Source organism: Pterocles gutturalis, unplaced genomic scaffold (assembly GCF_000699245.1).
Source record: "Pterocles gutturalis isolate BGI_N339 unplaced genomic scaffold, ASM69924v1 scaffold12589, whole genome shotgun sequence".
Lineage (NCBI taxonomy): Eukaryota > Metazoa > Chordata > Aves > Pterocliformes > Pteroclidae > Pterocles > Pterocles gutturalis.
The window spans coordinates 1-72,089 of record NW_010135904.1 but is presented as its reverse complement, the minus strand read 5'-3'; the positions used below and the strand labels follow the sequence as shown (position 1 = coordinate 72,089).

The 72,089-nt window shown below is 39.2% G+C and overlaps 1 protein-coding gene across 2 annotated transcripts; it reads left to right on the top strand.

Annotated features, from left to right (window-relative positions):
• Window positions 1-36,638: 36,638 nt before the first annotated feature.
• SPATS2L (spermatogenesis associated, serine-rich 2-like) lies at window positions 36,639-69,747 on the top strand. 2 transcript variants are annotated; one of them, XM_010082086.1, is made up of 10 exons: window positions 36,639-36,741; window positions 40,004-40,053; window positions 41,006-41,246; window positions 46,607-46,807; window positions 47,194-47,329; window positions 59,902-59,960; window positions 63,433-63,542; window positions 64,077-64,179; window positions 66,881-67,101; window positions 68,307-69,747. In XM_010082086.1, exons 1-10 carry the CDS (start codon window positions 36,735-36,737, stop codon window positions 68,703-68,705), a joined length of 1,527 nt encoding a protein of 508 aa, XP_010080388.1. In that variant the 5' UTR covers window positions 36,639-36,734; the 3' UTR covers window positions 68,706-69,747. The 2 variants fall into 2 exon arrangements, with proteins under 2 accessions (XP_010080388.1, XP_010080389.1); XM_010082087.1 differs by lacking the exon at window positions 46,607-46,807.
• Window positions 69,748-72,089: the final 2,342 nt, after the last annotated feature.

Here is a 72,089-nt window from a genome sequence, read left to right as displayed (position 1 = left end):
GCTGATCTTGAGAAAGTATATTCAGCTCTCAGACACTCTGAGAGCTGACTATAGCATAGGCACCTGGGTAGTTTTGGGGTTTTTTTTAGCACATTCCCGCTGAAAGACATAACTCTGAGACAGACATTCTATTGATACGTTACAAATAAGTATAAGTTTCTTTTAATTAAGTTAACTCCCAAAATAAGGCTTCTCTGGGAACATATGGATGAGTTTCTTGGTGAACAGAGTGCTTTCTATAAATCTGCTAGGGTCATGAACAGTGTACCTGGAGTTGGTTACAGAAACCCTCTTACTGTTTCTGAGAGTGAAGAAAACTCAAGTAAATGGACATATCTGTAAGTCAGCCAGAGATTGAGGAAACATAAACACATCCAAGCAAAACATTCCCAACTGTGGAAAAAAACTATCCCCATCTATCAGAAGTATGGAAAGTGTAGGAAGCAGGCAGCAATTCTTGTAGGGAGTAGAACTTCTAAGAGTTGCCTTATGCTTATTATCTGAGAGCCCGTGCTCTAGTGGGGCCCATAACTTGGTCCTCTAAACATTTTGGGTTTCAAGTAGGTCTGGTTCTTCTGACAGTGAACTTCTAAGACTTCTAACTTCTAATCTGGTAAGGTACTATGTGTTTAACTGTGTGGTGTTGAATTTCCATTGTCATGTGGCTCACATTTGTCTATGCTACACCTCCATTCCAGCTCCAGTTCTGTCAGTAGGAATTGGATTAGGCCCTTAATGCTTTGGGAGGAAGATGTTGACTGGCATTAAGTTGGGAGGAATAACAAACTGAAATAAAGACAGATCACTGTTAGGAGAATAAAGGTGCTTACAGACTCTACATATGGACTTGTTTTAAAAAATGTATCTATAAAGAGTCTGAAGGCCATCTTGATGCTCTGGATCACACCAAAGTTCCCAGACAACCAGCCGGAGTTTCATAGGCTAAAAGAACTGGGTGTTCAAGTCCTTTAAGATGTATAGATTATAGTGAAGGCTGGAGTTGGTTTGTTTTTTAAACAATGCTATTTCATGCTGGCTGAAACTGAAGTGGTGCCAGTTGTATGTCTGATCGCATTGCTGGCTCTCTGCTATGAGAGCCTTCAAGAACAATATTTCCCCTTGACAAGACCACACAGCGTTTACAGGTTATCTTCCTCATTGCAACTGTTCTTCATTTACTGTAGTTCTCTCCTGAACCAGTGTTAAACAGGCTTCTCTCCTTTACCCTGCTGTGGTATTATTGTCCCACTTGTGTCACTGAACAGAAATCTGGCATAGGATGAGAGCTGGTCCGAGCCTGAAGCTTTTATTTGGTTGTTTCACAATCCTAAGTTCAACAGATATTTTGCTATAAAATCTTGGGCAAATATCAGATTAGGATGGTTTTAGTCAGGGAGCTTATGCTGCTTTATAATTGTATGCATCTTTTGCAGTAATAAGAAATGCACACTGTTAATGTCAATATGAATTGTCCCATGAAGGCTGAATCCTGTTCAGTATCCTCAACACTCCGTTCCCTGTCTGGAGTTAGAAGGTCCAGTGCACAAAATGGAACATTGTGGGTTCATTGTAAAGACAGGCAGAGTTCAGCTTTGGAGAATGTTGTTATTGATTGACTGAATACTGAGATGCAAAACGGGAATCTTGTAGCTGTGTTGAAGTGTAGCACTAACAGAGAAGGAGCAACCATAATTTACTTTGACTACATCAGAGCTTACAGTCTACATTGGGTGTAAGGCTGAGACTAAGTGTCTTAAGGTTTGACTAAGTATCGAAGATATGGAGGTTTGCTTTCCATGTGCTAAATAACTGCATTGGCAATTAGGAAAGTGTGATTGACTCACTAGCTGGACCAAAATAAAAAAATAAGAAAAGGTCAAAAAAAAACCAAGTGCTAAAACCCCCAACACAATCTCCCTTTTTTTTGGTGTACCAGCAGACTCCAAATAGCCTCTGCACTCGGTCATGTCAGCATTCGATAGAAGATTCCTTGCCTTCTGTCAACTTGCACACATATTTTCACCAGAGAAATATCCTGGAATGAAAACTAGCCATAGTCCATTGTATCCTTGTGTTACCAGTATTCATCCCAGCTTAGTGTGGCTCTGATTCCAGCAATAAACCTAGCTTCTAATTTTCTGAAAAAAAAAACCAAACCAAAACACAAAGCCCAAACCCAAAACAAAACCCAAACAAACTATTCTTAACATTAAATGTAGAAGTGGCAGATACATTAGAATTAAATATGAGCATTGGACCCTGCAAGCTAGCAGAAGTGAAGTCTTCCATTCCTCCTTCTGGTAGACTTGTAGAGCTTGTGAATGTGTAGTGTTGAGTCAGTTTAATGTTCAGTCCTGCAATATCTCTGTGCTTGTATGCAGGCTACTGCAGACAGGATTTTGTGGCTTCTGCTTAAATTTGGAGTTGTGTTGGGTGGTAGTTATATTTTTAAGTTGTGGGTTTGATTTAGGACTGGAGGACTTCATTTTACCGCTCCCACAAAGGTAAGAACTGATTTAGACATGGTCGAGTAACTTTCAGTTAATTTCAGTGCTGGTCTTTGTCCCTGGGCTATGCTTAGCACTGTATTTTGGACTGTGTTTAGGATGCGTACTTGGGTATGGAGGGATTGAAGGTTATGTTTACTGCTAGGATCTAGAAGGCTCATAGGTCTACAGTGGAATTAGCAGAGTGCAGTGTTTAATTTTTTGAGCTCTTCTGTGTGACAAGTGTATTGTGAAACCTTAGGTTAAGGTTGGGGTCAGGGCTAGGCATCAGAAGAGAAGTGGTCAAAGAACTTATTTTATTCTTCCAAAGAGTAAAGGAGATTTATGTAGGATGAGGACTTATGTCCAAAGTGTTACATAGCTCGTGGTATGCTTTGATTCTACTCTTTAGATTCATTAAGGCCCACATCTCTATGGATAACTCTTGTGATCTAGATTTAATCTTAGCATCTGGTTCTGGTGCTTGTATGTGTCATGTGTCACATTAATAACAGGATTAGGGGGCTGTTAAAAAGATCAGAGATCAAGATGGGAAGGGATTTAAGTGCTTGATTTAGTCGTATGTTCTCCAGGGCTGCAGAGCTGTTTTTTTTGCTGTTTTTTTTTGACTTATGTTAGTTTTGGTGCAGTTCTTTGTCACTGGGCTCTGTTTGTTGTGAGGTTTGGGGATGAGATATCTGAAGCTCTGCTTCTTTTCGCTTCATGCCCTGCAGTGGGGGACAGTGGGTTGAAGATTCTGAGAGGGTGTTCCGTGTCATCTCCCCACACATGGCCTTCATTGGCCATAGACCTGCCACTGAGGGATATGGGCCACTGTTTTTAAAATCTGTATTTGGATCTGCAGTCACAGCATGCTTTCGTATTTCAAGGTCTTTTGTGTTTGAAAATAAAAATCACTTTAAGATTTATGACTTATGATTATGACCTTTCATAACGATGGGAAATTGCCTTAAACATTTGCAGACATTAAGCAACAATGTTTTCTTTGATAATACAGAAGTGAAATAAGTTTTCTTCTAAGTGTTGTACCTTTACTCTTGATTTCCTTTTTCCTCCCTTGAGTCATTATTTCCTGCATAATGTTTTCTTTAATAATATGCCATGGAACATTGAGTAAGGACAAAATGGTGAGTTAGGAAGGTAATCAAATTATGGAGGGATGTCCCGTAAGAACATTTCTTTTTTTCAAGGTATTACATCTCATTTGGTCAAACTTAATAGATGTGGTATTGTTTGGAAAGAAAAAAAACCTTTACAACATCCACTTTATTTTATTTTTTTTTTAATTTTACATCTGGTATATATCTGTCCTGGTTATCTGCTTTTTTACAGTGATGCAAAACAAAAACTTTTAACTTACATTTTTTTGCATGGGTTCCTTTGTCTTTTAAAATAGTATTTAATAGAAGCAGGCCTCAAAGTACAAGAACTGCAATTCTGGCTTGAATGATTTCATACCAGTGACCACATTTTATACCTGAGACCACATCAAGAAATGGGATTCTGAGATTACATGTCACTTTGGTCTACAGTATTTCATGAAGTTCAAGAGGACAAAAATTGTCAAAAGTCAGGAAAAAAAAAAGTATTTTTTTAAGGTGTAAAACTCTTCCCATTTGATTTTTCAGATTTTAATTTTCCACTGAAGTTGGAGAAAAATCTCTCCCACAACTTGGATTGAAGATCGAAACTGGGGTTTAGCAGGTGGTGTGTTATGCAGGAAAAAAGCAGAATCACTAGGGTGCCTCAGTGCAATAATGTACATGATCTGATGACAAAAGAAATGGACAGTGTCTCCCTCCTTCTCAGCCCTTCCTGTGTCCCTTTGAAGGGAATAAATAGCCAAGTCTTGCCCTTGCTGGCATTGAAGAACAAAGTACTGGTACGGCCATAGCGTAGGCCTCTTGCTGAATTAATTCTTGCTCAGGGTATTCTGCCCAAAGGCATGGAAGTGGGTACGCTTCCCTCACCAGGTTTCCAGCACCTGTATTAATCTCATGGATCTATGCCTATTGTGTAGGTTCCAATGCCCAGAAGTGGTCTTTAACACTGTGACTTGTGTAGGTACTTGTATTTCTTCATCGAAGCATCACATTTTAAAATGCTCCATTCATTCTTTTGATTTTGAACACAACTGTGACTGTGACTCAGCAAGCCATGCAGAAAAGTGTGTTTAGGTTGCAATGGACTTTGAGACCTAAGTTGTGGGAGCCTTTGCTAGGTGAAGTGCTTCAGGGAACACCTGTGTCTGTTTCAGATGCAGAATCAATTAAGAGCTTTTGGTCCTTGCTTTAAAATAAAACCTGTGACTCTGATAGGACTTTTTCACTCTAAAACTTCACTTTGGCTTTGGCAAAATACATAGTTTCAATGAGGATAAGATGGATGAGATAGGGCAGCAGTCACACACTTCTAGTCTATTACAGAGAGTGAGTATTGTGTAATACAGAAGGAAAAATAAGTCTACAAAGACAATCCAGTTGTAATGGCTTAGAAGAGGCTGATTTCAGTGGTCAGGATGTTCAGAAATGTCATGTTATACTTCTAGGGTTAGCTGAGGGACTGCTGAACAGTTTTTATTCCAAAGCAAACAAGTACTGCTGTGCAACTCTCCTAAGTAGCAACTAGAAAGGAGTAATTCTTGTCTGGCATGCATGGTTAAATCATTGACCAGTTCATGACTGTCTTCTCCTTGCAGCTGCAGAAGAGAGTACAAAACTTACCTATTACTTTTTTTGTTTTCCTCCTGCTAGTGAAATCAGGAAATCAGTTTCCATCCATCTATGTATGGACATAGACAGGAACTCAGCTGTTCATGTGGTTGTGTCTCTTTAACTTTGGGGAGAACTCCTCTGAAATTTTTATGCAAATCGGCAAAACCCTTGTACTGTGGGCAAAGTGCTGGTGTCACTCTTTGGGCTCTCCTTTCTTTCAGCTGAGTTAGTATTCTTGAGATAATCGTATTGCTTATTGGAGAGTGACCACACTGAAACTGCACTGGTGCTGCTCAGAGGGATTTGGTTAGTAGCTGGTGAGTTACTGTAACTTGCACCTGTGGCCCTCTTGCATTAATGGATAGAATGGTTTACATCACGTAAGGTTTGTCTTTCTGTCCATCCCAATATGCTGGCTAGTTTGAGTTTAAAATATGAGTTAGTTTTTAAAATGGGTTTGTTTTAGTGGGGAGAATTGTATGTGTGGTCAGGAATGGGGCTAACAACAAGGCTTCAGTAATTGCCTAAGCACACATGGCAGTGAAGATAAGCCCAGTAAAAACTGGTAAGAGCATCTATCAGTATCCCCACGTGTTGACCACAGCAGTAAGGGGATGAGAGATGTTTTTTCACAAAAGACTCCTATAAGGAAAGAGCAGTAAAGTAAATCAAAAGTAAATTAACTAATTACTTTATTTTTAACTTCCAGATGTTTTTGCAGAAGATAGTCTATTGGAGAACATAGAAAAATAAGGACAGAAACTGGAGTCATTCACAGTGGTAAGATACCTTTTATGTCTCTCTTTGATAGCTATTGTGAGTGGCATGTGACTGGGTAAGTTCAGAAACTTTAAAGTCACACTTTCAACCTGTCCTTTACAACTGGGTTCATCAAGTTTCTTGAGTTATCCTGCTAAAGCTTATCATAGTGCCACATGCCACAGTGATGGGGGGGGTGGAGGGGGTGGGGCAGACAAATGTAACAATTAGTAAAATAGTTCTTTCTAAATTCCTTACCATGTAGCTTTACCTTCCTACAAAGACAAGAGATTAGTGGGTAAGTGTGCCTGCTTTCCCATTGCACCTCTGTGATGAATAACAAATAGGAGTGTACTTTACATATAGGTCTATCAGTGTGGGAACAAGAAGCCAGGAACTTTTGGGGGGTTCTCTCACCAGGGCAGTACAGCCTATCGGAACACCTCAGAAGCTGCTTTGGTTCCTGTTTTTGTCTGTAGAGTCTTTCACCACTCCAGATAAATGTCTTTGCTTTGTTTCTTTCCTTGTGTCATTAAGTCAGTCAGCTCATACTATATTGTTATACTGCTTCTCCTCATCCTTTTTTTAATTGTTCTAACTGCTGTGAAGACGTGTCATGGTTTGCAACTGGAAGTTCAGCTGAAGTGGTATTCTGAAATCATCTTCCATTAAGTATAGTTCAAGATGATGTTCAAAGGAAGGTGGGAAAGGGCAGCTTCATAGTAATAAAAAAATTAATTAGATAAGCCTATAGACTACAAAACTGAGACATTGGGTCTTTACAATTGCCTCAGTTCGTAGGTGGTCTGCACTCAATATGTCACTTGTTTTGAAGAAAATATTTATTTAAACATCTTAAGTAATTCCTTTCGCTATTGTGTCTGAAAGTAGGCAGTCTCTTTCTGTCCAGGGTGTTATGAAAGCATAAGCTGTTCCAAGCCTGAGTCAAACAAGTGGGCTAATGATCTCATCATTCTGTGTAATTCTGGTGGGGATTACCAGTTTTTCAAATGTCTTTAAGGTTCTCCAGTTTACTTGCAGCTTAGCACATCTGGATCGTGTTCCCTATGAATAGCTTTCTGAGAAACCTTTAATGAATCACTTAATGCCTCAATTTTATATCTGTAAAATAAGATTACAAACAATACTCCTGCACTGGAGCATGGGTGTCAGGATGATAAATAGATCATGTATTGAGGTTTGTGAAGTGCTCAGACATAACAAATAGGCAGAAGGAGGACTCACTTGCACTTTATTCACAGCCTGCAACCTTGTCTCTGGTGGAGGGTTGTTAACACTGTTTCTTAAGAATTTCCTTTTTGCTTGAAATTTTTTACACAGAGTTGCTACACAGCAAAATTCCAAAGCTTTGATGGTGGGAGGTTTCCGGGGAGTGGCTGAGTAGAATCAATCTGTTAGTTAATAGTTTAGCACACAAAACTTGGTAGCAGTGAACTGTGTGAGTTCTTCAAAAGAAAGAAAAAAAAAGGATATGGATGCCTCAAGTGGTTCTTATGTATGTGCTGATCCCAAGTGTGGCTTAGTACATGATGAAATATTGCTAGTCTGGCTATGAGCTGTATTTACTACAACTAAGTGAATCATCGGGTCAGTTCCTGACCAGACCTTGAGCTCTCCGAAACAGATGGCCTGCCTAGAGAGCAAGATGCCTTGGAAGCATCGCCACCCTTGTCAGCAATGAGATTTCTCAGAAGAGCAGTGCTGGTGTTTAATGATTTCAGGGAAAAGATTGTGCTTTTTCAGCTGTACTTGGTCTTCCACATTAAAATAATGTCTTGTGGCTCTGAAAATAGGGAAATTGTTGCTGGCTTGTTAGTGAAGGTCCAGATTTCTGAACCAGATCCCATACTTGGAGGGGCAGTAATAGGGAAGTCAATAAAGCCCTCAGACTTGGAAAGGGCTGGTTTTCCAGCTCTGAGAAACCTTCAGGTTGCTGTTAAAAGATGGCTGGTGAGTGTAAATTTTCTTCCTGGAAATAAGGCCAAAATTTTTAATCAGCTCTGAAAATCTTTTCTTGCAGTCTCTCTCTACCTCTTAGTAAAATAATAATAGTAAATCCTTCTCCAGACTGTAGAGTTTTGTTGAGGATTATACTTGGCTCAGATATTTGGATGTTAAGTATGGTACAAATATCTACAGAAATAATAGAATGTTGTAGACACTGAATATTGGGGCAAATTCCACATCAGAATCTGAGAAGAGTACAATACACCAATGTGGAATGGGTTTTCTGTATGACTCACGCTGGTGGGTTTACACTGGCCAGCGGCCAAGCACCCACACAGCTGCTTGCTCACTCCCTCCCCTCATCAGCTCTCCACAGTGGGACAGGGGGAGAAGACAGGAAGAACAAAATCAAGAAAGCTCTTGAGTTTTGATAAAAAACAGTTTAACAGGTGAAGAAAAGGTTGGGGGGAGGGGGAAAAAAAAACTAAGCAAAGCAAAGGAGTTGGCACCCCACCTCCCACAGGCAGACCAATGCCCAACCAGTCTCCAAACAGCAGCCACCTTGGAAACAAAAAAAACCCTGATCTTTCTCTTCCTCTACCCCATTTTTCATTGCTGAGCCTGAGGATACGTGGTAAGGAGTATCCCTCTGGCCAGTCTGGGTCAGCCGTCCCAGCCTCTTGCCCACCCTCAGCCTCCTAGCTGTGGGGGTGTGGTGGGAGCCAGAGGAGGCCTTGACACACTGTGCAAGCCCAGCTCAGCACCAGCCCAAACACGGGGGTGTTATCAGCAGTGCTGTAGCCATAGTTCCAAAACACAGCACCATGTGGGCTGCTGTGAAGAAAGTTAACTCTGTGCCAGTCAGACTCGGTGTGCTTGCTTACTTTTAATGTAGTACTAAAATAAGAATTATCAGAAGAACAAAATTCTTTTGTAAGACCTCAAGAACATAGTTTTCTTGATTAAAAATGGGTTTTTGCGTGTGCAGATGTGACATTTTCACTATCACGGACACTTCTGAAACTGTTCAAAAAACAATGCCTACAAGCAGGTGAAAACATGGTTTCAGAATCAATGGATGAAACTTAAACTAAGCATGTGCTGAAGTTCATTTTTCTCTGAAAAAATGTCTCAAAACATTTGTTTAAGTTTCGTGGAATTCAGTAGCACTTAAATTCTTTTCTGAATAGGGGTTGCATGTTTGAGCGGACTCTGTCCTGCAAAAGCAATTCTGAAGAAGGGTCTGATGTTCACACTAGGCAAATTATCTCAGAAATGGGTAGTTCTGTAACTATGTGTAGAATGCATCTTGTCACTCTGTGTGTAAATATGTAATTTTGTGCCTTAAAATAATTAGCTCTTCAAGCTTTCTGAGATGGAATTGTCTGTATTTACCATGAGACTGGACAGATAAAATGCTTTCAAAACTAAAACATTAAGAATTAGAATTACGTGGTTATCTTAGGAGACTGAAAAATAAAAGCTGCTGTCAATGAAAAATAACTGGCAGCTGTGTGATGCTCAAGAAATAATTCAGATTAGATTTCACTGATCACTTTGATCAAGTCTGAAACTGAAAGCATGTTGAGCTTTCACAGAGTTTTCTGAGAAAATCATCGAGGTTGAAGGAGACTCTTGAGTTCTTGAGGAGATTATATTTAGGATGTTTGGAGTGCTCTGTTGTCACTGCTGGCTCTTTATTCCACTTCTGTTAGTATTAAGATGGAAAGCATTTTTCTTGGTGGTGAGAAGCATCACAAAGGCTTTGGTGAATGTTTAGCAGCGTGACCAGGCTGAATGTGAGAGTTCGAGGTGGCCATCTTCAAATCTCGTACTGGATTTGTCAGTTGATGCTGTCCAATTTCAGGAGAGATATGACATTACGATACTTGGTTGGTCATGTGGTAGACACAGTGAAACTGATACTTCAGTGTCTTCATAAAAGGTGTTATGCAATTTGTCATGCCTTTTAAACACTGAAACACTGATTTGAATGAAGGTTTCTTTGGATGATGTGGAGGAGTGAATATGTTTATAGAAAGGCATCCTACAGTGAAGGCAGGACAGAATTGTTCCTCTCCAGTATGTTCTGAAATAGTTCATGCTGTAAAGGTTCATGGTCAGAGCAAGTAGTTTTTCACCAGTGATATCACAGAATCACAGAATGTCAGAGATTGGAAGGGACCTCGAAAGATCATCCTGTCCAATCCCCCTGCCGGAGCAGGAACACCTAGATCAGATCACACAGGAACGCATCCAGGCGGGCAGATAGCTTGCATTTTTGTTCTCTCTATGGAGCATGCACTCAGAATAGGTTGGAAGAATTGTGGATATCTTTGTCCTCAGCAGCAGAGGAACCAACACTTTCTCTGAGGGCAGTAGGATGGCGTGTGTGTTCTGCTAGAATGGAGGGCCAAGGCAGTAATTTGTGCCCTGTCCAAAAGCAGGGTGTATATGGGGATAAAGTGATGAAAGAATTCATATATTTTTCCTCCAACTGCACAGTTCAGGCAGTTTAAAAAGACCCAAAGCCTTCCCTGTTTGCTGTGCTCTGATTGTGAGCAAGGTGGCTAGACTGTCTGGTCTCAGTTAATGAGCAGAACGCCTGGAAAAATAATGATGGGTTAAGTTCAGCTCTTGGAGCAACTCTACCTGTGTCAATATTATTGGGAACTCTGCATATTTAAGGAAGACAGCCAGTGGAGCTGAATCTCATCCTGTGTAAATTGTTTCTCATGCATGGGTCTTTTTTTTTTTTTTTTTTTTTCCCTTCATTGTTGGAGAGGAGAGTCCAAATATTGAGCAACTCTAAAGCCATCTGTCTTCAGCCAAAATCCTTGGTTCTGTGGGTGCCAGCGACAGAGCTCTGTCAACCACAGAATCTAGTCGCAGCTCACATCTGCTACCTGCAGAGCCAGCCCTGCGTGTTTTGGTGTGTGGCTAAATTGGAGATGTGAATCTGTGGCAGTTCTGACTGCATGGTTTTGTCTACAGTAAGAAATCTGTACGAGTGACTGCCAGAACAGCTCTTCGTGAATGAAGGTGATAACTTTGTGCATGGCTTCATGAAAATACAGTTGGACACTTAAAAAAAGACTAGCTGTTCAGGAAGCACCTTTGCCTTTACTTGGGGTGGCTCTAGAAGAGTGAAGGAAAGGCATGACTGATACAGAGCCTTACTTGACTATAAACACTGTAGTCAGCTCTTCTGCGGCACAAGACACAGTAACTTCCTGCTTTGATCAGCTGAACTTCACTTATCCCAAGCGTTGCTGTGATTGGGCTCTCTGGGGAAGGATAACTGGCTCATAGGGAATTTGATTCATTTTTCGGAGAAGCTTTGTTCAGATGTTTGAGAAATGTTTCAGTTATGAAGAAGTAACTCCACCCACCCCAATAAAACTCCTGTTTGATTGGAAAGTTCTTAGCCAACCCAGTTTATTGTCTGCCAGTTCTTACTGCTTACAGGATGGTTAGAGCAAGCTGAGATAGTGAGAGTTTGGCTTGCTTAGTGTGGTAACTGTTAGCTGGCACTGTTTATTTGATAGTGCCTACATGCAGTATATAGGAGCTTGTAAGTGCTATTGTAATGTTGGTAATTAACAGCAGTGGGAAGATAAATTTGCCAGTTTAGGGTAATTTTGAAGTTCCCATACAAAACATGCTTTTCTGTGCATTTATCTGAAATGTGTTTGCCCAAGAAAAGTGGGTATGGCATCCTTTAGCACACTGACAGTTTCAACAGGTAGGACATTGCTAGAAACTGTGAATGAGAGCTTAATTTGATGCTTTGTAACACTAGATTCTGTGAAGAAAATAGTACGTTACGTTATCCTACAAAGTTATGTTAAATATCACTAGATTCTGTGAAGAAAATAGTACGTTATGTTAAATATTCCTTTGCAGAAATTCTAGACCGATGAAAAGTAAAGGTCTGTCCAATGACCACAGTTTTTATCAATTTATGGATTTTGTCAATTCGTGTCAAGAAGGACGTTGAGCTGTTCAAGCAGGTCCAAAGAAGGGCCACAAAGATGATCAGAGGGCTTGAGCACCTCTCCTGTGAGGACAGGCTGAGAGTTGGGCTTGTTCAGCCTGGAGAAAAGAAGGCTCCGGGGGGGCCTTACAGCAACCTTCCAGTACCTGAAGGGGGCTACAGGAGAGATGGGGAGGGACTTTTTACAAGGGCATGTAGTGACAGGATTGAGGGGTAATGGATTTAAATTAGAAGAGGGCAGATATAGACTAGAATTAGGAAGAAATTCTTTACTGTGAGGGTGGTGAGACATTGGAACAGGTTGCCCAGGGAAGCTGTGGATGCCCCATCCCTGGAGGTGTTCAAGGCCAGGCTGGATGAGGCTTTGAGCAACCTGGTCTAGTGGGAGGTGTCCCTGCCTATGGCAGGGGAGTTGGAACTAGATAATCTTTAAGGTCCCTTCCAACCCAAACCATTCTATGATTCTATGACTGTGGCATGCCAAAGATCACCTCAAGTGAATGGTCAAAAACAGCTGAGAAATGCTCTAGAGTATATATCTCTGCTGTACAGTGTAACTGATCTTACCTATCTTTGAGAAGTACCCTCAAAATAAAACATACATTTATTTTCTTTAAAATGTTCTTCAACAGATGAACAAAATACCTTCTTTTTATTCCATTGATAAAATTACTCCATTTGATGGCCACACACATTTATTTCCATGGTTAGTCAAACAACCTTAAGAAATCTGTAAGTTTTTTTTAAAAGCTCCTTATATAGATGGCTAAACAAGGGCCTCAGTTCACGATGTCAGGCAATACTTCATGTGCTATTAACCTTCAGAAGCAGACTGGGTTGGGAGGGGAGACTGGTTACGGTGCCTTTGCATATTTTTGGCAGTATACAGTCTGCATTGATTGACTGTACTTTTACAATTAATTTTGATGCACCTGGGTAGTGTGGGTTTCAGCTGAACACAATAATTGGTTTCTTGGGGTTTTGCTCTAAAAGAGTGCAGTTCAAAGTCCAGTAAATACTGTAATTACCACTTATTTTAATGTGTAATAGCAATTAGGTTGAAAGATTGGACAATAAGCAATTATAGGTTAACTTATTTAATGCTTTTATTGTTGTTGTTTCCAGGAATACCTTTTGTTAACAGGAAATCAATGTTTGCCTTGGGAGTAGGAAGGTGGGGGAGGAGAGCAAGGCCAGCATGTGTTGTAAATCTGGGAATACTAAAACATCAGTGATACTGCTTCCAATGTAGTGTGTGACCCCCCCATGGGTACTGTTAATGTGGGAATACTGCTGAGCCTGTGTCTGTTTACTGTGGGTATACATCAGGTCATTTTAGTAGAGGAACTTGTAAGCAATTTTTTTAGAGTTTTTATGTACATATGTTTTGTGTGTGTGTACATGTTTATATATTAAATAATTTAGAATGCTGTTCAAGGAAAAACTTGCATCATCTTCAAAGGACCTGTATGAGGTGACTTGGTCTTAGAAAATGAGAGGCTGCATTTAATTTCAGTGTTCAGTTTGGAAGGGTCAGACTGCTCTAGCATATTTAATTCAAGTACTTACCTTACCTTTAAACACATGCATAACCTCACTGACTTGTAAAGTATGCTCATGTATGCTTTGAACATGTGTTAGTCACCTGAGGCCTAGCTACATAAACCTTCTTTAGGTCTGTCTTGCCTCCAGTTGAGTGTCTGGCTTTATCAGTATTCATCAAAAGCAATTTACTTCAGGGAGCTCTTTGAGAGCTCTGGTAGAGTTCTTCCCTTCCTTAAGCTCACCGTAAACTTGCCAACTCGTCATGATGAATGCAGCGCTTCCCTGCACGCTCAGCCAGGGCAGCTCCAGTGCCTGTGCAAAATGCCACTGCCCAGAGGCTCCTTCTCTATGTCTGCAGCTGGCGGGGGCTCTGCTGCGCTGTCTGTCCTGTGGGCCCAGCAAGCAGGTGGTGAAGGTCCACATAGCTCCTTGAATTCAGAGTTGCTCTAACCTGTATTTGCTGAGAATCCACCCTGCACGTCTAACAGTGGTAAACTGGCTCTTCAGAGATGTCTGAGGTGGAGAGAAGGAAAGCCAGTGTGGACTTTGAACACTTAATAGAAAGAAAACTGAGATGTGAATAGCTCCAGGACTTTCTTTGAACTAGAGATTTACTCCAAGATTATAAGAATTTACTATAACAATTACACTGCACCAGTCTGCTGGTGGAAGTTTGATTCCTTGTGGTGATTTTATTTCTTAACATCTAAAACAAGTGTGAATTTGAACACTTCCTGGCGTTCACTTTTGTTCCTCTGTTCTTACTGTTTAGAGAAACCACTGTGATTGAGGCAAGGTATGCTACTACATTATATACTTTGTTGCTAGCATCCCCATGCCATACTGTTCTAGAAGTCCACATTTGGGCAACCGCAGAAGCAAATTAGCTCTCTTGGCATGCTATTCTGAGCTGAAATAGGAGCCAACATAAATGTCTTTTAGTGACTCAAGCCCCTGGCAAGAATGACTTAGAAGATAATACCTAGTTTGTAAAAACTGAAAGTTAACTTTTTTTTTTTTAGTTTTGCAAGGGGTTCATGCAAATGTGCAGTTTGAGTAGATCATATTTTACCATTTCACTGCTCTTTATCAGTATGTTTGGCAAGGTTCCTTCAGGCCCTGGAGGAAGAGCAAGTTGCTAATGTTTATTTTGGTAAGCATTGCTGTGGAAAGTGAGTTTTCTCAGTCTGAAATCTTCTTTCCAGATCCGACATCCCTCCCTCCTGCGTATCAGAGAGGGCTATTTTACTGGCCATGTAGCTGAATCCAGATATTCTGAATTGGGCTCAGCTCTACTAGTGAGATATATGTAGTAAACCTGGGAATTTCAGACATCTTCAGTTTATGCTGAATCAGAGTGGTACTCCAGATGCTCCTCTAGGAGGCCAGCCAGCTAAAAGCATAGGCTCTAAGCTCTCAGCAGTAGCTCTGTTGTGGAGTGAGGAGGGTATAGAGCCCCTGGGTGCAGTCTCTAAAGTGGAGAGCATCGGGAGCCAAGCAAGTGCTACTTTATCCTGAGCAGCCACTGGCTGGGATATTTTTCAGTCTCTTCCATTTGAGCTGTTTCATTTTGTTTTAATAAACATTTATCACATGGATTTATAGAACAGAACTCCTCATTCTTTCAGAAGTTCTGATTTTAATGAACTGATAATTTTCTCCTCTGAAATTAGAAATTGTTCGGAGACTTCCTGGCTTATTGTATTTCAGTATTTTAATATTTTTTGTAGTTCAATATAGCTTCTTAGTGTGGAGTAGAGTTTCTGTGCTATTAATGAGTGCTTCCTTCTCAGGTAAAAGGGTGGTATAAATTGCATGGTTCAAAAAGAAGAATAATGGGAAACATTGTCACCTCATTTTTGGACTAAACATGCATTTGACCACTCACATCGTTTCAGCTATATACTTGAGAGTTGTTCGGGTTGATTCGGATCGTGTACCGCAGCAGGGACACAAAACCAAATGGAAGGGAGTTCAAACACGTGATGATATGTATAGCAATTGAGGTGGGAAACTGTTGGCTTCAGATTACTGGCACTCCAAATGGCAACAGTTGTGCAGCTTTAGAGAGGGTCTGGCTTGAAAATAAATGGCAAAGAGGATGGCAGGAATTTTCAGAGGTTGTGCCTAAGTCACTTGGCTGTTCAATAGGAAACAGCTCTTATATCACGTAAATAGCCTTTTGTGGAAAGGCCTGGTACTGTACAGCAAGACTCCCTTCCAGAAATTCCAGATATTTTTTGAATCTGAATTCCTAGGTTTTGTTTAAGAAATGTACTGTTACATGTGGCTTGGGGATGTTTTTCAGTGTTTAGAATGCTATTTACTTTTTAAATAATTGTGCTTATTATGCTTTCTTCAAATTTATTTTACTTATAGTATGATTATTTCATAAAGCATTTTATTATATTGATAGCTTCCACCTGCTGAGCTACTACTGAACTGACTAGAATGTGATCTTGGAACATTCCAAGTTAACTAAACTTTTCGTGTTCAGTATTTAGCAGACTTGATTAGCTTTTCTATAGTAGAATATTTCATGGCTTCGTAAAGTTTGAGCACCTCTTCATCCTTACTGTCTCTTCTGAACAAAGATGGAGGGTGGGAGATGGATCTGCCTTGTAGCTTTATCTCTGTTTTGCCAACGGTATGACGTGATCTTTTGTTTTCATATCGTTAGAACTACCATGATTGAATTTAAGTGCAATCTAATACAAGTTTGTCAACCAACAGAGGAAAGAAAGTGAACAGTAATGAGAACTTTACAGGTCTCTGGACTTGCAATTGCTTGCTGACCATGCAAAGAGATTGGAGATCACTCATCCTAAGCTCATTGCCACCCTGCAGTAGTTGACTGCCATCCTCTGGACTCAGTAAATGAATCATAACAGGCCACACAAAATTAATCTGTTTGAATATTTGTACTGTGTGTTTTTAATGCACAGGTGCAGAATGTGAGGCAATGAATCAAAGATCTTTTCATGGATGGAAGCCAAGGAGACATCAAAGGAGTAGTTGTTCATATTGAATGGAAGCAAATAATTGTTTACTAACTGTGTTAAAGTGACTGCTGGTGTAAGAATGTATGTATATTGCTATGGAATATGTGTATCTATCACTAGAAGAAAAACAACTTTATTCCAATAAAGAGGATTGCTCAACAAGGGAAGTTAATTTGTTTTGTAGTGAAACTTAATGATGCAGTGATGATTCTTTGGCAGACAGTAAAAAGTGGATGCATATGTATACCTTATATACCTTGGCTCATGGCTTGTCACAGAACAACTTAGTGGAAGTAGCATTTCTGGGTATGTGTATGTGCCTGCCTACATATATATATCAGCAGTTACAGAATATCTACTTTGTACCGGTATCCATCTGTTGCAACATGGATACATTGCTCTACACAGGACTCAGATGCGTCCCATTCTGTGGCCTGATTCTTCATTCCAGTAATTTGCTGTAATTAATGCAGAGCTGGCCTTTTGTTGGTGTTATGATTCAGGTGTCTCATGGCAGAATTCTTAGTTGTTTCATTACAAATATGGTAAGAGCAGGGACCACATTTTGTAATGGGAAAATGCGAGGAGGTGGCAGAGGCGGGTCTAGAATTCAACCCGAAGCATTAGTAAAAAGAAAAGTAATTTCTAATGTTTGGTATTCTTGAGCACATTAGGCTAAACTTCTTGAACGAATTGCTCAGAGGTGCAAGAAAGGATCAGCAAAATGTTACCACGTATCATTATTGCAAATGTGGTCATATATTCTGCAGCTGTCTGGGTTCGGCTGCTCTCCTGAATTTTCTGCCCTTGTGAGCCAGAGGCTATGTGAATCACTTTGATGTATTTCACTGCAGTGTAAGGCCACTTACACTGTATTTAAGCTTGAACAGTATTTTCTGTCTAAAGGCTGATTCTGCAGGTACTAAAACCTACACTTCAGGTTTTTTTAAAAATTGATCTCCATTGCTCAGATGCAGGATGTTAATGACCTAAATATAAGTGACTGGTTTGGATCCTTCTCAGCCCAAGGTTGGTTCTTGTACTTACCTGTCTCTGGAATTATAACTTTGGCGATAACTGTCACATGGTGTCAGTTGCTTAGCGCTAATGAACATCAGCTAGTACAGTGACAGTTACTGATCTTTTGGGGAAGCTGCACTGAAACTTGTGTTAAAGAAGAGCTTAGCTTGGATAGGACAGACCCACCATTTAAAGACTGTACAGGAAAGAGGGTTTGCAAGCAGCCTTTGCTATAGTAACAAGGATGTGTTGTTGTCTGTGGACAAGGATAGGAAATACGGCCAGAATCTTTTGTGAGGTCTGTATCAAAAGATACGATCATACCACTGAATACTTATAAACTGTTTGGTTGAAATATTAGTGGAGTTCAGGGAAGATGCCAGTCAAGTAGCTTTCTTATGACCCTCTCTCAAACTGACCTTGATAAGGGCTGGAACACTCCTCTGCAGGACTCTCTTATAACGAGGGCTGCAGTACTGGATGTGTGGAGGACCAGAGCATCCATCACACACCACGTTGTGCTCTTTCCAGCATGAAAGTCCTGATGCCTGTGGAGCCTACATATGTAGTGGCCTGGCTTTGCTCATGTGCTGGAACTGGGAGAGGGAACTGAGGTAGCTGAAGAGAGGGGAAGCACGGCTCTCCCTGGGTTACATTAGTAGCACCATCTCTGCTTAGGAAGAGGAGAGCACAAGATGATCAAAGAGCAATGTGTTATATCAAAATGAGGTACAGAACTTATGTCTAACCATTTTGTTGTGATGCTGGTTGGACATCACAGTGTTACTGTGTTACCTGTTTAGAACTGTTCCTGCCCTTGGCAAAAATCTGAACAGGATCGGAGACAGGCTTCAAAGGATGCTGGTCCAGGTGCTAAGAACTGTCCTTCCTCTCATATCTCACTCACACCTCTGTGGTTTTTCTCTTTATAGAAGATAGGTCCATGGTCTCTCAGGTATGGATTTTATAGTGTTAAATAACATAACTGAGTTCCTGATGTACTACTGCATATTTTCCAAACTCCTATGCCTTATTCCCTGTTTTCAAGCAAGCAGTCTGCAAGGCTGTAGTATCTCTGAGACATGTGCTTCTTTCTCAGAGAGAAGTGTCAATAATTTCAGAAATCCTCAGGGAGGAGGTGATAAACAATGGGGGAGTATAAGCCTCTTTTCTGTAGGAATCCAGACCTACCTGTGGAATCAGTGAGACGTTTTATTTCCTGCATCCTGTTTCCAGCTCTGCAGCCAGCAGGGTTCAGGCAGAGTGTGGTGACCATCAGGGAATCGGACTGCATTAGCTGAGCAGAAGGGAGAATGCAGAGGCAGCTGCTGTGTTCTGTGGTTGAGATAAGCATGACCAGAGGATGGTAGTGGGTCTAGGCTCTACAACTGGAGAACATTCTGGAATGTGTGTGCACTCATTTAAATTTATGTTTTATGCATACATTTAAAGAAAAGGATACTAAAGCCCTCAGATACTTTCAGACTTACCCAGAGGCACTTAGCCATCCTGAAGTGGCTAATCTCAAACTTCTGAAAACCAGGAAATACAAAATGATGGTGTGCACCATTTCTGGATACAATCTTTAGAAAGGCATAAAACAGTACTGGACAAATAGCAGTTCTGTATTAATCACACTTGACATTGTTTTTACTGTGTTCATTTGTAATGTCACAGAAGGCTAAAAGGACAGCTAGGAAGACACTTGCTAATACGTCTTAGGTGTTCTTGACGCTGATTATGTTTGTGCATATATTTTTTAATTATTATATTTATCCTTAGACATTAGGCTACAGCAAATCATACCCACTGCTAATGTCAAGATAGTGAAGAGAAGTGTCTAAATCTCATGCTGTTTCTATTAGTTTTGCAACCATGTGTCAGGGCTTTGTGCACAACTAAGGACACTATTTTTCGTTACTAACAATCATATGCACACTAATGTTTGGCCTTCGACCTAATAAGGTAATTTTTTTCTTCTGCTATTTGAAGACCAGAAGAGGTCCTTTCTGAAATACTTGAATTTTGGAATCACACTCTTGCAGTTTTGTCAGTCTTTCTGATACAAAGATGTTGACTTAAAACCACATCAGAAAAGGTGTGTTCATCCCAGCCATCATCTGCAATTGTCTTTTATAATAAAGACTAGCATCTCTTTATAACAGAAGTCAAAGTCACATGGAATGGAGGCCATGTGTCTCAGATTCCACTGGTTTTGCCTTTACCTAGAGCACATGGAGATCTGCAGGCAAGACAGTGTACACATGGATAGACAGGAATCCCTGTCCCTCATTTAAAAATGAGATGTAAATCTGTAGTGGAAGTAGAAGTGCAGAAGATGAAAGCATAGTGCAGGCTGCTACAGTTCCATTAGAATACTCAGCATTTACATCTTATTTTTTGAAGTTGGCTCTAAAATTGTTATTGCTTTGTTGTGCCCGTACCTTGCATGTTAGTTTTTCGGAGCTGGGGGATTTTTGAATGAACTATCTGGAGATGAGTAAATGGTCCTTAATGAAAAATAAAAAGTCCACCTTCTAGCACTGATCTACTTTATGAACAAAATTGTAAACTCCAGTTGCTCTGTTAACAGTGAAAGCTTACTCTGTCATTGTGTATAGTCTTGCATTGTAGGGTTGCTAACAAGTTTATCAGTGGAAGGGCCATGTATCTGTTTATCTCGTGCCTTGTCTTGCTTTACTGTCACCCAAAGTGTCTGTAGTCATGGGATTGCCTGACTTGTAAAAGAGAAGAGGAGTGCAGTGCAAAAGAACCTGGCAGAGGGGTTTTTGGGGGTGCTGTGTGAAGCTTTGAAAAGGATAGTCATGGAACATTTGAAAGAAGTTAGCACAGTGAAAGGAAGGACTAGGTTAGCCGAAAGTGCAGTAGATGACTGCAGAAAGCAGATAGTGATTTGAGAAGCACTGGTAAGGGTCAAGTCAGACCTGGGGTTCCTGTTGTGCTGAGTTTGCGGGGGAGCATTATAAAAGGAAACAGTTGCAGTGGGCAGATGAGGAAAGATGTGATTTTTGAAATGTAGGAGATTTATTAATCCATAAACCTAGAGATGGGAAACTTCCAACACTGTATTATTCTATGCTTTTTTGTGGGAAATTTTCTGTTCCCCATTGCCAAAGATAAATTACATCTTCATATGTCAGAAATGATGGAACAGGTGTCATACATAGTCTCCTCCACTCTGGTAGAGCTTACTCTCAGGGTATTTTCACAAATTGTGTCTTTCCCTCACCATTTACACTTCCGTAAACTTATTTCCCCCTCTGTGTATTTGCAAGGAGATTATTTTTCAGTTGGTTTTGGAGGGGAGCATGTTTCTTCTTTTCCTGACACTGAGTCTGAAATCTAAATGTACCGGGTGGTAATCAACAGGTTTTGCAGTAGGGACGGGACACAGGCTTGGTCTGTAGACACAGGCTGATTCTCTGATGCTTGAGATGCAGGCAATCCCACCCACTCAGTGTTGTGTAAAATGGTGTATTTGTCAGCTTTATCCCAAGGCTTCTCTAGCTGGAAGGTGTCTATGAACCGAACACCTCCGAAGGGGGTACTAGTGGAAAGGTGGCAAGTGTTCTTTGGGAGATTGAACACAGCAGCAGTGGGATTTCAGAGCTGCTTGAAGACAGAAAGAAAACTTCTGTAAAGGCTGGGCGAGGAGCCACACGCTTAAGGCTGTAACAGGCGAGCCCTGGCATACTTTGCTGCAGTGGTTAAAAGACTGTTCCTGACTGCCCTGCTTGCAGTAAGGTCAGCAGGACAGAGCATGTGCCAGCACTTCATCAGCCCTGATTCAGTTTTGTGTTATCTTAAACCTGTGTAGAGTAATATGAATTGCTTTATTTAGTAGGGGAGAGAAGTAAGGCTCTGCCAAACTCAATCCAGTCCTTTTCTGCAGCATCCCCTTGAAGTACTTCTACTATATTTTCTGGTTTTGTTGTATTCAAATGCTTCATTTTATAAGGTAAGTAAAATGTCTCTTTTGGATGTGTGTAATAGATCCAGAAATAACACCCTTCCATCAGTATTTGAGGTCAGGATGTAACAAGCAACTGAGAGTAATCTCCTATTCCAGGTAATGCATTTGGCAATTGGTATCAGAAATTAATGACCTGTTTATATAAGGGATTCTGTAGTATTTTTTTCTTTCATTCCTTTTTCATGGAAGTCCTGTTGGTTTGACATGCAGTGACATTTCCAGGAGCACAAGCAAGAGATGTGGAGAAAGACAAAGCATGTAAGCTGACATTCAAGCTGAGAACCTCTCATATACAGTATGTTTTGTGCATTATAAACTTAGTGCTTATGTTAACTTAGTCTTAGCCACTGCAGAAAATCTTTTATAAAAGATCTTTCTCTTAAACGTGTTTGGTTTTGTGTGCATGCTGTTAGTGACACACAAATCACTGTTCTCCCCTGGCTTTAGGGGGCTTTAGGGCTCAGTTGAGGGCCGTATTCTGATGTTCCATAGCTGAGGGCAGAAAGAAGCTTCTCTGAAGTGTTTGGAATGAGAATGTAGCAGCTCAATTTTAGATGCATGCCTGGAGCTAAAGCTTCTAAACTTCAGACTGTTTTGTTCGTAAAATTATTAATGTGATATAATCTTATGTCACGGGATTAGAAATGCAGAATTGTTCAATACAGTGATTAAAATATCATCAGAGGAAAAATACCAGTTAATTCAATAAATCAGTTTGTGCTACAATGAGAAAATTAAGTTGATTAGCTATTAAATATAGCCATAAAAGATATTTTTAAAAATTAGTGCTACGCTGACATTTTCCTTTTAACGTATCATTTGTAATTTATGTAACAAGCAGTGCTGATGTGAATTATATAGACGAGCAAGTGTTTTATGCAGGTTATTTCAATTATCTGCCCTTGGACAAGGTGAATGAGAAAGAGCTCCAACTCAGTTTTAGCATCTTCATTTTGACAGCTGCAGTATGCACAATAATGAAGGATCTCAAGTGTAGAGGAATGAGTCCATTTGTAAAAGCTGGTGTGCCCTTTTTTCTTGATCTTAAAAGGAAAAAAAAGAAAAGGAAGAAAGAGAGAAAATGAGGGTATGTTTTGTGTGGCTTGCCAAGTATTCTTGAAACAGCTTGCAGTTACAAGCTATCTGAATCGGTGCCACATTCATCAGTGGAAGACTATAATCATAGTAATATCTGGAGCGTACAGCAAAGAAGAGACAAGTGAAATCTGGCTAGGTGTTGTATGAAGTTTTTATGTCTGATTTTAAACTGAATCAGAGCATTGCTATAATAAGGAAATTTGGCTGAGTGCTGTAGTAGGTTTTAATCAGCAAATTGCATTTAAATTTGAAGAATTTTCATATCTTTGAAGTGACATAAACTGAGAGGTGTAGAGCTTTCACAAGGTACAGTTATTGGGATTAATTTGCTTCATACAAGATGCAGTTTTAAAATGTACAGTTTTGGTACAAAATTAGTAAAATATAGTGCTGAAAAAGCAGAACCTGGAGATTTCAGGTGACAAAGATCTTCTCCCATTATTTACTGTTTTTTACAGATTAATATACCTTTAAAGCCAGAAGGCTTTGTTTGCTGTGATCCTTATTGTACTTGTTTCTGTGCTGTGTGTTGATTCCTTGAGAACAATTTTTTCCTGTTTTTTTTTGTTGTTATGCAGTGTTGGATCAGATGAAATGTATTTAGATTGGTATACAAGAGGGCAGGCTTCCATCAGTTTTCTGCAACATTACAAAAGCTGCTTGATAGTAGATATAGGGGCGATCTAGTCAAATTCCTTAACTATTTCTTAACATACTATTATCTATTAAACAGAGAATAGTATGAGTCCAGCATGCTTTTGATGTCACTAGGTCAAAGGCATGCTTTTCTGAAATGCAGTAAGGGAGATGAAGACTTAGAGAGTCATTTTAGAGCCAAGTTTTCCAGTCTGCATGGGAAATTCAATGACCTATATCTCATGTTCTGTGCCTGTGCCCATTTGGCATGAGAAATAGCTGACAGCAAAAGACAAGAAGTACATTAAAAATGTTATGTAGGGACTACAGACTACAACAATTTCTCAACACTTTAGTTGTTGGAACACACTCAATATAGGAAATTCTCGTTTATGTACATCTGTTCCTTCTTACAGATGTAAGAATGTGTACAGTAGAGTTAAATTTGGTGACCAAACCAAGCTTTTATTCCATTTGACTTAGTCTTTGCTGTAATTCTTTGTGTGTGACTTAATTTTAAAATGTGAAGGTTCAAGCCTGTTCCTTACTGAAGTTGGTTTTGGTGGAAGCAGGATTAGATAACTGGACTCCCTTCCCTGTGTTAACTCTTCATCATGTGGTGCAGTGTCTCTCACTTACCCAGCCACATAACTGGAAATAGAAAGCATTGCAGGGTTTCTTAATCACAAGCAAATTCCATTCATGTGCCCAAGTTGTGAGAGCAGACTTGGAGATTTAACTATACAGACCCTGTTAGTTTCTGTAGGAGCTGTGTGGCTAAATCCTCTGAATTAGTTTTTTTGGGGAAAAGAAAAAAAACCAGCCATGCAGCACTTGTCAGCCTAGCCTCCTGGCACTTTTAACTGCTTTTTAACATGGGGTCTTCAGACAAATTTTCTGGCAAAAAATGAGGTTGCTGGTGAAGGAGAAAACAGGATCTGTTGAGTTCGTCTAAGATATTCCTCCTCTTTAAAGCCTCAAAAGTATTAAGTAATAATGAACAGGGTCTGAGAGACATGACTGGAAGAAGCATGATACCCCTTCCCTCCAGATTCATAACTATGAGGCATTTTTAAAATGTGTTTGCAGAACCATTCTGGGGAAAGTCTGAAATGTGAGTGAGCTTTGTTTTTTGGCAAGATTAAGCACTGCAGTACAGAATATTAGGTGTTCTCATGTTTCTGTAATCCTTGTAGATAAACACATGCAATTAGTCTTTATAGGTGAAGCTTTGACATGTTGGGATTAAACCCTCCAAATGAATCTTTGTTTTTTTTCTCCTTTCACAGACAATATTCTAACCTGAAGAGAGATGGCAGAAGTCAATTCTCCTGTAAATATCAAGGAAAAGGTAGGTTCAAGTAACAGTACAGTGCAAACCAAAATGATATTTGCATATATATTTCATCCCTGCTCCTTCAAACACCATTCATGTACTTAACTTTAATATGCACTGACTCTGTGTATAAGGTTAAATACACAGGCAGGTATTAATAGGATTAATATATTAGTCTTGGTGGATGAGAGACATTTTTGCTTTACTGCAAAGAGACAGTGTTTTGTCAGATAGACTTCTCTTATTCCATTGTGATTCCTGTGCGTGCTGATACTTTGTGATAATTGCTGCTGTACAAAATACAACCTTTGAAGAAACACACCCTTTAGAAAATAATTTTTTCTGACCAGAAATGTCAAACCTGTACCACTTAAAGGCAATTCCTAAAATTATAGAGCCTGAAAAGAGAAGAATTTTTTTTTTTTCCCTGTGTAAGTAGCTCTGCTTTTAACTGCATTTTATGTGCTTGAGTATGTCCTCTCCATATCCTGGATAGTGCTAGAGCCTCACCACCCTTTCGGGAGCAGTAAAAGACCTAAAGCTAATTAGTATACAAATATGAGGTAGGTCAGAAGATCTTTTGTGACTCCCAGCAGGCAGATTATTAAGAGACAATCTAACCCACAGATACTCCCCACCAACGTAAATTGGAAACCAGGACAACTGTCAAAAAAGAGGTAAAAAGGAGAGACAGAGAAGTGGAAAGACTGTGGGAGTATAACATGATAAGGTTGTACTTTAAAAGAAGGCAAGATTTTGAGAATTCACCTGAATCATTGTCTTTTGTAGAATCAAGTTTTGTTCTATTTCATGTTTGGAAAGAGAGATGGAGCTTTGCCTTTAGGAAGTTCAGAGAACGCTAGCAGGTTCCTTGATTTACAGCTTTATTGAGCCCAGTGTGGCTCTCTGATACAGATTTTGAGGCAGTGTGATAAACGTTAAGAGGCCAGAATCCAGTTTTGTCAGTGAGCCCAAGTTTGTCCAGGTATTATTAAAAGGTTGATTAGGCCCATTCGCTTCATGAAAGATGTGCCAGGAGGAAGGATTAAGACTGATTAAGTATCAAGGAAATAGAGAACAGTGAGGGCAATATGAAACTGAGAAATGTCCTTTTCTTCTGCTGTATCCCAAGACGTGCCTGTGGCACATTACACATCCTGCAGGGCATCAGGCATGTGAAAGATTCTCTTCTGTCTAAGCCTGTTAATAGAAAGGAAAAGAATAAAAATTTGTGTATGATTCCTTGGATTAACTCTTTTCCTGGGCTGACAGAAAAAAATTATTCAGCAGAAAAAGATTTGCCTAACTTCCGTTTTGCATTTCAAAACTTCAGTTTTGCAATTAGGTGTGTTGATAATAAGGAAAAAAACCATTTGGCCTGAGGAGTGTGTGCAAGATACTGTAAATGTGTCTTTCCAATCCAGAGAAGTCCCAAGAAGTGATAGAGAATAAAGATGTAATATAACGCACCACAGCATGACAGAGAAAAGAAATAGCCTTGAACTAGAAGCCTGTAATCAGATTCTTAGTTAACTTGCTGTTTTGCTTCTGATTTCACAATAGTGAACTTTTCAGTCAGGTGTAATGTATTTGTGAGAACTGATCATGAGGAGTAATTGATGGCTTAGGCATCACATGTGTTTTATAAAGACTTGATGAACCATGACAACTACTGAGCCTGAGACTAGGTTTCCTCAAGTTTCAGTTTGCTAATGATGTTTCCTGAAAAACAGTTACAAACTGTTGCCTGTCCACCAATACATGAATGAAGCTGCTGAGGAAACAGCATAGCAAGTGATGATTTATGCTAAATAGTTCAGGTGGAGATGAGTTCCTGTTCAGACTGTTGTGTCCGTCTTTCACTGCTTACTCACTTTCTTTGTTTTCAAAAGGATGTAAAACTTTTTTGCTTTTTATCCCCTGATGGGAAATGGTTCCTTACTTTCTCTACTGCCCAGGTGCCTGCTATTTCAGTAGCTTTTCCTCATATTTATTAACTCCTTAATCACTCATTGTGCTTAAGGAATTGCATGTTAACATAAATATGTATTTCGGTGAAGAGTATCCTCCTTAGTGGTTAAGAACAGCACAGGGTTTAAATGTTGAGTACCATGATGGATTTTGTGATAGAAAATAATGTCATCAAATCCTATCCTGTAGAGCCAGAGTGCTGGAAGGTAATTTACACTAATTCTCAAAATGCAACTCAGTAAACCAATTGAAGTTCTGCCTCTTTACTGTGTAGGTTGAATCTTTTTATTAATTTAGTCAGTTTTACAAGTGCAGAATTTTACAAAATGTCTGTTTGTCTTTTCCTAGTATAAGAATGAAGAATTGCAACAGGACTTTTATTCACACTAGATATCTGGTATTCCAAGTCTGATATCTGCTGGGAGTATCTAAAATCAGATGTTTATGAGCATATACATTTTAAGGCAGGAAAATAATTGGATCAATACACTCTGTTATAAATGTGATGTATTTATGCCTCACTTCATGTCTGTATCTTCCATCAGTATTTAGTGCCACTAAATCCCTATACCAAAGTGAAAATTTAGTTTAACAGCAATTTATTGCAAAATTGCTGGTTTTCATTCTGGAAAATATACACTAATAACCTACTAAGTAAAGACTTAGTGACTGAACAGCATAAACCTCCTGAACTCTACATACATCAGCTGAGAAGCTAGCATGCTCAGTTTGCCATTTCACCTGGACAAGTTCGACTTGTTTTAAAATGAGATTGCAATGGGACAGAACCTCTGTTTGACATCTCATATTTGGTTTACAGTATGGTGGATCTTTCTGTCAGCAACAAACTGAGTAACTCTAAAGCAACTGTAGCTTTAGAACTCTCTGGGTAATGCACTAGAATAGGAGGAGAGGGTTGAACATACATGTCCTGCCGAGTTGGCTTTAATTATATTTGCACATAGACTGCTAAAATGCAAGGACTTCATTTGCATGTGTGAAAAGCTTACATATTTACAGTGTCATGGTAAGAAAGTAAAATCCCTTTGTCACTTAGAAAATTTAGAGCAAGTCATAGTCATTCTACACAACGCTGAAGCAGTGAGTTTAATGTTTGCTTTTATCCACCTTATGGGGGGGAGTATTTCTGGGAAACAAAACCAAGATTTATAAATTTAGTTACTTTTGCTGAGCTCCACAAATCCATGAACACAAATATAAGGAGGCCTTGTTAAAAAGAACAGAATAGAATACAGTTCCTTCCCAGTTCCCCCTTTCTTTATCTCAGTGCTTGCAGATCATAATATATTTAAGACTTTGATCCTGCTAGGACTTGAATAAAGCCAAAGGAGCTGTACATCTGCACACAAATGATTAATCTTGTCAGTTTCTGCAAAAGTAGAAGACAAGTTTCTCCTTAAATCGAACATTATCTGTGACAAAAACCTAGTACAGAGCTTGAAGTTTTAGCATAATGTTTATTGTTTTGTTTTGTTTTTTAAAGGGTGACCTTTCCCCACATTCTATGATCAGCTTCTAGTTATTCAAGGAAATAAGACCTCTGCCACTGTTTTAAAAGTGATGTGAGACAAAGGCAAACATTTTGGGCATTATGCTTACACACAGGCTCTGTAAGGTCCTACCCCTATTTTGAGTCATAAGAGAATGCTACTGTAGTAGTGGTACTTGTATAATTCATTCTTGGCCTTTCAGCTGAAATAGTTCATAAAGTCAATCTGTTTTATATATATATATACACACACGTATACACACACACACATATAGATATATAGATATATATATATATATGTTTTTGCCTCCTCCAAGAGGTTTATGTGGATGTTGGCCTGCGATGTCAGGAAGGCTAACGGAAGTTTCCATAGTTGGCAGAGGGTCCTGCAGCTGTGATACTCCTGTGGGGAGCAGGGGCTGTTCTGATTACCATATTTTCTTGCATATAACCCAGAGATTTTTTGAAATAACACAAGTTCTGCATTTCGGCAGCCACAAGAGTTGCTATGTGCCTGCATAGCTAGTACAAGGAGAAGTTTACCATCAGGATCTCTCTCTGAATAATTCCCTCTGCCCTGACCCTTGCTATAGTCTTCCTTCACTATGCCACTGTCCCTCTTGCCTCTGATTATACTCATCTCTCTGCGCCTGAAAATACAGTATAACTAAGGACTTGTTTTCTAGTATCAGGATTTTCAGGGACTGAGAGTTATACATAGTTCAGATCATATGCAAACAAGTTCACTGGATTAAGGGATAAAATGTGCCAAATTGGCTTAAATCCAAAATAATTCCATAAAATTAATGGAGATATTCAAGCATTAACCTAGTACGTCACCAGAAGAGGTGCTGAGATTCTGAATGATGAGGCCTCTGAAGAAGAAGCAATTGGAGTGATGTATTGTCTTCTGCAACAATTAGACCCTCTTAGTTAGGAAGAGAAGAGTGAGTATTGGGCACTCCCTAGGATAGCCATTCAGCTCTGGCATGTGACTTTGGTTTTGATCCAAAAAAATATTAGGAATTGTTCAAACTTCAGGACTTGCTGTTAGGCCTATCTGGGTTTTTTTGTGTGTGTGCGTGTGTTTGTGTGTGTATGTGTGTGTCTAAGCATGTTTGAACAAGTGAGATCTGATATCAGCTGGAATTAGCAAAATACTCATTCAGGTGAAAATCCTTCTCTTGGGATTCTGTTAGGAGTAAAATTTTGCTGGAGTTCTCCTGAAAGGCTTACTTTGTCATTTATCATTTAAACTGTTGGAGCTGTAGGAGCAGGTTGACAGATTTGTTCCGTAAACTGCAAGAAGGAAATTTTATTCAGATGTGTTTTGGGGGGTTTCACAGGTTATCTACATTACACCATAACTGTGGTTTTCATAAGCAATAGTCAGCATGCAAGGAAAGAGTTGGATTCATAGTGGAAGGAATGGAAGTAGTATATAAATTTTAAATCATACATTATGAAAGCAGATAGTTTCCAATGATGATTTCACTAGGTCTCCTTAAAGTTGACCTTTGCAGCTGTTCATTGCCCATGAGCTGAAGTAGATGAACTTAGTCCAAAGACCAGCAAAGTTGATCAGAATGCACTTGGGTCACTTGATGAGCCATTTAGCTTGGGTTATAGATTCAGGTCTTTAAATAGTGCTGTCATAATTCAAGCAGAACAGTTCTTATTGAGCCATACTTTTTAATATGTTATTTCAGGATTCCTGAAATGTCTGCTTTTTCCATTTCATTAGTTTAAAAATTTGGGGGACAGGGGTGGCATACTAAATCCATGGTGATTGCCTAAAGTAGTTTACTGCAGCAAATAGAATTTGGTTTGTGCTTATTGAGGATAAGTGATCTGAGGGTATCGGTGTGATAAACAGTTCATGTAGTGGAAAGAGAGGTACAGTCCTGATCAAAGCTGTTATTTTGCTCAAAGGGGATGTTAACCATGCTTGTTCAGTGTGTCATGATGAACTCAGTAAAGCTTCTGGAAAAATGTCTCTGCCATAGGAAATAGGCTTTTAATTCAGCAGTCAAATTGTATTTATGAAATATGTTTGTGTAGGAGTTTTCAAAACCTTAAAAAAAATTCTACCATTAAGAGTTTTTTTTAAATGCATTTTCCTGCTTAAAGTAGCCAGGACATCTGCTAATGCTAAATTTATAGACTATAGAAACCAGCAGAGTTCTGCAGACAGCCTTCCTTCCTTGCTCCTCTTGCAAGATTTGGGTCAGCCCCGATTGGAGGTGTAATCTAGTTGACCGTGGCCTGCGCTGCTGCCTGTACTCAGCTGCAGTGTGTAGATACGGTGTATGTGTGTACTTACATGCAGTAAAAATAAGACAGGAAAATGTCTGTGTGTTTGTTGATAACCATACTTCTAAATTAATTTAGTTCCTAACTTAGAGAAAATATGTTGATTTTAATGGTTAGTACAAAGTGAAGGTGGATCTGTGATTGTGTTTATAACCAAGCGTAAGTAAGAATATTTCTTACTGAGTAAGTGACCATAATAGTATCTCACTTCAAGGGGATTAGAGCAGCTGTGTTCAGGGGTTTCAGAACAGCCGTGAGCTTTCAGCAAAGAAGTTTAATTTTTCACTGTGTCAGAAATATATAAACAAATTCTCTGAACCCCGGATATGTTACTTATTCACCAGAAACATCCTCTTTGAGATGATGCCAAGGGGGAGCAGATGGAGTAGAGCAGCAAACACACCACAGTTGATTCCATGTTGTTGCAGTTGCCTGGGAACCACTTGAAACTTGACAGAGAACCTAAAGGACTTGCATGAATACACAGCAATGTCGGCTTGGTTCCGAGTGCGGAGTAGGTAATTTGCTGTTGCAACTTTCAGGCAGGCTGTATTTCTTTTTGAGCTTGATTTTTCAGGAAAGTCTCATGAGATGGGTGTTCGTGAGGACATCAAGTAAGATACCATGAGAAGTTAGAATTTCAGTGTCCTCTTCTCCTGCTCCTCAGAAGTAACTGGTTACTGAATTTATTTTTTTTTTTTTTAGGCAAACCAAAAATTTGCCCCAGTGAGATTCCCTATAGTTTAACAGTAACCCTCAGTAGAATAGTCAAGTACATCTGATCAGACTTTGGGGATTTTATTTTAGGGTAGAAACAGCTTATCTGAGTGGACTTGGGACCTTTTTCAATTTTGATAGTGCTTCTGGGCAGTCTTCAACAATTTGTGTAAGAGACTGATTAAAAACAACCTCATGACTGTGGAATTCTGGTCCTGATGAGATGCAACCTGGCTCAAATTGCGGCATCTTTAACAGGGCTTGATCAAGCATTTCCAGCTAAGTGTGTGCTTAAGACTTCAGCTCAGAAAAGTGGTTAGAAGTCTTCTAAACTTTCAAATAACTTTAGCCTCATACGGAAGAGTAGCTAGATCCACAGGAATTAAATGCATGCTTGGGAGGTGGGTCCCTGGATTGTGGGTTTAAATGGAGGTGGTCACGGGTTCTGCCTTCTGTGTTCTTGAGCATATACAGTTGTTTTCAAGATCACAGCTTTATATTTCAGATCTGCGATTGCTTTAAAGTAGCTTTTGTAAGCTGAAATTCTGAGCAAGTCATCTTAGTAGTATACAAAGAAATGCACTTTCTGGTCAAGCTACAGGAGGGAATGCCCAGGAATTTTAACTACTGTCAGTAACAGCCTCTCAACTAATGCTGACATTAACAGCAGAGTTATCTGTGGTTCAGAAGGTATGTTACTGAATTCTTTTTGTGTCCGGGAATGCTTGTCTAGCATCCAGATGATGACAGAAGTTCACTGACAATCTGCATTGGATAAAGACAGGATGAATCACAGAATCATTAAAATACTTGACTTCCCTGTAGTCTGTCTGGTAATGTTCTCCCTATGATCAGGTTTCAGCAACTAGGAAAAAAATGGTTTCTTGCACATACACGTAAATAAATCTAATAAAGTAGACTGTTGTGAGTTTGTTCTTGCAGACTATTAGTTATTAATGCAGTATCACTGCATGTTAGGAGATTCTTTGGCTCTTGTACTTTTTTTCATCCTTTAGGATGTTAAATGTTTTTAAAAAGGAATTTGTGAATGAGAGGTCATACAATATTGGATTATTCTGGTTCCATAATCTGTTGCTTCCATGTTGAAAAGATGGATGTTCTTGGTATGTTTGAGGACTATAAGTTTAGAGATAAAGTCGGAAATTATCTCCTGCCCTGGAATACTGACCTATCACACCTTTAATAAAAATGAGCTCTATATAGTCTTCTTGATTGGGAAGTGACTGACTTCTCTCAAGCATCTGGAGACTTGTAAGCAGTTGAGGTGAATAAGCTGTACTGGCAAAAAGGCTGGCTTATCACCTGAACTAGCAGGTGAACCAGAGAGGAGCCAGCATACCTGAGCTGCCTAGATCCAGCTCACATCCAGCCCTTTAATATATCTCCCACTTGTCATCTTGTACTTGTCAAGCGTTCCTGCAGCTTTGCTGTGCCTCTGTTCATCACGGTCTCTTATGACCTTTAGCTGTAGAAATGCATTTGTGTTGGGCTTATGCTGTCAGGAAGGTTGTCTACCCCTCCCTTTGGCTTTTTCTTTTGTATCACTATGTTCCTTTCCAGAAATATATGGGACACATTTTGCATGTGGAGACAGACCTGATATTCAAACATAGAAATCTACACATATTTTTAAAACCTGAGTGAAAGGACTAAAAGGTGGAATATCAGGGACCTTGAAATTTACATTTCTAGGCTAAGGCTGTCATATGGTCTATTCTCCTTCAACATGCCTTGTCCTCCCAGATACACTGTCACCTCACAATTTGAGACTTGTACCCATTTGTCAATTTCTGGATGTCCAGAAATTACTTTTTCATTGCCTGTGTACAATAGTACCGGTGTATTCTGGATAAAAACATCAGACAGTGCATATGCTGGCGACGTGACATCTGCCACACAGATCTATCTGTCTTTGAAATTCCAGGAAAAAAAGGGTAACATTGTTCCATTTTGTTTCAAAAAAATTTTAAGACAAAATATTTCATTTCAGAACAAAACCTTTTGGGATTTCTCCTCTGGAATTCTAGGTTTATATCTGCTTTTGTTGTTTCTGAACAGAGCAGTATATACTTTTTTTTTTTCTTAATATTGACAGATTCTACTGGTTGAAATGTTAGTTTTCATCTATTTTATCCCACATAAGTCACTGCAGAAATCTGTAAAGCAGAAACACTAATGACTTGTAGGTATCCTGGGTGTCATAGCATATATATATAAGGGAAGCAGCTTAAGAAAGCGTAAGCATCTTCTGATTTGGAATTTCCAAAGTCCTGGATGTTTTACTTTGCAATCTGATATTCTTTTCCTTAGGAATTTTTTTTATGAAATGTCTTAACTTATTTATATTCTAAATGGAAAGATAAATGTATATTTTGTACAACATTCAGTGAAGGATATTGTTGGGTTTTGGCCATAGAACTGTTGAGCTCTGCAGTATGTTGGTGTTCCCTAAATAGCATTTTTATGTAGTCCAACTAAAGTGGGACTGTGTCCACAGTGTTGATCATATGCTTAATTTATTTTCTCTGTGTTGGTGAGTATTCTTCCCGAGATCATAATCTTGCTTTTTTTGGGTTATCTCCACAACTAGAATGTTACCTTAACCTTTTTTGTATTTAATCATATTACTAGTCAGATGAAGCACAGTTTAGCTTTTAATTCTGTTTTTTCTATTATTCTAAAATTTCTTAACAAAGAGCATGCAGCGCAAACAGAAAGTTTTCAGTAGAGCCTGTAGTCTAAAACACACCCTGCCTGGTTGAATTCTTGTGTGTCAGTGTTCTCCACAGATGTTGTTCTTAATGTCTTCAAGAAGTTTCCAAACTGCAGCGTGTGGTGAGTTGCCTGATCTATCCTGTGGTCTTGGCCTCACTTTGTTGTTTCCAGATGGTTCTTGAGGCTTACAGACCTTTCATAGCAAAGAAGGACCTAGAAGCCGTATCAAATTCCCATGCTTATATTTAAAGATGGTTAGAATACACTAGATACTTCCTTTTACTATTTTTCCTGTAAGCAGTTGCCACAAGGAGATTATGCAATTCTGAGTAGGCAGAGCGATGATCCCTGTGATTGTGAAAGAAGAGGAGAGGTTTTTGTGAGAACATGAAGATGTAATCCACATGGTGGAAATGTTTTGGCTATTACCAGCTTGAACATAAAATGGACTGCAGCTTGTGGCCTGCTCTACCCTAGTATCTTTGCCAACTTTTATTGTTACAGAGACAGCTCAGTTCATACTTGTTGCAGCTTTATCAGTAAATAGCATGCCTGTGCCCACTCTCAGAAGATGAATATAACTCCTTTTTCCAGGACTTTCTCTACACATCCTGTTGATCTGGGGTGGTTTTCACTTGAAAGCCTGCAGTGCATAGACAAGCTATACTCCCTGCTTCCCTCCCTATGTGTGCGCATCTGCTGAAGAGATAAGCTTGAGCAGACAGAGATTTTCTGGATAGTTTCTGGCAACAACAGCCTCTGGTTTAAACAATCAAGTTGACAGCCTCGTGTGTCTGAACTTCCAACGTAAAGTTACATGTGTTTACTAGAGACTCCAAAGCAGCTAGCTGGTGGGTTGGGACCTAGCTTGTGGGTAAGCCTTGTCCAGTCAGAGGGCGACAGCATTAGATAAATGATTAGATGGACCTTTGGAAAGGGCCCTTGGGAAGCAGACAAGCAATTTAACTCCACTGTGCTCTAAATCATGGTTGCAGCATGAGTTGTCCAAGGCTAGACTTGCTACTTGAAATGTGTTGTGGGAAAATGTGAAGCTGCAAGAGATGTGTGATAGGATGATGGGCAGGAGCAGACTAAATCATACTAAGTAGATGTACTGAACTTGTATCCTGAAGTCAGAAAGTGGCCTTCCTTATGCAGTGAAAGAGATGAGCTCATCTGGAAAGCATCCTCCAGAAATTTTGATCCTGCGTGGATTTAGCTGAGGCAAGTATCAACCTTTTGCGGTGCCAAAGCTGAGTCCAGCAGGCTTCTGAATTGGAGCCCTCAGTCACTGTGCAGTAATGGAACCTGAAATGAGTCCTGGCTTATGTCCGAATACGGGACAAGGAAATACAGCAGTTGAGGAGTGGGGTAAACATACTACAGCAAAATAAGCTTTTTGGTCATAAATCTGAGAGCTGAAGAGTTCTGAATCACCTTCTGGTGGTTCCACTGATGGAGACTCCGTAAACAGAATCTAGAAAGATTGTTCTTCAGCATCTAAATGGACAGTTAAGACAATCTAGGGTGAATGTTCTCCCAGTGTAAGTCCTTAAACAGAACTTTGTTCACATATTATTTTTTCACAATTATATTTCACAGTACAATAAAAAAACCACCAGTGCTTCACAATCATAAATTAGCCTGGCAACATTCTGATGTAGTAAACCAAGTACACCCTAATCAAGGATGTATTCCTACAGAAAGATGGCAAAGAGTGACACATAAACACTTGCAGTGCAAAAACAAATTTCTAATAGTAAATACATGCTGGACAGGTTGACATAGAAGCTCAGAAAGCTGATTAGGAACAACTAGATTGATTTTGGCGCTGATTCTCTTGTTTTTTCAGCGTACTACTGTAGGCTTTTGTTAGTTTTGCTAATTATGTTTAATGGAGTATTTTTGTTTGGTGCTACCTAGTAAAGCTTGCCTTAGCATTAAAGCAATACAGTAATTAAGTTTCATGCAACTATTTACTTTCAGCTGTATTACATGGGCATGAGAAAGTAAATCATCAACATTGTTCCAGTAGGAATATTTTATTTAAAACATAGGTTGAATTGCCATTTGGTATAAATGGATACTGAAGACAACACAGCAATAGCAAATGCTGTGAAATTGAAGCATGTTGTGCCAGAATCATCTGTGGGTGTAACACCTCATCTATCAGCTGAGTTTCCTGAAGGAAGCATTTGGCTTCCCATGTCCTTTGTTAGGGATCTTGTTACACAAGCTTCCTGGTCACATATATATGGAACAGCAAACTGAAATTATGCTGAGCAGCCACTAGAGCTTTTAAAAATGATACTGTTTTCTTTTAGTCTGTGACTATTTTCATGCATATGACTGTTTTCCAGGTGTCAAAAAACCACCAACTGTAACCTTGGTGTAGCAAGGCCATGCAACAGGCTTGTTGAAGCAGTTGTGTACTTAGTAAGTTTATATAGGTGATGTGTCTTGTCAAGTCTCACAGCAGCAAATAGAACATTTAGGAAAGAAACATAAGGCCAAATTCTGTCAGGTTAGTTAAACTAGTTCTCCTGCTGTGACTGAGGGTAGGATTTGATTCCAGGCTTACTGGCTACCAGTTCTATGGTTTGGTCTCTTGAAGAAATTGTTTTCATTATTTGCTTGTGCCAGGTAAGGAGAGGCTGGGTATTGCTTTATATAGATATATTGTTTTATACTTGTAAGCACATAATGTATAACATGCATTTATGAAAACATGCATTGCCACAGAGGTACCTTGTTGTCTAAAGGAGTATGATAAACCCATGTTATGCCTTCCTTTTTTTTTTCCTTACAGATCAATGCAATCCGATCAATTGTTCCGAACAAAAGCAATAATGAGATAGTTCTGGTGTTGCAGCAATTTGATAACAATGTAGACAAGGCTGTTCAAGCTTTCATGGATGGTGAGTACAGTGTACCTTCTTCACTAACACGAGGGGATTCAATTGCATGCCGAAGTATTCGTTGTCTCTAGTGGCTCAAAATATATTCTGTTCTGCTGAAATTCAGATGATAGTGACACTCAGAAAGTTAATTTTTTTTGTAATTGATCCTCCTCTCTGTGCGTTTGCTTCTTCACAGTATGAGTTTGACATGACTGTTTATCTGTTCTACCTGATTTTGCCATTTTTTGGTGCCTTTCTTGTTGCAGACCTTCTTTATTCTGCATGAAAGTTAATACTTTTTAAAGTAAATATGTCAGAATATGATTCACTATTGAAGATACAGTAACTAATAAGAATTTGGGATAGTTCTGAAGCAGATAACCAGGCCCCTAAACCCTTGAACTTGATGCATACATTGACATTCAAACCTCAATCTGAATTTTGCAAAAAGCCTTGACATTTATAATGGCTGAACCAAGACTCCATTGAAAGTTCAAGCCATTCTAATTCTAGATCTGAGTTTGTATTTTGCATCATGGGACCATCTCTAATGAAAGGTCACTTGTATTTAAATAACACTTTTCTGGTAAATATGTAACAACAAGTATTTTGAACTTACACCAAAGTCTGTAAGAAACTTTTGAAGGAGTAACAGCATACCATGAGCAAAGCCTCTCAAAATCTTTGTAGCTTGGGGCTGCTTAAAGGATACTAGAAGTTCAGTGGTCTCAAAAGCCCTGTATATCTTAAAAATGCTTCATAGTGTTTGTTGATTTGCCATCTTGCCGAGTTGCTTATTTCATATCTATTTTACTTCAGAATAGTTTTGGGTTTGGTTTGGATTACTTACTAAAATATATCAGCCAAAAAGCGTCATGATGTACTAGGAATTACATACCAATATGCAAAAAGCAGATGCAAGCAAACTGGACTATTTATAAATGCATCAGAATTCTTCCATCAGATTTATATGGTGCCTCTTGATTCAGGCGTCTGCACAGACAGATTCTGATAGAGGTATGGAAATGTTTGTGCACACACTCAGAAAGAAAGGAAAATGCGATGCATCTAATTAGTAATAATTTTGTTTTCCTGTAATATGTGTCCTGGGGAAAGTAGAGGAGGGTTGCTCTATGGTTATTCAGTAAGTTCCTTTCATTCAATTTATTTTGTCTGGAAACAGTATGAGAAAAAACGTGTCTGTTCAGCTGCCATTGTGGATAGAATGAATCTAGCACTTTGTCATTCACATGAAAAGATACTCAAAATTTGCTAAGATTTCATGTGGCAATGGATTCTCTGCAATTGTGATATTTCAGTGAAAAACATGGGGATGGCCGTGCTGAGTGAAAAAGGCTGAGTACCTGCATTTAATGCTTCTCTTAGGGGTGCTGCACACTGAATCAGTGTCCAAATTTAGTTTCCTGAGATCAGCTCCTATCTTGCTTCATATTTGGAGTGGCATATAGGTGACACCTCTGTTAGGAATTTGCTTCTATATGTGAAATTTGAGTTAAATAGCGGTTCAAATGTTTTATACACTGTGTTAGTGTTTATCTTATTAAGCATAATCAGAAGGTCTATTCAGATGCTTTGTAGATGTGTTCAAGAGAATACACTGGTGGGTTCAAATAAAGGCTTTGTGATTTGCACAGTTCGTGCATTTCCAACAGGAGGAAACTGGGGCTAGTTGGGTGAATCCCTAAAATAACTGTGCATAGTATTCACAGGGAAGCTGAGGGAAGCAAAGCTAAGACAACACCAACCAACACAAAAAGAGTGTTGGACAATACTGTGAAAACAGTTAACAAAACTGTCAAGTGAAATCGCATATTTTGAGCAGCACGGTGTAAAATGGGCAGCAAATGTTGGTTTATTTCTTCATAGTGAAATGTGTCTGTCAAAAGATAGTGTACCTTTAGGAGAGGGGATTGTATTATATATATATAAGTATGTCTGTGTATAACTAAATATAAATATATATGTATTTATACACATGATGGAAGTCTTCTTAGCCTTGTGTCTGCATTGTCATGTCATCTAGGAACCAAAATATGGCTTTGATGGATTCCTTACACATTTTTCACGATATAACAGATCGGACTTAGTACTGCTAGCAAGATGTGTAATCTCTTCTAATGTGTGTGGTGGACTCACCAGATAATCTTGGATCTGGATTTTTGTGACAGAAGAATAATTCTGGTGCATTTGAAAACCTCACACATCTTTGGCTGAATACAAGTTGATGATTCATGGTGGTCTGAAAACAGTATTGCTTCTTAATATCGTCAAGAGTTCACTGAAATAAGTGAGAAGAACGGCTGAGTATGAAACCCATGTGGAAAAGATAATAAATGAATATTTACTAGAATTATGCAGTGACAGTAAAGTGATTCTTAAATTCAAGCAGAAGACCTTTAACCTGGTTGTGATTAAATGGATTCTTGTGGTAGATACTGCCGTAGTAGTCTGGGTGATGATTCGGACTGCATTGTTACCATGAGCATCTGTATTCAGCTTTAGGGCCCAGGAGGACAAAATAACGATGTTAACTAGATTCAGAAGACTTTTTTTCTAACATGGCAGCTGGCATTGGTCTGACCAAGGCTCTGCTTGCTTTGTTGCATAGATTTATATAACCGACTCATTAGGGCTGATAGACAGAATTTCAAGTATACAAAATCATAACCATGTTTCAACATAAATTTTAACTTTTTTTTTTCTGCCAGGCCTAAGTTTACTGTGTTAGTGTGATGCAGAATTTCTACAGGAGTCCATGAAGTTACTCTTTTGGATGCTAATTAAGTCTTCATTTTTATGTTCTTATGTTTTGTGAATATGACAGATAACTTATAGAAGTATATGATTAAAATGCCAAAAGATTTTAAAATTTTTGGAAGCTCTCGAGTCAGAGTGGACTATCTAGTTACCCAGTGTTTATCCTAGGGTGCTGAGATGCTTCCCTTTTCAGGCAAGAGATCTGAGTGTTAATTTTTCTGGGACTTATGCTAGTGCTTTAAGTTAGGTACCCACTTAATCACTTTGTGGAATGAAGGCCATAAAAAGCAGTAGTGCCAAGTAGCCCATCATAGACAAATGAAATAAAATGGGTAACTAAAAAGGAGAAAGATGGCAGTACCCATTTTGTTCTCCCCACATAAGAGAATTCGCAACAAGTGGAAATGCTGCCCAGCTAGGAGAATAGAAACTGTTCATGAACACACTTGTTCTTTTTCATAGCTGAACTTCTGTTGAAATGTTTTATCTTTCCTTTCTCTAGGCAGTGCAACTCAGGTTCTAAAGGAATGGAATATGACAGGGAAGAAGAAGGTAAGAACTTGCTCTTGAGAATCAGAGCATTCAGACCACTTATCAGCTGTCTGCAGTTGAAGGTAGTACTTTCATTTTGGCCAGTACTTTGCCTTTGCTAACACAAGTGACTTCATTCACACCTGTAGTCAGAATACTTGAAAGCAAATGTGTATATTATTTTTAATCCTGTTCATCTGTTGCTGTCTCTCTAGCCCTGCTGTTATGAGAGGATTTCTGGGGCAACACATATGTGTACATATTTGTGGGAGCCAGGCCCTGGGCAAGTGCAGAATGAAACACTTTTAATAAACAGTTGTATCCTGGATGGTCATAGCCACTTACAGTGCGGATTTTTGCTGCTAAATGTAACTTATGCATAAGAGTCATCCTTGAGGAGTCGTGCATTAGTGACACTGTCAAGTCAGATGCTTCAGGTATACTTGGGATATGATCTTCATGCTTACGTATCTCCAAGATGGAGCTGTACCAGGAGGCTGCCCTGTGATTCACTGTCATCGACGCCCCTCTTTATGGTTGAGGGAGCTACAGTAGCAGTGGCCAACCTATGTACTCTGTGATCACTTTCTGCCTGATCAGAGTGATGCCTTAAGCATTTGTCTGTGTTACTGCATTGATGTCCCCTGGATGATTAGGAAGTACTTGTCCTAAGTGACCTCAAACATTCCGAGCAGCATTTTAGCAGAGGTTCTGTTACCATTTTGCAATGCAAGTATTTTGTGTGGAAGGAAGAGGAAAACCAGTTTGGAGCTTCAAGTTTTATTTGAAACAGTTTATATAGTCAGCTGAACAGATGCAATGTGTTGTATAGCACAGCGTGGTCTGTAAATTGCATTACACTGATGTCACTTGTATGGCATTTTATGAGCATGGACAATTTACTGATTATATTTTGAGTTTATATGAGTTGCACTGAGTGATGTCTCTGTTCTTGCAATATTTCTTCATTTAGAACAATAGGAGAAAAAGAAGCAAATCTAAACAGCACCAAGGCAATAAAGATCCTAAAAATAAGAATGGTGGACCTGAGAAAGCACCTCAAGAGCCCCAGGGGATATATGGCTGCTATCTGAATGGATGCTCTAAGGACAACTCTTGCAGTGGTTTTGCCAATCAGAAACTGGAAGCCACTTCTCTTGAGAACAAAGGCTCAGGATTTGTAGAGTCACTGCCGGTCTGTCCAGAAATCACAGGTCAGTTCATTTGGCACAGGACACCTTTTAAACTCAGAATAGCCAAGACTCCATTTATATAAAGATCATGGTATTTTTATTGCTATGAAGTAGGATGTAATAAAAAGAAGTTGGAGAAAGATATTTGTGCAAAATAATGCACATAGCTATTAAAATAATGCAAGTAGATTTATATCTGGGCACAATTCATCTTGCAATATATTACCTTGCAAAATGTGTGGTTTTTTTTCTAGAGACAGAACTATCAAACTATAATTGGAAGCCCAGCTGATACGGAATATTACAGATATAAATACAGAAGAATGCAGGGTTAGAAAATGGCTTGAGTATAAAATAGTGACAGAAGCAATGAAGTCCCTCATCTGGAGCAAAGTCATCTGAGTAGTATGAGCTTTTGGCATAATACAGCATTTATTTATTGCCTAGTCCAGACTAGTACGTTTTCTCTTGTCTCACCTTCCCTGAATAGGCTAGTTGCAGTAGATCTCCACTGGCTTTCCCTAACAGGGAAGAGAGGGCCTTTGTGTTGAGGGAAGGCAGTCTGATAACTTCTCAGTACGCGCACATTTCTGCTAGGGTCTAGATACTGATTCTGAAACTATGGGCAACAGTAACACAGAAAGCTCTTCCTGACTGGGTTGTAGTAGATACAGAGTTATGGTTGTAGCAAAAACAATGAAAACAAAGCTTCTCCTCTCAGGGAGAAGCTCTGTGAAAGCTTTTGCCTTCAGGTGTCCTTCCATAAAGCTCTCATGTAATTGCTGTCAGTACTGGTAATGGTTTTTCAGCTCTTCACATTTCAAACTTCTGGCAGCCCTATATTATTGCTGCTGTTAGTATTTTCTTCCTGTGTCTTAAGCAGTATGTAAGACTGCATTAAGAGAACTTTCCTTGAAATCCTTTTTCCCATGATTGCAAATACAGCTCTCAAACCTCATTTTAAAGGAATTGTGCCAAATGGTTAATTGTCCTGAAATTAATTCTCTGCTGCTTCCAGATGACTTTAGTGGTGCCAACCTCTGGTCAATTAAATGAAAACACTGCAACATATAGCAGCTAAACAGATGAACTACTTATCAAGAAATTTTGTCTTAAGAATTTGGTGCTTTACAAAGGATTGGAGATACTCTTACCCCCCTTGCCAAAGACTCCCACTTACTTTGTATGGAATGTGCCATAAGCCAGAAAATTCTGCATTTCCATCATACTAAAAGCCACTTACTCTGCAAGATGTAAACATCTGTGGTATAAATAGATGTCAAGCTCCCATGTCAAACTTAGAGTTGCTTTTTTTGAAATTATACATATGTGAATAAAGATACATAGACTGAACTGTCCCTGCTTTTAATGATCTTCTTCTGTGGCATTGTGGTTGAGTCCTTTTTTTTCTTTGACATGATACAGTGTAGAGTTGTACATACCAAGGGCAAAAGGTATCTCGGAATCTTACTTTGCTTTTGCAAGTGACAAATGAGATATTACCATAGCTTTACAATTTTTATAAACTTTTACACATATCCCAAATCTAGTAATTGTCCCCTTCAAAAACAGGGGGAGAGAGGGTGAAAATAAAAGAAAAAGGCAGAAAAGAAATGAAAGGAAATGGAGAGAAAGGAAAATCTCAAACTTGAATATTCAAGTTTTCCCTGCATAGTAGAATAAGTTCCTGGCAATTTGTTCAAGTAGAATAAGTTCCTGGCAATTTGTTCAATACAGAGAAGGAAAGAGATTTTTCTTCACTTTCAGTTGCACTAGAATCCTGGTCTTTGCAGCTAGTATAATAGCTGCCTTGTTAAAGATCGAAAGCCACCTATGTACGTATTGTTAAATTTGTGCTGAAGTGCATGGAACTAAGTAGAAGAGAAGGGTGATTGGGGTCCCTCGGGCCAGCAGTTGCGCCCTTGTGGTTTCTGAGCAAGTCACACAGACTGTTCAATCAGTTTGAAATGCTGAGGTGAGTCCAAAGCACTCCTGTTTCATGTTGCTCCCTCTTGTGTTGTAATCTCTTGTTTTGTCCTTGTCTGGCTTGTTTGTTTTGGTTCCTTCCCTATCAAATTAATGTTATTGTAGTCATTTCAGAGTAGCCTTCAGGTAGCTCACAGCTTAGAAGGATCATAGGTGTTCAGTGACAGTCCCTTATGCTTTCCTCCCCACAAGGAACATGAGGTTGAAGTTTTGCTTATACCAACTAAAGCTATAAAATCCTGGCTGCCTGGAAGGGACTTCAGGGACCAGAAGGGAGGACGCGGTATAGCTGGTATTTCTCCATATGTCCCTTGCTATAAAATGATAGGGGAGAACACGTGGCTATTACCTTTAGTTCAAGTCTGCTTATTTCTTGACATTATTCCATCTTCTTTTTCTGAGAAGTCTTTAGTTATTGCTTTTTTGTGTGATGGTTTCCTGCAGCGAATAAAGACCTGCTAGAGAAAATGAAGCACAGAATTGAAGGCCCTGGAAAGCCAAATTGCCTCATTAGGGAGGGCCTTAGGGAGTGTTTCGCTTAATTCTGAGTCAGTTCAGGGGCTCTCCCTCTCAATATCTTGAAGGGGAAAAGGCCCACAATAAAGCAGGTTACTTCAAAATGATGACCAGAACAAAACCTCCAACTCTCCTTCTGAGAGTCCTTGGCAACACAGGATCTGAAGGACTTCAGGTACTCTTTCTGTGCGTGACCTTGTAAAGAGGCATGGATGCATTGAAAGGATATTTAATGCTGCTTTGCCATGCTATTGCTTTTGCAGGGACTTGGGGTAAAAACAGATACAAATCAGATAGCGATCTCTTTCCTACTTTTTAAAATTGTTTTTCATGTAGGATGATTTCTAGTAAATCCTTCAAACTTCCTGTTTATATCTCAAGGAATTATTTTTTTCTTCTTTCAGCCAAACAATCTATTGAGGTTCACTTTATTTAAGAGCTTTGAGTGGTAAGCTGTTACAAAAAGATAAGTCACTCATTTTGAAGGTGGCAGCTCAGCAGATTTCAAAGCAAGTTTATTTGGGCTGCTGCCAATTACTGGCAGGTCTGGTAATATTGGGCAGCTAATACAGCAGAGGTCACCCATTACATTAGTGCTGAATTTCCAAGCCACCACATACTGAACCCTGCAACAGTTTACTTGTAGCTACTGTAACCCAAACCTTTGACTTCTCTTTCAAGTATCTGAGAGTGACTTTATCCTTGGATTTTGTTATACATATTTCTTAGCTGACCTAAGTCTGCAGAGATTTGATGTAGGCTTTCTGAATCTGTTTTTAATTGTGTTGATTGTCCTCAATCAAATTTGAAAGTTCAGTTGCAGCATACTAAGGTATTGTTTGCTAGGCTGGGTGTCTTGCTATTGGATTTCAAAGTAGCTTGTGTGTCATTTTGGAAGAAACATTGTCAAAGTACATTGCAGGTGAAAGACCATTTTAAAGTTTTTAGAGTATAATCATTGTTCTAGATGACTTTCTTTAGGCAAAAAGATGACAGTTTGTCATTTGTCTTTACAAGTATACCACAGCTGATAATTAAATGCAGTAAATAACAAATTTGCACTTTAGCAACACATTTTGAGAGATCTAATCTTGGGGACAGAAGCCAATAACCCTGGACTTTTGCTATAGTGTAGCTGATAGTTAGAAATAAGCAGTCTGTCTGCTGGAGTTGTTTAGCAAGGCCAGCCTCAACTGACAGCAGAAAGAAGATTCTTTATAAGTTGAAGCTATCTGCATTATGTGAGATGCAGCCAGGGTTTCATGAGGTTGATGGCAATTATCTCGGAGCAGACTTTCCTGGCTATGTGTGAGACTGGTATCTGCATTAAACCTTTGGTATGTTCAGAGTGCTGCATACATGGTGTTTCTTGCTTTCACAGATGCACAGATTTCTTTAACTTGTTTAGCTATTTTCTTGCATACTTTTCTATGTAAGACACTTTTTTTTTTGTTTGCAGACTCACACTTTAAAGCCCATAAACAAAAGCTGGTTTAGAAATGTGAGCACTGAGAGACAACCCAGAGAGAGAGTGAACTTCCAGACAGACTCTCATCTATATACTGCGCATGGCGTGCATGATGACCTTAATCCTAAACCTAAGGTCGAATCCTAGGCCAGTAATTGGGGCTGTGCTCCCTCCCAGCTTCTCTTGCACCTGCAGACACTGGCACAGCAGAGAAGCTAAAAAATCCTTGACTTCCTGTCAGCAACTATAAACAACAGTATGTGATCAGCTTCTCCTCAGCACAAATCCAAAATGCAGCCTCACGCTAGCTACTATGAAGAAAATTAACTCTGTCTCACCAGGACATGGCATTATGTGATTGCCGTGGAAACACACCAAGATGTCCTTTACAACCATTTGAGTGCCCAGCCAGGGCACAAAGAAGTCACTAGTTGATATCCTGGAGCTCTCCAGGTGGTATCCCTCAGTTCTAGTTGGTTAATCCCACTCCGTGGGCTATAATCCAGTTGTTAATCTGACAAGCCTCTTTTCTCCAGACACCACACAACATCAGCTGAATAAAGTAATGCATAAAGAGCATCTTCAGAAAAAACATTAATTCATCAAACTGAGTACAAAGATTAGCAAAGTTAGTTAACACAACAAATAATTTTGTATGCATGTTTCCTTAACTAAAATTCACAGTGGCAGTAATAGCTGGCCTTGCCTGTCAGTTTTCATAGCCATTCTTTGGCTGCTTTTCCCTCTGTCGTGAAGCTGATATCTTGAATCCCTTTAGAGTCTTAGAATGAGTAAGCCAGGTAGTCTTGTGGCAGCCAAACAGGCTCAGGCATTGTTATATTATCCCTCTGAAGCTGTTGAACCCAGGGGCCTAATCTTTGATGTTATTTCATTTCTTGCTTGGTCACTCTTAGCAGCTGCTTTTGCTAGAAATCTGTAGGCAGGCAAGGTGAGTATTTCAGGTAGTAATGTTTAATCAGTGCTTTCAAAATGCTAATTAAATTATGAACATTTTGTGTGTGTGTGTGAGAGAGATACGTATTTCAACATCGGTGTCTCTTGATTTCTGTAGCAGACTTCCTCTTTACTTCCATTCTCTAATATCTGGGCAAAGATTACAATTGGTAGTATGCTTTCTATGTTATGAGGTATTTTTTTCATATCAGCATGGAAGAGTTGATTTTTTATGAGTTTTTCTTTTTAGACTGTTGAAACATAGGTGTGTTTAATAACCAAAACCATTTTGTTTCTGTTCTGTCATTGCCTTCTGAGGTTCTGTAGAGTGCGTGCCAGTGGAAAAAAAAGGATTTTTCCAGTGTATAAACCTAAAGTCATTCAGACTCAACAATAAGGCTTCATATCTTTCTTAATCTTGTAACTCCCTGTTTTCTACCTTAATGTTTTCTTGCAGACAAAGAACAAGAACACCAGAGAGTATCTGTGGAATTAAACCCAAAGACTATAAATGGAGTAGAACAGCATGAGTCTCTTCAGTCATCAGTTCAACTCCAGTGTAACCTAGGCAGGCCAAAGTCAAAATCTTCCTCAGTGAAATCACACAATGCTACAACCCAACTTGAAACAAAGACAGATGATTCAGTCAAAAAAAGAGGTAAATTGGATCCTTGGTTGCTGTGTGCTGAGGCACATATGGGAAGAAATGTGTTGGAAAGTGTGAGCAGAATCACGTTCAGCATAACAAAAATGAGTGGAACAATTTATGGTCTATTTAACATTATACTAGATTCCATTTAAAATAGATCATTAATTAATGTGCTGGTTTAACATTTATTTGGTTTGGGGAAAAAAATTGAGCAAATGTGTTTAGAAACTGAAGAGCATCACAGAAGGACTATAGAAAAATTGGATTGATGGACTTCAGTAGGACAACAACTTCATCCTAATCTAGGCGAATAACGTTGAACTATTCCTGCTCCCTCATTCAGAAAAGCCCAAACCAGCTTTATGACTTTCATGCATTTTTTTTTTCTATTTTAGGGCCGAACATAGAAAAATCAGTTAAAGACTTGCAGCGTTGCACTGTTTCTCTAACCAGATACCGTATGATGATCAAAGAAGAGGTGGATAATTCGGTGAAGAAGATCAAAGCAGCCTTTGCAGAATTACACAGCTGGTAGGTGTTGTGGTTTAACCTGGCAGCTAAACACCAGAGAGCCATTCACTCGCTTCCCTGCAGCGGGATGGGGGAGAGAATTGGGGAGAAAAGGTAAAAGCTGTGGGTTGAGATAAAGACAGTTTAATAGGCCAGATTATTCTCATCCTAAATCCAAAACACAGTACTATGCCAGCTTCCAGGAAGTAAACTAACACTATCCCAGCCAAAACCAGAACAGTAGGTAAATGAACTTGAGAAATCCATCAGCACCACCTGAGAAAAGAGGGACTAATCAGGCCAGTGGCGTTGGTGCAGGGGGGTGTCACACTCTGCAGCATTTGGTTTCATCAAAAAAAATTATGATGCCATGAAGTAACTCCTCACCGACCAGGAAGTAATATATGCATATGTTTACATACATCCATAAAGATAAATGAGGACAAAACTACAGTTCTTTGAAAAAAACACACCTCACTGTGTTTTTTTTTCCCTAAGTGATCCATCTTGACACAATTCTTTTGTATCAAGTTCAGTGTCTGCATATCTGAGCAAAATAAAGCTTTTCCAAAAATCCTGTCTATGGGGTTTTCTGAAGCCTCTTTTACCTTCTTTAAATCTCTTCTTTCTATACTTCTTTTTTGATCTTATCTTTTGGAATATAGTCCATTTCCCAGTTCATTTCCCATCTTTGCCACTTATCCCGCCATTCTTTTTTTTTTTTTTTCCTTTTCCTCATGTTTTCTCCTAATTTTCCCATCCACCATTTCATTCCCAGTTCTCATCTCTAGTTCCTTCTTTTTCCTCATTCTTTTATCTCTTTATTTTTCTAAATTTTTTTTCCATTACGATTTCGGTTATTCCTGATTTCAGTATATATGTCTACGCCTTTAGAAAATTTGTAGCAGAAAATAATTGCTGTAGTAGCAAGTTGTATATTTTGTATATACTTGTCCTAGAAAAATATTTTTTGGTTTGAGTTTTACTCAGCCTTTTGTTAGGCATAGATGCCATATAAAACCTGTTTTATACAGTGTTGCAGTAAACAGAAGAAATTATATTAAAATGTACAAGATTGGGTTATAAATCACAGAAGAGTATGAAAACCTTTCACCTGTAATTTGTCCACAATATTTGTCAGTACTTCTATGAGCATATCTTATTAACATAGTGTAGTATTGTCAGAAGTTTAACTCTGGACCTCAGTGGTGTATTCATTGTCTTCAATGATGCATCTAAAGCGACTTCAGTGCCACTGGGGCTCCACTGCTGTATGAGCGGAAAGTCCAAGTGTTACTGAGCTGGTTTTGTGGAAGATTCTGATGCACTGAGCCACCGGTGTCCCTTACTGTCTAGCAGGGAGAGCTTTGTTTCTGTCCCTGTACTCCAGTGAGAGTGGGCTGTGATTACCAGTTGTACTAAACTGCATATGGTTGTCAGGAGTGCTCTGGAGCCAGTATAGTGATGTTTGCTTATGAACTAAAGTGCAGTAATTACATTATTGGTATAGAAAAAATAAGTGAAGTTCGTCAACCTCTTGCACCTTTTTTCGGCAGTTCTCAGAGGTGTTTTCAGAAGATTTTAGAAAACTTACAAAATGTTTATGGTTTCTGCTAAGAAGGCTCAGACCTTTTCTCTGAGTAAACTTATAGTTGGGTCTCATTTGCTGTGTAGTTCTCCCTCAAATTATTTTTATAAGTGTTAAAAATATATCATGTCACATGTCTAATCTTGTTTGCAGGCAGTCACAGTCAATTCACTCTTTAAATGATAGTCATTCTGGTCATGGAACAGGCTTAGAACTCTCATGATCTAAGAATGAGGGCGGAGGCACTATATTAGTAAATTCAGAACTGAAATTTTTCACTTTTCATGTATTCATGCTGTAGCTTGAACACCACTCCAGTTTATTGCCTAATGCTAAAATGACTGGATTTCAGTAGAAATCACCAGAACCTGTGACACACAGAGCTTCAGACCTCATACAGTCGATACATCATATTCCTGGGCTGAAAGGGTTAGTTTGTGTTATTTACATGGCAGTTTCCTTGCTTCAACGTTGAACCAAGCATCGCTAGTGGTATCAAGAGGATAAAGTAATTAACTGAGCACTCAGCCTCTTGCATATTTATCACCCTCCTTGGGCATGGGAATTTCGTTGTGGCACAGTCAACTTGTCTGTCAAGGGAAAATGAAGCAATTCAACTAAACTGTTGCTCCCAGAGTGCTATGGAGTAACCAAAAGCAAAGGCACGACAATGACGTCTGGTCATCTTTGTTATAGTGATTCCAAAGCTTTTTGCAAGTTCTTCTCCCAGTTGCTGCTGGAGTGTGGGCTGGTTGAGATGTACAACAGGTAAAGATAGAACAGCAACTAAGTGATGTCTGTGATCAGAACTGCAGGGAATACTTGAAGGGACTCAATACCGTAACCTAGATGGGAGCTTAACTGGTTCCTGTTACACGTAGCTGTCACTATCTAAGGGATTTTAGTGAAGCTAAGTGAGGTAAGAAGCTTTAATCTTGTGTTGCAGCTGAATGCTGAAACACATACTACTTTCTGTTGTCTCTCTTGGGTTTTTCTTTTTCTTCCTTTGGCAATAGGCTAAAAGACCCTTTTTGTGTCCTTCTTTTTGCATTTACTATCAAAATCATGTTTTTCAAGAATCAGTAATCTTTTGGACTTCTTAATAAATATTTTTGTATCTTGTTATGATTTTATCAGTCACAGAAAGGATTAAAAAGTGCAAAGATAAGATAATATATCTTCCTTCTACCTCCAGGCAGCACATGAAACCATTATTATGGAGATAAATGGATAGCAAATGTGGCCTAAGATGTCCTGAAAGCTTCAGCACAAAGATTTACAAGAACTTTTCCTTTTAGCAGCAGAAACTGTTGGGTGATAGTTGCTACTGGAAGTCATATCTCTGTCTGGCTCAGTATTTCACAGCTTGACCTAACTGATGAAGAGAAGTTACTCCTGAACACGCTCAGTCAGTACTGTGCTGCTATTTAAAAAGTCACCTATCTGGCAAAACAGTGCATACCACCCTCCCACGATCTAAAAAAGGGAGTAGTTTGGAGCAGGTGTGCTGTGAACACCTGTACATTCTGGGAAAAACAATGCAGTACTTGCTTCCAGATTTAACTTTTTAATGAAATGGGGCCAAAAAACCATCCCGGAGAGATGCTTTTTTAAAAACACCGCAGTAGTCTTACTTTCTCTTTCTCAGAGATCTCCAGGAGTTCCTGCCAACTGGAGTAATTCTCTGCATGCTCAGAACAAGTGATAGTGACTTTTACACAGTGCTTCTTATGCCAGGAGACATGAGCATTTCACAGACCATGGACTGGACCAGGCATGGCACTTTGTCCCACTCTGTGGGAAGTCTTTTGCAGTCTCATGTGGATTCTACTTCTGCTGTGACCTAGCATTCTCATCACCCCTGCTCTTGCAAGGCTTTCTATGACATTGCTTTTCCCCAAGGCTGTGAGAGCACTGGGCAGAGCAAGCTGAAGGGCACTGTTAATGGGACTCACGTGCACTTGAAAGTTATGAGGAAGATCCTTCTAACAGTACTCCCTGAGACGGTGTTTCTCCTCATTGCATCCAGCTTTGGTGTGTGGTTATCAGGAGTATCTCTGCATGAGTGAGAACATAAGCTGCTCCACTTATTGCTTGGACATGTCAGAGCGTAGCCATGTCTCACAGTAGTGTAGGGCAAGGAACAGAAGAATACCAAATAGTGCTTAAGTTGCAGGGGAAGGTCAAAAAAGCTAGATGAACTCCCCGCTCACTAGAGTGCGCTTGAGACATTTGTTGCCAAGGTTAAAACCTGTATGCTGTAATTGTGTTCTCACTTTTCCACCAAGAGAGTGAATAATGATCTTGGGGATAAAAAGAGAGCCCCAGGAAATTTGAGTCTAATGTGTAGAGCACAAAAGGAGCCACAGTTCCTCATAACACCTCTTGCCAGAAAATAATTTTCACATATTAGGCATCTGTACAGTCATATGGAGAACTAAAAGGAAACATCTGGTACTTGTCCATACGGTCTGCTTCCAACCACGAATGGAAAATAGTCTGTAGAAAATAGTGAGGGCCAGGTTTAATTACACTGTGTGCGGAACTGGACCAAAGAAAGACAAGCCTCATCTACTCTTTGCATCTCAAACATATGAGTATGTCCAATGCTTTATAAAGAGCCTGAAAATTAACACAGTCAATGATTTCTAGAGTGAACAAAAAGCATTTCAAAGCTCTACCGTAGGCTGGGTAAAAAATTGACTCTGATGTAAAGCTGGAAAAATGGATTTTGGCAAAACTAACAATTTTTAAAATATATTAAGATACATTCAAGGAACAACTAGGAAGCATGTACTGTATATTTGGGGAAGATAAAGCAGTTTTTCATTTGTTTCCTAAGTTAAAATCAAAGCAGAGGAGTGGTTGAAGGGGGAAAGATGCCATTTAAGGGAATATAATTGTGTCTGTGCTACCTCCATGCTGGGTGATTAGCAACACTGCCAGTGCTCACAGTTGAAGAGTGAACACAGTAATCGCCTTTCTAGGACCCCTGCTTGGCAAACTGTAAAGATGATGGTTTTCTGTTTCCCCAAAGCCCAGCATCAGAGACACCAGATGAAGAGCTGCATGTCTCTGCTAGCAATGTCGTAGTTTAGAGCACAGGCAGATGGCTGGAAAGGCCAGGACTGGTATTGCTTTACACTAAACAGAGTTCCTGTGCTGTTTCTCTCTGTGTTTCCAGACAGTCCTCAATAGCTTTCTGTCTGTGTCTATCTGCCGGCTGACCTTTGGTAGTCCTTGTGTCTATAAAGTAAAGATTTTCAAATCCTCTTGCAGTTTGTTCTGATATTTGTTTGCCCATCGGTCGCATGATCCAGTCCATAACTTTGCCAGTGCAGAGAAGGAAAAGTCTCCCAAGCATTTAGGTTTCCTCAGGCTTTCAGGTGCCTTCGAAGACCAGTGCTTTTATTAAGGCCCCTGGGCCCTGCCCCTGCTGCCTGGGAGGTCTGGCAGGACCTGACTGAGTAGCTCTGGCCTCAGGCTGGCTACTTGCCTGCAGAGCTGCAGCACTGGGAGAGGGGCTCTCTTCTCGTGACCTTCAGCAGTTTGGGATTACTGTTGTGTATTAGTGGAGAGCACAGATGGAGCTAATGAAATTGGGAGGGGTTAGGTTTCAGCGAGAGATACATACTGTCATGCTTCTGGCCCCTTTGTCTTTTCCAGATACTTGCTTCATCCCTGTATATTTCACTAAACTTGCAAAGACAGGTTACAGAGGAGAAATCCAAAGGTGGATTACACTTCTAGCCCGTTAGTCATATTTTATAACCTTGTGCCTCTCCTCTTCCCTCCCAGTCATTCATAGGTGTGTTTGTCATCCTTAGTAAAACACAAGCACATGTGCTTTCTGGGGCCATGCAGGTAGATTGTTGCTTTTGTGTACGTCGTTGTGGATTAAAAGTTAATATATCCTTTCTGATCTCATTGTTAAAGACTAAGGAGAAATCTAACTTATTAAACACATATGGGGAATAACTATATCAAAAAAATTCAACAGGTGTTAGACCAAAGACTCATCTCCTTTCGTTGTGGCCACTTTCTGGAATGCTTCAGGGAAAGTTACCTCTCCTCTGTAGCAGGAGCCCAAGAACAGGGACCAGTCTTCAACTTTGCCAGAGTGTGTTTAGGCTAAAATATATAAAGCAAGGAAGATACTCAGCTACCTCAGTAGTTGGATTAGAACTGAGATTCAAATAGGAAAGAAACACTTCACAAATTTATGTAAAAATGTGCATGATGCTAACAAGCCGTTGTACAGCTCATGCTCACAGTTGTTAAAACTCTGCCAAATTCTGAGGTGATGCCTTCATTTCTTAATAAATACAATTTAGAAGTGTTGTTTCAGGAAAAGGTTTTCCATGTCAGTTTTCAGCTTAAACAAGTTTTTGTGATCAGGCAATAAATTTGTAATTGTTGGTAAAGAGATCTTGCAGTTTTCTTTTGATAGGTTTACCAGGCCCCAGTGTGCTAGCTGGCTGCTAAAGAGAGCAATATTATTGAAGGTAGACAAAGAATAACACAAAATAAACTTGAATAACTGTAAGCCTTCAGGCATTTTTACTTTTACCAGGTGGTACACTGCAGAGGGAAGGATTTCAGTGAAATTGATTTATCCCGTCTCTTGTTTATCTGCTTATTGTCAGACTGTATTTGTGATCAGAATGAAAATTCATGTAATCTGGTTTGCCATGTAAACATTGTGCATATGGTAATACACTGATCAAATAACAACCTTCAAGCACCATGAATATTTAAATACTATTGAGCTAATACTGGAAGAATATAATTTACTGAGACATTGCAACATTCATAATGTAACAACAGCTTTTCCTACAGGTTTATTAATATAAAGAAAACTTGGAAATATCATCTCTCCAATTACAAAATGGCATGGCTATTCAGTAATCCTATAAAGCTTGTAATCACCCATTACAGGTTATTGGGCTTTACATTTACATTCTCATCATGTCATTCTCGTTCCTTGTGCTGAAAGTTTGACTGGGACAGTTACGGTTTTTGGATTGAGGTGGGGGATTCTGTTGTGAAATACACAATTGGTTTAGAGGTTCTTACCAGTTGTCTTTTCACCCCACCCGTGGATCAAATATGTTCGTGCTAGAAGGGAAATATGTATATGAAATAAGGCATAATGCTTAAAGACCAGCATTGAGCTTATTGGGATTATTTTATGAATTTGCATGTTAGCTCAGATATAGCAGAGACAGTGACAGTACTAATGTCCCTCAAACGTTGCTTGAGTTTGTCAGCAGATTGTTAACCAGCATAACTTTAAGGAGCTACTGGTGTCTGTTCCAAAAGCTGCTGACCAAGCAAAGTCACTGGAGAATGGTGTGTTGTATTTTTTTGAAGCCTAAGCTGTCAGACTCAGCAGTGTCCCACAACTAACACCCTTCCTCATGAAAAAGGACTCAATTTGTGTTCCAGCATCTCATCTGCTGAAGCAGACTTGTCCTGAATTAAGCTGAGACACAGTTAACTTTCTTCATAATAACTATCAAGAGGCTGTGTTTTGGATTTATGCTCAGAAGAAAGCTGATAAAGAGTGATGTTTATGTGGCTGACAAGGTCTTTCAGCTTCTCTGGCTTTCTGCAAACAGGAGAAGCTGGGAGGGAGCAGAGCCCCAGTTACTAGCCCAGGATTTGATCTTGGGTTCAGGATTGAGACCCAAAGTGGCTAATAATCTATTCCACAACATACACGTCATGCCCAGTATATAGGTAAGGACCTTCCACAAGCTCGTCCCTTTTTGTTCCAGATCTCTTTTGCTCTGGGTCACCTTGCTCCAGGTGGACCCTCTCCCAAGGCCTTCCCCCTCACCTCAGTCAGCTCTGGGTCTGGGACGCTCGGACTGTTGTCTCCATTTCATGAGTGCAGTTTCGGGACTCTCCCTGCTCCAGGATCGTTAGCTGGGAACAGGCTGAGCCTTGCAGGTGGGGGGGCAGTGTCACTGTGTATCACTCATTTGTATATAGTATTATTTACAATATTATTGTAGTTTAGTTATTAAATTGTTCTTACCTCAACCCACAAGTCCTTTTTTTCCTTTACCCCTTTAATTCTCTCGCCCATCCTCAGGAAGGGGGAGGGTGAGTGAACAGGCTTGTGCAGGATTGGCTCCCAGCCAAGGGTAAACCCATTACAAGACCCCAGAGAGGGTGCCCATGAAAGAATAGCTCTTTCCTCCTTCCAGACGAAGAGCCTTATTCCAGTCATTCAGAATGTCACAGCTGATAGTGTCTTCCTCAGTTTCCAAAACAACATTCCTTCTCAAACTATGCACAAAGCTAGTTCACAGGAGAGTGAAGCTTATTAAACATCTCAAAGGAGAAAATTAGCATTTTTAGGGGTTTAACAGGGTTTTGAAAGGACTCACAAATTGTATTTTTAAAAGTAACCTCTGTGCCATGCAGCTGTAGTTTATCTTTGTGAGTTGTGTCAGCATGTTTGCCTGCATGTCAGCTTGGTCTTTTTATTTCCCCATCTCTTCAGTCACAATAGGTTTATCATACTGCTTAGAAGAGACAGAAAGAAAGAGAAGACTTTGGTCACCTTGAACCCTTCTGATTCTCATCAGTAAAGCTGTAAATCAGCCAGCCTGGCAGTCTGAAGGAGCTTTTCTGATAATAACTAATAACTTTAATCATTTCAGTTAGATTCTCAGGTATTGCAACTGATTGAAAATATATTTTATTTTTCACTGTGGAAGCACTAAATTTCATGCAGTAAACTAGAGGAAGATAAATTTGTTTCCACTAATGTCAGAACAAATTCAGAATCTGACATTAACAAATTCAGAATTTATTCTGAGTATGAAACTGTGAAATGAGGCAGCTGTCAGCATAATTTCCCATTGTGTACTGGTTTGATTTCTGCCAGCCTGCGTAAGTCTAAGGCATAAGTACAGTCCATTTGACCAAGATGTTTATGCCCTGATCCTGAAAAAGTGTGGGGTAAGAAAAGAACTGAATCAGGCCTTGCAGAAGAGAGGTGTTGCAAAGAGAGACAGAAGAGAAAGAGGTAGCAGTGTTACTCGGTTTTGGCTCCATCATCAGTCATGGAGTATAAGACTCACTTCATTCAGCTCTGTCCTTGAGCCTGGTCAATGGGAGAGGGGGTCTGAGTCCCAGTATTTGCTCCAGTATTATAAATGTATTGTAAAAACCTGTACACCTTTAGCAGAACTGACAAATGCTACTACAGAAGGGGATCGTATGGATGGATGATTAGGGCATGGATTCAGGTGCATTCAGACAGGGAAGTGGTGGTGCTGAGTTGTGTTTGTCGCAAGAGTCTCAAATGGTATATGGAATGTACTCAGTATAGAATATGTGCAGGTGCTGATGTTGGAGAGAAGGAGAAGGAATGGCTAAAGCCTGATCGAATGTTAGTGCTTAGAGTAATCAGAAAAAATTAACAAGGGTATGGCCTCTCCACAACCTCAGATAAAGAAGCTTGTTTATTATTTTAACCCTGGTTCCTACCATTTGTAGATAAGATCCAAAAGAAACAGCATAACTAGAGAGGAAGGAATTAGCAGAAGATTTTCCCTGACATGTCTTTAGATCTGAAACGCCTTCTGTTCCTTGATCTGCTAGAGCTCAAATCTGGTGAGATGTGAGTGTATAGAAGGTTCTTCTAGCACTTAGTATCCAGTTCTCCACAGCACACCCGAGACTGCAGGCTGTGCATTGGAGTGTGCCAGCTTGATATAACATTTTGTTATCAAGTAGACACTAAAAAACATTGAAAGAAAATGCATTCCCAGGAGGCATTGCTGAGCCAAGCTTTGAGGAGTTCTCAATAATGCTAGCACTGCGGTCTGCTCATGGTCATCCTATTGATGATTATTCTAGAAGATACATTAAAGCCAGTTAAACTTGTCATGAGTTAAGAAGCTGTTCATCTTAAGTGGCTCTCTGAGCTTTATGTGAAAACAGTGGGACCGTAGCAGGATCAAGAGACAAGAATTGATCCATTGATTTTTCCGTGGTGTTCTTGTCCTTTCTCCTGTCTCTTTTAGCATTTAGTTTTCTTTTTGTATTTGCTTTGTGTTTTGTCTTTTTTTTTTTTTTTCCAATACAGATTTACAGCTTTCTCTCTGTCATTTTGTTTATAACTTTGCTCGGTTCTTGATGGAGGAGGAGTTCATCAGGTTTGCACTGAAGTGCTCTATGTGACTAGAAGGAATTAAATTGATTCCTACTCTGTTTCCTTAATAATTGACCCTTATGTGAACTAAGAAGAAATGTAGCATTTCCTAGCACCAGTTGGCGTATGACATTCCTAAAGAACCATTAAATTCTCTCACTGCTGCATGACATATGGTAGCTCATGATTTCCAAGATGAGAAATGTGGCTGTATGCTTCCAGATGAGAATTAGTACGTCCCTTTCTTTTTGTCGAGAGAGAGTCTATGTCCTCAGATGGTATAAGTTATTACAGCTGCATTGTCTTCAGGTAAGGGCAACTCCATTTGTTGATTAAAGAAACCTAGTTTATTGCATTAACTCGTCTCATATCGAGAAGGGCACCGATCACTTGTTTTATTCTTTAGTTTTCCCAGTGTTAGTTTGTAGGTACAGGGAAGTACTCAGGTGGTTGTTCTCCGTCGCATTTATCAGTCTTGGCCTCTAGTACTACAACATCCAAACGGTTTCCTGAAGTGTTCATCAAAGACAACACTAAAACAATAGGAGTGGAAAATTGTTTAGTAACAGATAAGATCTGCCTATAAAATATGATAAATGTAGGACTGCTATGGCCTTGTTCTCATTCTGGTATTAAAAGTGTTTTTATTTGGCATCAAAATAAAATGTCAGGGGCCAAGCAGTTTAGCAAGGATCAGTTGTTGGAGTGGGGAGAAAACAGTGATGAAATTAACTGGGCCAAAAGAGAGTTCTGATGAGCTCTGCTTTTGTGAGCTTGTTGCTTGAATATTTTTTCAAGCCAAAAGTGTATGTTTATATGGCCTACATAGTACACTAGGGAGGTGCTTTTGTAACAGAGACACGAAAAGTTGGAAAAGTGCAGATTTTTCAAATTTAGCAGAAAATACTAAAGACCATTAAAATCTCTTTTTTTGTGGAGGGTAGAAACAGGTGAAAACTTACAACACTAATTCAGCCACCTGCTGTGAAAGCAAAGGAAGTTTATTATACCATGTAGTTACAAAAGCTAATTGAGAATAGATTAATTCTGAAAAGCTATTGCTATTTAGATAGGCAAACTGGAATCATCACCTGCCTAATCTGGAGTCCTAGCTTAATGCTTATGCCTGGAGAATATTGAGGACCAACTGGAACAAGTGTGTCCTTTCATTGTAAGAGTATGCCTCTTAACTGACTTGCTATACCGTAAAAAAAGCCTTGCTGTTTTATTTCCTCTGGTGTGTAGGTCACACTAAATTGATCTGGCAGGCCAAAACAATATTTTTAGTCCTGTTTATATATATGAAACAGAAAAATGTGTTGTACTGAAATTTTATTGTCTTGCTGCATCATTTACCATCAGCCAAACTGCCTCTGTCCCTCTTGTTGGCTATTGCAAAGCAGCGTGAAGGTAGTAGCCTCCCCTCCTCTAAAGGTGGCATGGTTGACTGGCAAAAGCTGAGGGCAGGACTCTGCAGAACTTGTGTTGCAAAGCTCCTGCATGAGCTTGGTTAATTTATGGGAAGATTTCAAGGAAGGCTGCATGGCACTTGAACACACTCTAGCTGGTAAATTTCTGGTTCAGTAAAACTGTTTATCTGCCATGTGTTCCCCACGCTACCTGCTCTCTAATATTTCCCTATTTTAGTTAACAGTCCTTCCCTCCTCTGTAAGTCTTCTGTCTTTGGTTGCTGCCCACTGAGCTCTGCGGGATCTTTCCTTTCTTGCTAACAGCCTCCTAGACAAATGTTTTGTTCTGGAGTTTTCTATGATGTCTTCCCTCTGATGGAAGTTAGTTCACATGTAACTCTCTGTCTTCACTGGGTACAAAAGCTTACGTTTAAGGATTATTTTACTGAAAGGGTTGACAGCTCCACTTCCTTTGAGTGCGTGCCTGGATTTACTCCTGGTGTTTGACCTTTCTGCAATTTTCCCTCCCGCTGCTGGAGTTTACTTGCTTGTGCAAACATAAACATTAACATTGGTGGTGTTTATGAAACATGAACCTGACTGAGAATAATCTAGTGAGGGGAAAATAGAGTAGCACAGCAGAGCACTATCCACTGGAGAGCATTCTGCAGTGGTGGTGTTTGACTGAGCAATGTTGCTGAGTTGATGATGTGAACAATTTACCAGACCCACTCTCTGCTCTCAGTAGACCCTCCTGATCAGTCTGCACTTTTGACAGTTTAAAAGCACTGTCAGAGATTGCGCACCAGAGATGTGTGAAAGGAGAGGCACATGAGACCACTTAAAAGTGGAACCACACCTTTGCGGTCCTGGAAGGAATGGGGGGCAAGGAAGCTGACCTCTGTTATGGAGATATGTTAGTGCTTATTTACATCACAAACCATTTTCTTGTTTACCCTGGCATACCTCGCAAGAATATCTCTATTTAAGGAAGAGAAGGACCTCTTTCCACATGGCTTTAATTCTGTTTTATTCTTAATATCGCACTGACAGCTAAGCTGTATTAATCTGGGTAGCAGCAATGGTATGTCTGGCTTAATTAGGAAAGAGACTGTTTAGTCATTTGAGGACTGCTGTGCCCAGGCAGTGCTGAAGAGGTAAATCAGAGTGACTTCTGCATCTGTGCAGACACATGGACAGGCCAATGAGATGTTTGTGCAAATCAGCATACACTGATTATCACTAATTTTTTGTAGTCAGCTTTCCTAGCTGTTTCTTCAGCTTCCATTTTTTTAAGTCTTATTAATTTCAAAACTGTCCATAACTAAGATCAGAAGTCTTTGTGTAGTTACAGCTTTTGATTTTGATGGAATTCTAGCATGGATTAAACTGTGGGTTTTTTCTTTCTTTTTTTCTTTTTTAGCATCGTAGACAAAGAAGTGTCATTAATGGCAGAAATTGATAAAGTTAAAGAAGAAGCCAGTAAGTAAAAAAATATGTAGGAAACTTTTGGAATAGTCATGGAAACATTTGTTTTGTTTGACAGAAAATTACACAGTACATAAATTTGGTTAGTAGCATTCCAACATCTTTCATTGTATATGTATATAATCAAGCCTTTGATGTCCCAGATTAGTTTCTGTATAGCTTCAGTCTGTAAGGATTGTGCATCAAAATTTTATTATTATGAAATTAATGTAAATCAAAAGTTCCTATAAGATAGATTTAAATTATTTATTCCTTCTACTTACTTATCAGAGCTTTCTGGCCACTCTTCTTTTTTTTTTTTTTTTTTTCTTATTTCTATGGTTTGTCAATTACTTCATTTTCATTTCTTAATCACTACTTGCTTATATTATATTTATGAGTTAGAATATTGGAAATTATTAGGAGAATAGGTTATTGTGTGGCCTTGCATAGCTTTAGGGATAGTGATCAAGCTTATGAATTAGAACAATAAAAAAATAAAAAACTAGTTGTTTACGAGTATCTGTTTTCTTAATAATCTGTGGGAGTTGATCTGATTTCAGATTTCACGTTGTCTTTGTTTTTTGCATAGGTAAGGTATGTATGTATTCTGGTTTGGGGAAAAAAAAAAAGATAAGCCATGTATTAGGACACCACAATATTTGTTTTATACCCCATCTGAGATACAGTATTCATGGCTCAGCAATCAAGGGGATGTGTTTCACTAGAGAGCACTAAGCAAGAAACTGAAGAATAACCACAGTATTGTTAGAATGATACTTTGTCTGGCAGATGAAAATATCACTGCTATGTATGCATACAATCCTTTTATTGATTTGTGAACTTGAGGTCCTTCCAAGGAGGGTCACAAATATGTGTAGCATTCTTGAATGCTTAATTTGCATTTAGAACTCTTACTTAGTTCACAAACGTATACTAATTTTTTTTAAAATATTCTAAATCCTCCATTGCTAGCTAAGTCTCTTGTAGTTGTATATGTGTGGAAACGAAAAGGTATGAGTTGTTACAGCAAAGATTGGCATTAGTTTGTGTTTGTAATTTTATATGTTAACTTTTCTGTTATGTTCTAACTAACGTGAAATAGATGTGGATTTGGAGTTCTGTGTTATTCTGAGGAGGAGTTGTGGATAGAAACATATCAGCAGCTTTTTGATTACCTGCAGAGACCAGGTAGCCATAATCCACTACAAGGCACGCACTCACGCCCAAGAAAGCTAATGGTAAAATTTCCATTGCTATCAGCAGGCATGGATCTAAGCCCTAACTGCATGAACAAAAACATGTTTTGGAAATCCACTATCCAGGGCTGATGCTATCCTAGGGCCCCTTTATTAATCTTTGCCAGGTATAGTAGTAAATTTTGTGGAAAGTAAACCTAATGCTTATCTACAGGCACGCAAAGTGCTGCATTTGCACACAGCAGGTTCTATTTCCCTGCTTTCATGCCACCTCCACAAATGACACTGGATGGCCCCTGTACCTGTCTTTAACAGTGTAGTTTCTGCTGTCTCTCAAGGCTGTTGTAGGCTTGTAAAGTGCCTTCAGAACTTTAGGCAGAAAGTTGTTGTAGGACTGTAACATGCTAACCAAGGTTTACATTATTATTTATTTTCACATCTCTTTGCTGCACTGGAGGACTTTTTAACGTGGGTAATCTTACTCTTACTGTCAATACTGGTAATTTACCAAATATGATAATTTCAGGGTTTTTTTTTAAATTGGTATTTGGCTGGCATCTTATGCAGAGATAAGTGCCAGTATGAGATGAGAGTATATGGTTTGGACAGTCACTTCAGCAAAGGGGATGCTCACCTTGAGGAGAAACAATATTAGCATTACCTAGAATAAGCAATAAAGTAGAACTATTGGACAAATAAAAACAGCTAGTAAACTGTTCATTTAATCTGATAAAAGTTTCTCAGACCTGTAGACCTTATTCCACAAAAATGAAATTAAAAGATCAGCTAGAGAGGTAGATCCACACCTGTTCTGAGCATAATAATGTAGGCGTAGATTTACCAAGAGGGGAAGTACCCACCCTCTGCCTTCCCTGCCCTGTGTGACACACGCTCCTCTATCAGATGGTTTGGTTGCTCCCACACAGCTGTACCGCCACAGTTCTGTCTCCCTGCACCTGCTGGACCATGCTGTACTTTATGAAACACTGGAATAGGTTGTGCAGGGAGGTGGTAGATGCCCTATCCCTGGAAACATTCCAGGTCAGGTTGGATGGGGCTCTGAGCAACCCGATCTTATTAAAGATGTCCCTGCTCATTGCAGGGGGTTGGATTAGATGACCTTTAGAGGTCCTTTCTAACCCAAACTATTCTATGATTTGATGATAGTTATGATTAAATAAATTATAATGGGTTGAGAAACATCTGATTAAATAAATTATAATGGGTTGAGAAACACACTCTCTATGAAATATCATTAATTCTCACCTAAAAATGTCATTACAGAGTATGAACTGTTTAGATCACTCGCCAAGTTTGCTCTGGAAGTTTGTGGCAAAAGAAGGCAAAGAAGCCAAAGTCTCCACAGCTGTAATGGAGTTTGTGGCTTTAGGATAGTTTACAACAACTACCGCTCACCCTGCCTGTAGGCATAAACTCTAGAGAAAAGACTATGATTGTTATTATTTTACATTTAGATACTATCTTTCCTCTTTGCCATAAGTGCTGATCCCACCAGCCAATTAATCAGCTGTTGCTTTTACATTGAGTCACTATGTAGGTAATAGAGTTTGCATATATTTAATTTTCCACAAAAATTGTAATGTCATATTATCCTGCATGTAAGTGGGCTGTTGCTTTGTGGTTCATGGTTAATCTCTTCCTATAAGAACGTAACTATTCACTCCTTCCTTATATAAAATGTACAAGATGGGCAGTAGTGAATATTTAGTATTTTTTCATAAAGACTGCTGGCCTTTGTAATTCTGCATTGCTGTAGAAATGGCAACTGTGTACATTCTGTACTTGGAAGCAAAATTGAAATACCAGTGATTCTAACATAAACATTATATGAACAGATTTTTTTCAGATGAACTGAAATGCCCCTGTGAAAATAAAATGTGTCTTCAGAAATAGGCTGTTGACTCCATGTAATGCTTCTTTCCATGTCTCCATGGAAGGCTCCCTGATTTTGTGCATAAAAATAAAGCACTGGAAAACTCAAAACAACATGTCTCTGCCCCTGTTTGCCTAAATGATGAAGGATTGGTTTAACTTTGATTTTCTGCCAGCTATCCCATTTCTGGATCTTTTTCAACATCAGACAGTTCAGTTAAATATGCTGATTGACTTAATCTGTGCAAGCAGCATAGGGGAAGTCCAGTTGAAGTCAGGGGTCTGAGATGTGTATGTTTCTCACATGTGATGTAGAGTGTTAATGCCCAAAGAGTAATGAATTACAGCACAATTTACCTTCCTACTGTTAATTATTGACTATTGGTATTTGGCAGTGGAAATCCTGAATGCTCGGCAGAAGAAAGCTGAGGAGCTGAAGAGACTGACAGACCTAGCCAGTCAGATGGCTGAAGCACAACTGTCTGAACTCAGGGCTGAAATTAAGGTCAGGCATTCACTTCTGTTTGGCTATTTTAACTGTTTGCATAAATGCCAAGAAAGCGGTGTCCTGTTAGCATTTTTTTTTGCTATGGGCCAAAGCGTAACTAGCTTTCCATGGGGAAAGCATACCTTCTTAAATCATTAGAGCCCCTCTGAGCAGTATGCAGACACTATCAGAGAAGTGCCAGCTATCCCCTCACAAGTGGAGCAGGGGGGAGTTTTGCTGTTTGTATATCGTTTAGCAGACCCAGTTAACAAGTAACCCTGATAGCTTCAGGTTCAATGATCAAACACATATGCTTTGATGAAATGACCCACTGTCCAAGTGCGGGAGTGATCCACCCATCACTGGGCTGTGATACATGTACTCTGGTAAGGATGGGAAAATACTTGGTTCTGCATAGAGATCCCACGTACAGGGCAGAGTCAAGAGTTTGCTGAGCCTTAAAAGTGAACTTAAGTATTGATGGGTTTCTGTACTATCCATAGTCGTTTGCTCAGAATGTAAATTGCTGTTAACTTGTCTGTATTTTTGCAGCACTTTGTGAGTGAACGGAAATATGATGAAGAGCTGGGCAGGTCTGCTCGATTTTCCTGTGATACAGAACAGCTGAAGACCCAAATTCAGCTCTGTGGAGAAAGTAAGTGCTGGTGATTTCTCACACCAGAGTTCTCAGAACATAGTATCCCACAGACCTGTTCAGGAAATGTCGGCAGAAATAATAGCACGTGTACTGCTGGAATGTGTCAGGCAGCAAGCCTGACATGAACAGTATATCTGGATGCGGCAGGGTTGCCGAACGTGCACAAGTCAATTTTACAGTATGCAATGCGTTAGACTCACTGTACAGGTGCTGCACAGTCCACCTGCATGTGCACAGTGCCCTCTTCGTCAGAGATTTGCAGGTATTACTCAGATCCGTTGGAGTTTTCCATCTTAACATGATTTCCACATGGAAATAAAAGTCAGCTCTGGGGAACACTCAAATTCAGTAATTAATGAATAACTAGTAAATCAGAAGCTTCTCTGTGTGAGCATAATATTATGAGACCAATTCAGATCTCTCCTGCTAAGAAGTAACTCCCCAGCTTTTTTAACAGCATTCCCTGGGTTTTTAGGAGCTAAAGGTAGTCACAAATGTTCCTGTTTCCAAATGATCTGCCCTTCTTGGAAATTCGGGTTCACTTTCTGCTCCAAGTATCATGTCCCTGCTGCAAAATACAAGATAGCCTGTTTCTCATGTTTGTCATGATTTTTCCCCCAAAAAAGCAAATGGTATAATGCTTTGCCCCATATGATCCCCTGTCCTGTGATACCCCATCAGTACCATCACTCAGGAGAAAAACTGTTAACACAATACCAAACTAGTGCATCTTGTCAGAAGGAAAACAATTTCAGAAAGAAAAATAAGTATGTTTTCAAGGAGTTACTATTAAAAGGAAAAAACAAAAACAAAAACAAAAAAAAAAAACAAAAAAAACCCACAACAAAAAAAACAAAACAAACAAACAAACAAAAAAACAACACAGGCTGCCAATACAAAAAAAAACCACAACAAAAAAAACAAAACAAACAACAAAAAAAACAACACAGGCTGCCAATATGATCTTCTGACTGCATAGCTGAAGAACTGACTCCTTCGAGTCATAACCAGTTTAATTCATTAGATCATAAAAATTGCTTTTGCATAATACTTTGAAGATCCCTCTAACCCTGTATCCTGTTTCTCACTGAAGCCAACACAGGATGTTTCAAAGGAAGGCATAAGCTTCCTAGTAATGCATCTAGTTGTTCAAGTCCTCATAGACCCTATCTCATACCCTGAAGCTTAAGAGATTAAAAATTCTGGAGAGATTATCATGACTAATATAACCAACAGCTGCTATTGATACAACCATAGACTATTTCTTTTAGACTCATTGAACTACTTCCCTAAATAACTTCCATCTGCAGTTAATTCTGCAAGTTAATTATTTATACTTCATCTCAGTAAAGCATTATGTAAGCATGGTTTGATGCAGACCTGCTGAAATCAGGTCAGTCAAGTTAAAAGAACAGCTATTAGCGGTGAAGCAGTGCCATCTTACAAATGACTGATAGTGTACTGGCTGTCTGAAGAATTTAGCTCTCATCTGCCCTCAGTGACCTTAGATGAGCGACTCATGCTGTTGGCATGTCTTTGATAAGAGTTCTTCAGTGCAAAAGATGTTTCTGTTTGGAGCATCTCACAATGAGGCCTATACACTGCTAGGAGCTGCAAAGACCCCTCAAATAGAGATTATACCAGGCCTGTAGCTAAGAACAGCCCCTGTTGAGGGCTTTAACAAAAGCAATAACCAAAACCACAGAGCTTGTGCAAAGGAAAGCATGTTCTAACATGAGAAGAGGGTAGGCAGCATATACGCACAATGAAAGACAGGAAGAAACAAAAATAATTGGACTGACATATCCAGAATGCCCCGTGGTGGGTTGTACCCCTTCCTTGTGCATTTTTTTTTTGTTAAAAATACATTTTTATTATAAGCACCTGGATTTTTTATATGAGCTTCCACGTGTAGCAATCTATTTGGATCTACATGAAGTGGATTAGTGTATTGCATTCAGTTCCAGTTTTTATAGATATCCATGGTACAGAAGAACCTTTGTTAACCATCTCCTTAGAGAGGAATGAGCAACAGGTACTAGTCTTTTTTTCTTCTTCTTTGTAAAAAATATTTAGACATACTAAGGAAGCTTTCATGGCTGTTACTTGGGTTGTAGGTAGTACATATATAGACAGCAAATGTCAGGCTCTTCAGCTGTCCATGATCAAAGAATAATTTGGAATCAAATTTAGTATGTGGTGTCTGCGGACACAACTTCCTTTGACCTCAAGCAGTCAAGAGAGTTACTGGCATACCACTCACTTCCTTCTCGTGAAAACTCTTCCTTTGTTGCCTGATGACTCTCATCAGGAGCATTACTGATAGGACAGCAGTGCCTGGGGCAGTCCTGACAGCAGGAGTTTAGCTTAACTGGTTGAAAGTTCACAAGCAAACCAGTGGGTGCCACAAATTTTGAGAAGTTTCCTTGGATGACCAAAGCCTAGCCTTCTGCCAGGCTCTTTCCAGTTTTAGTGTGGTTCCACCACATTGGCTCTTTTGTCTCCAGAAGTGCTTCACTATGAGGCAGTTTCACAGAAGTAAAATGCTGTGGCTTGATTCCAACCCTAGTTATCTAGCTTACTTCTTTATTTAAGGCTGGAATTATGCTACCAAAATTAACTGTAAGCAGGGTAAGAATACAGCCTTATGTTTAGATGTTGATCATTTAATTGATAACACAGACTACTGTTTTTATAGTTTCTCATCCAAAGAACAACTATTCCTCAAGAACACCATGTAGTTCAGTGCTGTCTTCAATGACCTCACATGCAACAACTGGCAAGCAAAATGCGCACACCAGAAAGTCCTCTAGTAATGCCAAGAACTCTGATAATAAAACAGCCATCACTAAAGTACAAAGTCACCTTTCTTCCAATCCTACAGAATCTTCTTCCCAAGGAATCACAACAAATAAGCAGGTAAGAAACCAGTTACGAACTAAACTAAATTCTTTTTAAAATTTCTGAAAAATAGACAGTATTAAAAGTTGTTAATACAAAATCAAATACTTGTTTTCAGTTCGTATATTTAATTAATGATCTATTAAAATATGCAAGTACATATTTTCCAGCTTCATTTTCAAGGCAGTGTGAACAAAATGGAAATACCAGAAATACCATACCAGCAAAGACCGCTGTCTGGTGTTCAGAAGTGACTAATGGCAATTAATAGACTGAAAAAGAAAAACCCTCCATAGCAGTTAATTGCCCTACATGCTACGGTGCAGAAACATTTATTCCTGATCCTTGACAAATGATCAGCTGATGTGCTGTTGAAGCATGATTATTAGATAGACTTTGAAAGTGGAATCCTACCAGGTTTAAAAGCATATTATTTCAGAAGCTGTATAACACAGTTTATAGTATTGTGCTATATTGGTTACTGTTTCATTATAAGAGCACCTTAGAATGTCCTTGTACTGTTGTGCTTAGGTAAAGCTGCCACTGAAGATGATCTGAATTTTGTCGCAGTAGGGATTTTAGGCTCAAGTAGGTGCCTGCGGGGAAACAGCGGAGCATTACATAATGTTAGTGCCTGTATGGAATCGGCTGCCCTGGCAGTCATGCAAATACAGCAGTTCAGCCACTTCAGGATCACTTCAGCCACTAAGGATCAAAGCTTCCTCTGAGCAAGATAGCACAATGGATATCTCTCCCACCATGTGGACTCTTAACTTGACTTTAATTTACATGTGAATTTCTGTTTTTCCTGCAGTCTTACTGTAGTATTTACACAATACTTTACTCGGAAAGGTATTTTTGTGATTTTGGAAAAAATCAGTCGGTATCAAGTTCTTTACTGCTTCTTAACTACTGCTGTTGAGATGTCCAGTATTTCATCCACTTCTCTGTATTCTCTTGAGTCATGGAAGATGTTAATTCAGCGTCAGTGGTGAACCTGCCTTCTATATTTCCAGGCTACTCAGATGTAGCATGTTACTCATAGTTCAGTTTTTAAATGTTATAAGAGAGCTCAGGCAGCAATCAAAACTGTATAGTGTTTTCCTTCTCCTAGTTAAACTGAAAATTTTATTCTCAATTTTTGTTAATTCTGACTGCTGTATTTCTTGTCCTGCTGGAAGGATTCAGATAACCTAACAGTTATCCAATTTCTTTCTGGGTAGAATGGGCCTTCTAGCCAGAGACGAAGATTCAACCCACAGCACCAAAACATCCGGCTCAATGGATCTCTTAAGTCACAAGGTGCCAGTAATGAGGCAGATCAAAATAATATAAAGAGTGGTTCCAGGTCTGAACACAGAAGACAGCAGCATAACAGCTTCAGATCTAAAAATAAAGGAGCTATGAAAAATCAAGAGCAGTCCATGACTACAAGGACCACAGAGAATCCGACACATTCAGAAAAGACCCGACGAAAGCATCCCACACCAGACACCGCAGATCACAGGCCTTTCCAAGGCAGTGTTGGCAGGGTGTCCCAATGCAATTTATGTCCTGCAAGGATGGAGGTTTCTGCTGACGCCACTGTTCTTTCAGTGCCAGCTGTGACTTTGGTGGCTTAAAATGTCATGGTGATGGAAGGCAGAGAAATTTAATCTCTTCATTCATAGTTTCTTGCTCAAGATGCTTGTTGGTGAAGAAAATAAGTCAGAACATAGTAATTTTAAATCTGTTGCTGCTTAAAACTTGTTGGTATCTTTGTTAACTTACTGATTATCAAAACTAATTCCTACTTTCAAGGCTTTGCCCAATATGTTCACAGTTATTTTGTCATGACAGTACAGAATCTTACCAAAGCAGCATTTACTTCTTAGAAAAATGAAATCTAGATTGGAAAAATAAATTTATAATTAAATTTATAATAGCAAAAACCTGTTGTAGATATGTGGTTATACCAGTCAATGTTATTGTATTTTAGAGCAGCCTATGATAGAAGGATCCCAGGAAGTCAGTATGCTGTGGTCTGCAATGAAATCAGATAATCTTGTAGAATTTTTCAGCAAATCTCTATACACTTCTTTCCTTCTGTGCGTGTATACACGTACATGCATGCACACTGTATACACAGAGAGTATTGTTATATACAAGAACATTTGAAAAAGCAGTACATTTGATTTTAGCTTATTATTCCATAATCCAAGATCTTTAAATTCAAGTATGAATTGTATTAAATGTATTACACATTGGTATTTTTCATTGACAAACTATTTTTATGAGGCTGAGGAAAAATGCTCATTTCTTAAGTTTGGAATGTATATAGTCATGGCTATTCAGATGCACAGCCCTATTCTCCATCCTTATCAGCCACTTTTCTATGACTAGTTGGATTTATTTTTTTGCACATGAAAAGTTGCAGGTGTTCTAGACTTGAATCCAAATTATTTTTCTATATTTTTGCTGTAGGAACCATCTGTCTATAGTGAGATCTATGACTAATAAATTTGTTACAGCAACATGCAGCAGAATGTGGAGGTACATATTTGAGCAGATACTACATCCTTACGAGTTTTCTATTAAAATAAAAATCTTACTTAGTCTTAATGTTCTGATGCTGTATTTCAGAAAACCTGTTTCTTCCAAAAAATTAAAATCTTCTTTCTAAAATATTCTGGTGTTTGCTGCTTTGCAGTGCCTAACCTTTGTGATCTTATGCAAATTGTATTTGCTTAATTCAACTGGTATCAGTGGGAAGCTTCCGCTGAGTTTGGATTGGACTCAGCTTTTGGTTTTAGCTGGATTCTAATGCCACAAGTGCACAGAACAGAAGCTTCCCATGAGAGCCCCCTCCATCCTGGACATACTTTTAATATAAGTTGTTATTTAACATAGTAAGGTCTCAGAATCCACACATGGTGTCAAGTGAACTAGTGGCCTAAGTGTCAGAATCGGAAAAGTGAAAAAGGTCAGTAAGACTGACCTCCCACGAGGTCAGTAAGAGCAGGACCCGTATCTTTCTTTAAAAGCTTACTCCTAGGTTATTGTTTGCTATTGCTTTTTACAAATTTCCTCTGACTAGTTTCTGTTAGCTGACTGCACACTTCCTTAGTACTGACTGGTTTACTTTTCCTCTGTGGCCCTTGAAAAATAATCTCAAATTGTAGAGTGAGGTGCATTCCTTATGGTTGATTTTTATTATTTTTATTTTTCTTGATACCTGTATACAATTTTCTACGTGTGAATATTGGTAAAACCTGATTGTAAAAGGCAAATAACTCATCTTCATCTGGGGGAGTGGTGAAAGAAAAATAAACACACATAGGTAAACACTGGCTTTCTTAGCATTGCAAGCACTGCTTCTATCCTAGTTAATCACCTATCATAGTTTTAAGCTGAATGTTTTGAGTAAATTGAACTGAAATTCCAGAATCTGTGTTGGCCCCACCCATCAGATAGGTAGCTTTTCAAAATTTATCTGTTGCTTTACAATTTGACCTGTAACCTTACCGTAAGAGATATAATTGTAATTTCCATGCAGATATGACACAGGAATCTTATTATATTGTTCTTACATAATTTGTGAACTTTAATTGTGTCTCTTCTTGTAACCTCTCCAAAAAAAAAAAAAAAAAAAAAATCTAACTTACCTATAATGACTTTTACTCCTTTACAGCTTCTCCACTTGACAGGATTATTTAAAATAATTTTATCCCATAAGTCAGCTTTTCACAAGCAGGCTTCTACAAATAAATAAAATCTGTAACATAAGTCATAACTCAGCACAACAGGACCACCTTGCACTCGTCAGTACCAGCTAACCTTTGATGTCCTGGAGGCTCAGTATGTGACAGACCCAGGACTAACAGGTGAGAGGCAGCATTTCTCTTCAGACTGTCATGCAAACACATTTTCTTTGATGAGAGATGCAACCACGGATTTGGTTGGGCTGATTCTGGGAATGCTGCACTCTTAGCACAGCAAGTGTGGTTTAGTATTGCAGTACATGTTTTAACTACCTTATGTGGCTGTGTTCTGAAGTGCAGCTATGCCAGAATGGTATCTCCTCATCTTTCCTTTCTTGTGTCTCTGTATGCTAGGAATTCTATCTGCCAATTTCTAGGAGTGTTTTACTGTTCACAATATGTATAAGTAATGGGATCCTCTTGGGCCCCATCTTCAACAGAACTCTTTTTTTATCTTTTAATTACAGAGCTAGCTATGTGTGATATTCCTTTTCATGTAAGGGATTTGTACAGGGGTCAGTGAGAGAATTACGGGCAGGACAATGCTTGACTTTCAGGCTAGCTGTCTTTTTTTAAAAAAGCACCCACAATTGGCTAAGCAAATACAGCTGTTTGGCATCACTCAAACACAAACATGGAATTCCCACTGCACTTTGTACACTCTTTTGAAAGTGGAAACACACCTTAAAAGGCAGTATTTTAAAGCAGGTTGGATCTGTTTATCTTCTGTGTAAGATTAAACTCAGTAGGGGCGGAACTCAGCAAAATAAAGGACCACGTACACAGCTGGAAAACTAAAAAGACAAGGTAACAACATAGCTGAGCTATTTGGAAAACTTATTAGACATGCTTGGAAAAAAATGTTTAAAAAATAATCATCACTTAACACGTTTGAAAATGTCACCCTGAAAGAGAAACTAATAATTCTGGAAGTGAAACACTGATGTTGTAGCTTGTAGCATTTTCCTGGACCCTGTTGTCGTAGGGAAATACCTGGTCTGAGCTTGTATGGATGGCAGTTCTTATTGTGAGTCTGCTTCCCTATGTAGTGACTAGGCTGCATAAAAAAATTGTGGTGGTTTGACCCAGCTAGCAGCAGAAGCAAATACCATGCAGCTGCTTGTTCACCCTCCCCTCTCACAGGGATGGAAGAGAGAATTAAAGGGGTAACGGGAAGAGAGACTCATGGGTTGAGATAAAATAAATTTAATAAAATACAATAAAATTGAAAATATATATGATAATAGTAATATATACAAATATGCA

Bases quoted from the DNA above. Each gene is read 5' to 3' on its own strand.
- SPATS2L (XM_010082086.1), top strand. The intron at 46,808-47,193 runs GTAAATTGGATC...TTTCTATTTTAG, and splicing joins TGATTCAGTCAAAAAAAGAG to GGCCGAACATAGAAAAATCA. The intron at 64,180-66,880 runs GTAAGTGCTGGT...CTGTTTTTATAG, and splicing joins AATTCAGCTCTGTGGAGAAA to TTTCTCATCCAAAGAACAAC.